Source organism: Lycium barbarum, chromosome 2, assembly GCF_019175385.1.
Source record: "Lycium barbarum isolate Lr01 chromosome 2, ASM1917538v2, whole genome shotgun sequence".
NCBI lineage: Eukaryota > Viridiplantae > Streptophyta > Magnoliopsida > Solanales > Solanaceae > Lycium > Lycium barbarum.
In genome coordinates this window covers 68,079,934-68,152,022 of record NC_083338.1, presented here as the reverse complement: position 1 = coordinate 68,152,022, position 72,089 = coordinate 68,079,934, and the positions used below count along the sequence as shown (strand labels likewise).

The 72,089-nt window shown below is 39.4% G+C and overlaps 1 protein-coding gene and 2 long non-coding RNA genes across 6 annotated transcripts; 1 reads left to right on the top strand and 2 right to left on the bottom strand.

Moving 5' to 3' along the window:
* Positions 1 to 46,680: 46,680 nt before the first annotated feature.
* On the bottom strand, positions 46,681 to 57,450 carry LOC132620531 (uncharacterized). Its single transcript, XR_009574982.1, has 3 exons — positions 56,903 to 57,450; positions 48,128 to 48,185; positions 46,681 to 46,998 (listed from the first exon to the last, which is right to left on the bottom strand). It is a non-coding gene; the product is annotated as an uncharacterized LOC132620531 (long non-coding RNA).
* A 6,465-nt stretch (positions 57,451 to 63,915) lies between these two features.
* LOC132620514 (protein VAPYRIN-like) lies at positions 63,916 to 65,701 on the bottom strand. Its single transcript, XM_060335178.1, has one exon. The coding sequence runs from the start codon at positions 65,616 to 65,618 to the stop codon at positions 64,026 to 64,028; it is 1,593 nt and encodes a 530-aa protein (XP_060191161.1). The 5' UTR covers positions 65,619 to 65,701; the 3' UTR covers positions 63,916 to 64,025.
* Positions 65,702 to 69,218: 3,517 nt separating this feature from the next.
* Positions 69,219 to 71,369, top strand: LOC132626573 (uncharacterized). 4 transcript variants are annotated; one of them, XR_009577396.1, is made up of 4 exons: positions 69,219 to 69,548; positions 69,710 to 70,008; positions 70,118 to 70,231; positions 71,052 to 71,369. It is a non-coding gene; the product is annotated as an uncharacterized LOC132626573 (long non-coding RNA). The 4 variants fall into 4 exon arrangements; XR_009577394.1 differs by having other exon boundaries at positions 69,229 to 69,548; positions 69,710 to 69,786; positions 70,043 to 70,231; XR_009577393.1 differs by lacking the exon at positions 69,219 to 69,548 and having other exon boundaries at positions 69,583 to 69,786; positions 70,043 to 70,231.
* Positions 71,370 to 72,089: the final 720 nt, after the last annotated feature.

Genomic DNA, 72,089 nt, shown 5'->3' with positions numbered 1-72,089 from the left:
TACGGGGATTTCTTCATAAGTCAAACCATCCTTAACCATTATAGTATCAGCAGGAACAACCAACGACTGGTCTCCCACACACTTTCTTAACATAGACACATGGAATACTGGATGAATAGCAGCCAGCTCTTGTGGCAATTCAAGCTCATAAGCTGCTTGCCCAACCTTTCGCAGGATTCTGTAAGGTCCAATATATCTGGACTAAGCTTCCCTTTCTTTCCAAATCTCATGACACCCTTCATAGATGAAACCTTAAGGAACACCCAATCATCAACTTGAAACTCTAAGTCCCTTCGCCTTACATCTGTGTCAGAATTCTGGTGACTCTGAGCTGTTCTAAAACTCTCTTGAATTAACTTGAATTTCTCCAAAGCCTGATAGACCAAATCTGGTCCTAACAATTCTACTTCACCAACTTTGAACCAACCAATTGGCGATCTACACCTTCGCCCATACAAAGCTTCAAACGATGCCATCCTAATGCTAGCATGATAACTATTATAAACTCAATGAGAGGTAAATGTTCATCCCAATTACCTTTGAAATCAAGGACACATGCCCTCAACAGGTCTTCAAGATCCTGAATAGTGCGCTCTGCCTGCCCATCTGTCTAAGGATGAAAAGCTGTGCTGAGATTTACCTTGGTACCCAATCCTTTCTGAAAAGATTGCTAAAAGTTCGCTGTGAATAGAGTACCACGATCTGAAATAATAGACAAAAGAGTCCCATGATATCTGATAATCTCTCCAATATACAACTTAGCATAATCTTTTACTGAATCTGTGGTCTTAACTGGCAAAAAGTGTGCTCACTTAGTAAGGCGGTCCACAATCACCCAAATTGAATCATGTCTGTGGGATGAATGAGGTAGACCTGTTACAAAGCCCATGTTTATCATCTCTCATTTCCAAACAGGAATATCAATATTTTGAGCCAACTCACCAGGCCTCTTGTGTTCGTCTTTCACTTGCTGACAATTCGAACACTTAGCCACAAAATCTACTACATTCTTCTTCATATCATCCCACCAATAAATCTCTTTAAGATCATGATACATCTTAGTGGATCATGGATGAATGGAATACCTAGAATTGTGAGCTTCTAACATAATTTACTCTCTAAGCCCATCTACATCTGGAACGCATAATCTGCCTTAGTACCTCAAGGTACCATCATCTCCCTCTTGTTCAAAATCCATTTTATTATGCTTGTGAATCCCCTCTTTCAGCTATAACAAGTAGGGATCATTAAACTGCTTCTCTTTAACTTCAACCACTAAGGAGGAATGAGTCTGTTCTGAACAACAACATTAGAATCTTCTGAGTCCAAGAGTCGAACTCCTAGATTAGCTAAATGGTGAACTTCCTTGGTCATAGTTATTTTATCTGCTTAACGGGAGCTAAACTTTCCATGGAACGCCGACTAAGAGCATCGGCTACAACATTCGCCTTCCCTAGATGATAGAGAATATCTACGTCATAGTCTTTCAACAATTCAAGCCATCTTCTCTATCTAAGGTTCAATTAACGCTGCTTGAAAATATACTGTAGGCTTTTGTGGTCAATAAAAATATATACATGCATTCCATATAAATAATGACGCCATATTTTAAGTGCAAAAACCACAACTGCCAACTCTAAATCATGAGTCGAATAATTCTTATCGTGAGCCTTAAGCTACCTAGATGCATAAGCGACAACCTTACTATGTTGCTTTAAGACACATCTGAGACCAACTCCCGAGGCATCACAATAAACTTCAAATCCTTCGGTTCCTTCTGGTAGCGTCAAACCTGGAGCAGAAGTTAGCCACTTCTTCAACTCTCCAAAACTGTGCTCGCATGCATTTGACCACTGAAATTTGACCCTCTTCTGAGTCAAATTAGTCAACGGGCTGAGATAGAGGAAAATCCCTCTACAAAACGTCAGTAATAGCCTGCCAGACCCAAGAAACTTCTGATATCGGATGCAGAATTGGGTCTGGGCCAAGTCTTAACAGCATCAATTTTCTGAAAATCAACCTTAACACCTTCACCTGAAATCACATGGCCTAATAACACCACTGACTTAAGCCAAAACTCACACTTTGAAAATTTTGCAAAAAACTCGCGATCTTTAAGTGTCTGCAACTCTATTCTGAGATGTTCTGCATGATCAACCTCACTCCAGGAATACACCAAAATGTCATCAATGAAGACAATGACGAATAAATCGAGATAAGTCTTAAAAACCCTATTCATAAGGTCCATGAAAGCTGTTGATGCATTCGTCAATCCGAAGGACATGACAAGGAATTCAAAATGTACATAACGAGTTCTGAAAGCGGTCTTCAGAATATCAACTTCCTTAAACTTTAACTGATGGTAGCCTGATCTGAGGTCAATTTTGGAATAACACTGAGCACCCTGAAGTTGGTCAAATAAATCATTGATTCTGGGGAGAGGTGTTACACCTCGTAGTTTTGTACGTTGTGATTCGTCAGGTATTGGTTGTTTTAAGTGTGGACATTAGAGTTACCTCCAAGGATATATGAGATTATATGTGCGTACCTTATATTTATGAGGGTTTAATTTCATACAATAAGCTACGGAAGGATTGGAGGAAAAGTGGATTAAGGAAATTAAGTTTGTTGGATTTTGAAGAAAATATGAGAGGAAATTTTGGTCCAACTTGGAGAAAGAATATCTTTTAGTATATGAGGAGTTTTGGAGCAAACCAAAAGCCTAAATTGAAGTTCATGAAGTCTAGTTTAAAAACGTAACAAACCGCTCATCGATAGCACATCGGAGTAGAGAGTTATGGACGTTACAAGTTAGGCCTCCAAAGCAGAAATTAACCCTACGCGAATGCAACCAAAGGGCCGCGAACGCGAAGAGGAGAAGGCATTAACCCTTCGTGAACGTGACCCAAGGCCGTGAACGCGATGGGTAAATTTTAAGTCGGTGGAAACTGACTTAAACACCCTATATAAAAGGAAAACCCCCCTCATTTTCACCCAAAATATTTCCCAAAGCTCAGCAAACATATAGGGGTGAGTGTATATCATAAAGTTGATGGTTTGTGAGTGGTTTAAAGTGGCGGAGTATTAAATCGAGGCTCGGGTAACGTGTAATTGTGATTATAGTATCATTTTTAAATGGATTTCAACTTGGATTCAAAGCAAATATTGAAGATCTTGCGGATCTAGTGAGAATAAGGTATGAATCTCTCCTTATTAATATTAATTTTGGTTTATTTGCGGAGATAAAGTTATTAAATAGTCGTATTACAAGTTGGCTAGTTCAGAAATTTGGAAAACATCGTGTGGGAGGGAATATATTGGTATGGATAATGGTCTTGATGATGTTGGTATTTGTTACACCTCGGAAAATTTCCCGTTGGTACGCAAGTAAATGAACTAATGATGTGTGCGAGGAGTGCGAGTGTATAATGTTTCATGGGAAATGTATGAAAAGGGATGTGGATGATTAGAATGAAAAGTCGAGAAATGAGAAAAATTGAAAGTTGGCAAAACTGCCCAGTGGTCGTATATTGCAAAATACGGACCGTAAAGTGCAACACGGTCCGTAAACTGGCAGTCGTAAACTGCCATGCAAAAGCTTCAGCTTTCTACCCAGTGGTCGTATAGTGCAAAATACGGACCGTAAAGTGCAATACGGTCCGTAAACTTGAAGTCGTAAACTGGCATGTCCAACTTCAACTTTCTGCCAGCTGAGGAAGAGGTATAATACGACCTGGTGGACGGACCGTAAAGTGATTTACAGCCCGTAAACCATGGTCGTAAATCACCATGCATGCAGGCCAAAGTCTCTGGTCCTGCTTAAGCTTAAAAACGACCACGAGGGACGGTCCGTGAAGTGGAATACGGACCGTAAACCTCCATGGACGACCACTGTTCACCCAGCACAGATTTTCCAATTCATTAAATATGAGGATCAAGACTTATTTTATTTCATTACAACATTACACCACTTCTCTCTAGAACTTCTCTCTACATTTATTATATGAGTTTTCAAGGATTATAAGCCATCAATAACATTAAGACAAGTGAATCAAGGATAAGGGAATCATCAAGGATCATCCAAGTCAAGAAATCCAAATGGAGAAAAACTAGGGTTTTGCTCAAAGAAGAATATTATCAACCAAAGCTTGTTCCTACAACTTCTAAGGTAAGATTCATGATTTTTACAAGATGTTTAAGGTATTGGAGAATTAAAATACATGGATTGTAGAAAATGTGGTCAACAAGGTCATGAATGATGAATAGTGACATTTTGAGAAATAGTTTGAATTGAGTCGTGAATGTTGTTGTGTTGTGATATGAATGTGTTATAAATGGTATTAAGATCATGAACTAAACACTTTAGACGAATGGACGAAGTTGGGTGTTATGACCATAAATGTGGGTGAATTAGAGGCAAATTGAGGAATCTAGATAATGTGGATAATGTGAATGACTAATAGCCATTGTTATGATATTGATGAAGGTATAAACGCTAGCATTGGAAGGGAACGTGCAAGTGTAGAATAGTTCGACGGAAAGGTATGTAAGGCTAACCCTTCTTTCATAAGGCATGGTTCATGGCCAAATTCCTAATTCCTCTATATGAGTATGTTGTCTTCACATGGTTGGCATTCCGAGCTCATAAGCTCACGACTCTTGATATGTACTATGATTATACTATGTTTCTCGCATGACGAGTAAGTCCATAATGTAGATGTAACGATAATGATGAGGATAGTAATGATGATGAGAGCAAAATGAGATTAGAGATGCTTACGAGCTATGAGATATGTATATGTATGCCTATGAAGGGCTATGATAAGACCCCGAGCTTATGATGCCGGGCAAGACTATATGTATATGACTATGTATAAAGTATGTATACGATTACGAAACGCGCGCACACCTCTGCAGATGGTACGGATAACCCTGATGCCTTGGTAGGGCTAGGTATGCATGATCTTATGCCTTGGTTGGCCAAGTATATATATATATATAACACCGATCCTATAAGGTCGGGTATGCTATGTAAATGCTATGTATATGAAATGATTATGTATATAAAATGAATATGAATGTGATAAGACTATGTATAAGGATACGAATAAGGACATGTATACGAATATGAGCACAAGTATGGTACGAGTATTATTATGGGATACGAACGACGATGTATGCAAGTAAGCGACATGATGATGATGATATTACTGTCTCCCCTCCTAAGCTATTTCATATGATATCTATTATGCTTCTATATTGATGTTGATCATGCTTTACATACTCAGTACATTCTTCGTACTGACGTCCTTTTGTTTGTGGACGCTGCGTCATGCCCGCAGGTGCATAGGGAGACAGACTTGATCCATAGCTGCTTATTCAGAGATTGCATAGCAGAGCTCCATTTCTTTCGGAGCCGTAGCTTTTGGGTACTTATTCTTTTGTGTATATAATTATGGGCATAGCGGGGTCTTGTCCCGCTCATACGATATGTCATACTCTTAGAGGCTCGTAGTCATGTGTATGTCGGTAGAGATGTTCGGCCATGTCGGCCCATGTTTTGTATATCTCTTGGTAGCCACGTCGGCCTTATACTTATGATGTGGCACAGATGCCTATGATATGTTAAATGATGATGGTCGTCTAAGGGGATCAATATGATTAACGATAAGAAAAGCACGAATTGACTTATGGCTCACCTAGATGTTATGTTATGTACGATAAGGGGGTGCTCGGGTGGGGTAGCACCGGGTGCTCGTCGCGGCCCTATCCGGGTCGTGACAAAAGTGGTATCAGAGCAGTTCAGTCCTAGGATGTGTCTACGAGCCGTGTCTAGTAGAGTGTTGGTTATGGGTGTGTTGGGTGCCACACTTATAAACGAGAAGCTGCGGACATTTTAGGAATATATGGCCTTCTTTCTTCATAAGAATCGTGCGATAGAGCTATGATGTAAGAAATTCTTGCTCCTAAATTGTGTGTTGTGTATTTCAGAGATGCCTAAAAAGAAAAAGGCTACAGCAGCCCAAAAGGGCAAGACGGTGGCAGAAAAGCGGGCTGAAAGAGCACCGCCACCAGTAGTAGAGGAAGATGAGTCCCAGAGTGAGGCTCAATCTCAGTCCTCCCAGACAGTGCCTATTACCCAGGAGCACGTGGGAGCCTCATCCCCAGCTCCAGCTCCTCCACCTAATGCTTCGGGCCAAGACGTAAGAGAGGCCATTAATTTGTTGACTCAGTTGGTTGCGGCCCAGACTCAGAGGCCAAGCGCAGGGCAAGGTGACAGGGCTGTTAGTGCAAGAGCCCGTGACTTCATTGCTTTGAAACCCCTGGAATTCTTTGGGTCGAAACTGGAGGAGGATCCCCAGGACTTTATTGATGGTATGCTAAGGACGCTCCGGTTGATACATGCTTCAGACACTGAGTCGGTAGAGCTAGCATCCTATAGATTGAGAGATATCTCGATCCAGTGGTATACAGTATGGATGGCTTCGCGGGGAGCCAATGCACCTCCGCCGGTATGGCAAGAGTTTGTCGATGCTTTTCTCCGTCACTACATGCCTCCAGAAGTTCGGCGAGCTAGGGCCGATAAATTCTTGAATCTGAGGCAAGGTAGCATGAGTGCTACAGAGTATAGTCTCCGCTTCAATTCCTTGGCTAGGTATGCTTCGGCCATGGTAGCGGATATGGGCGATCGGGTGCACCGGTTTGTGAAAGGCCTAGGGCTACACTTGATGGATAAATGCATAACTGCGTCCCTTCAGGATGGCATGGATATTGCACGCATTCAGGCACATGCTCAGGAATTAGAGGAACACCTACAACAGCGGAGAAATGAACGTGAGCAAGATAAGGGACATAGCAAGAGAGCTAGACCTTCAGGTTCGAGGAGCGAGTCTAGGGGTGGATACAGACAACAGCTTCCCAGCTATTCAGGCTATTCTATGACCAGTCCATCTCCACGGTTTTCAGGCCAGGGCCTTGATAGATCTGCTCGTTCAGGGCCGAGTCCGAGTTATACAGGACCTCAGTTCAGAGGTGATTTGGGCCAGTCAAGGCCACTCGTACCACCGTGTTCCCAGTGTGGGAAGATGCATTGGGGTCGATGCCGATTTGGTTTAGATGATTGCTATTCATGTGGTCGGCCAGGCCATATTATGCGTGATTGCCCCTCAGTTTATGGTAGAGGTAGGACCCAGCCATCAGGGTCGGTAGCCGGATCTTCGGCATCTGTACGCCCTACGGGGCCAGGTTCACATGCGCCAGCTGGCCATGGTAGAGGCAAAGGGAGAGCTCCCAGTACTAGCGGTTCTCAGCACCGTATTTATGCTTTGGCTGGACACCAAGATCTTGAGTCTTCTCCTGAAGTGGTCACAGGTATATTATCGGTATTCTCTCATGATGTATATGTTTTGATTGATCCGGGCTCCACATTATCATATGTTACTCCATATATTGCGGGCTGATTTATAATTGAGCCGGAGTCTATCAAGCCTTTTGAGGTGTCTACACTCGTGGGTGAATCGGTGATAGCTAGCCGAGTGTATAGAGATTGTGTAGTCGTGATATGTGACCACCGTACTATAGCTAACTTGCATGAACTAAAGATGGTATATTTTGATGTCATTATGGGCATGGATTGGTTGGCTTCTTGTTACGCCAATGTTGATTGTAGAATGAAAATGGTTCGCTTCCAGTTTCCGGGAGTACCAGTCTTAGAATGGAAAGGAAATACGGCGTCACCAAAGGGTAGGTTTATTTCCTATCTAAAGGCAAGGAAGATGATCACGAAAGGGTGCATTTATCACCTAGTACGAGTTCGAGATGTAGAACCTGAGTCGCCGACTCTTCAGTCTGTTCCGGTAGTGAACGAATTTCCGGATGTGTTCCCGGAAGAGCTTCCAGGCCTTCCTCCCGAACGAGAGATTGACTTTGTGATTGATGTGTTGCCAGACACTAAACCCATATCTATTCCTCCCTATAGGATGGCACCCGCAGAGTTGAAAGAGTTGAAGGAGCAATTAAAAGACTTGCTTGAAAAAGGCTTCATTAGGCCTAGTTCATCCCCGTGGGGAGCACCCGTATTGTTCGTCCGGAAGAAGGATGGCTCCTTGAGAATGTGCATTGATTATCGGCAATTGAATAAAGTGACAATTAAGAACAAGTATCCCCTCCCGAGGATTGATGATTTATTTGATCAATTGCAAGGTGCCAAATGGTTTTCAAAGATTGATTTGAGGTCCGGATATCACCAAGTAAGGGTTACGGAGAAAGATATCCCTAAGACAGCTTTCAGAACAAGATATGGCCATTTCGAGTTCCGAGTAATGTCGTTTGGGCTAACTAATGCACCGGCAGTGTTTATGGACTTAATGAACAATGTATTCAGGCCTTTTCTGGATCTATTCATGATTGTATTCATCGATGATATCCTAGTGTATTATAGATCCGAGGCAGAACATGCGGATCACTTGCGTATTGTCCTTGGAGTTCTTCGAACCCGAGAGTTATTCGCGAAGTTTTTCAAATGCGAGTTTTGGATGAACTCAGTGGAATTTCTGGGCCACATTATTGCAGCTGACGGTATTCGAGTGGATAGCCAAAAGATTGAGGCAGTGAAGACTTGGCCAAGGCCCACGACCCCTACGGAGGTTCGTAGCTTTTTGGGCTTAGCAGGTTATTACAGAAGATTTGTTGAGGATTTCTCTTCTATTTCTGCACCGCTCACCAAGTTGACTCAGAAGTCAGCTAAGTTTCAATGGATAGATGCTTGCGAGCGTAGTTTCCAAGAGTTGAAAGACCGACTGACTTCAGCCCCAGTCTTGACACTTCCAGAGGGATTGGAAGGATATGTTATTTATTGTGATGCTTCAGGCGTCGGGCTAGGCAGTGTATTGATGCAAAATGGTAAGGTGATTGCGTATGCTTCTAGACAATTACGGAAACATGAGCAGAATTATCCTACCCAAGACTTAGAATTGACCGCGGCGGTCCATGCTTTAAAGATATAGAGACATTACTTATATGGTGTCCACGTGGATATTTATACAGATCATAAGAGTCTCCAGTACATCTTCAAGCAGAAAGAGTTGAATTTGCGGCAACGACGATGGCTAGAGTTGCTAAAAGACTATGATGTTGAAATCCTGTACCACCCCGGAAAGGCAAATGTTGTGGCTGATGCTCTTAGCCGTAGGTCGATGGGAAGTCTAAGTGAGGTACGACCAGAAAAGAAAGAGATGGCCCGTGATCTTCAGCAGTTAGCTAGCCTAGGAGTCCGAGTGGTGGACTCAGGTAGCAGCGGAGCTACTATTCAGAATTCAGCAGTTTCATCGTTAGTAGCGGAAGTAAAAGAGCGACAATATGAGGATCTCATGCTAATGCAGTACAGAGATACACTCCCTCAGAAGGAGGGGTCATCATTTGACATTTCGGAAGACGGAGTTCTCTGATGTCGAGGCAGGTTATGTGTTCCCGAAGTGGCAGGTCTACGCCATCAGATTTTGAGAGAAGCTCATTGTTCCCGTTACTTCGTTCACCCCGGAGCGACGAAAATGTATCATGATCTTAAGAATATATATTGGTGGAATGGGATGAAGAAAGACGTAGCGGAATTCGTAGCTCAGTGTCCTAATTGCCAACAAGTGAAGATAGAACACCAAAAGCCGGGTGGCTTATTGCAAGCTATAGAAATCCCAACTTGGAAGTAGGAAGTGATTAATATGGATTTCATTAAAGGGTTACCCCGTTCTCGACGTAAATATGATTCCATATGGGTGATCGTGGATAGACTCACTAAATCAGCTCATTTCTTACCGGTCAGGACGACCTATGTGGCTGAAGATTACGCGAAGCTTTATCTTAAAGAGATAGTGAGACTCCACGGTGTTCCAGTATCTATTATCTTCGATAGAGGAACTCAGTTTACAGCCAGGTTTTGGAGATCGTTCCAAGAGGGTCTAGGGACCCAAGTGCGCCTTAGCACGGCATTTCACCCCCAGACTGATGGGCAAGCTGAACGTACTATTCAGACTCTTGAAGATATGTTGCGGGCATGTATGATAGATTTTGGAGGAAATTGGGATGACCATTTGCAACTCATTGAGTTTGCCTACAATAACAGTTATCATTCTATCATTCAAATGGCACCGTATGAGGCTCTATATGGGCGAAAGTGTAGATCCCCAATTGGGTGGTTTGAAACCGGAGAAGCCAAGTTGATAGGGCCAGATTTGGTCCAGCAAGCAATAGAGAAAGTCAAGCTTATACAAGATCGATTGTTAGCGGCTCAAAGTCGCCAGAAGTCCTATGCAGATAATCGTCGAAGGGACTTAGAGTTCCAAGTTAAGGATTGGGTATTCTTGAAAGTGACACCAGTGAAAGGCGTTATGAGATTTGGCAAAAAGGAGAAGCTCAGTCCCCGGTATATCGGACCCTATGAGATTATACTCAAAATAGGCAAAGTGGCCTATGAGCTAGATCTACCTCCAGATTTGGAGTCAGTCCATCCAGTATTTCATGTCTCGATGCTTCGGAAGTGTGTTGGAGATCCTGCGAGGATCGTCCCAGTGAATGGTATTCAAGTGACAGAAAAGTTAAATTATGACGAAATACCCATTGCCATATTAGATAGGCAAGTACGGAGGCTTAGAAACAAAGAAGTGGCCTCAATTAAAGTTCTGTGGAGAAATAACAATCGAGAGGAAATGACATGGGAAGCGGAACAGAATATGCGATCCAAATACCCACATTTATTTCAGCCCTTGGAAGAAGTCCAAGATGAGACGTCAAAATCATAAGGTATGCATGTTTTCCCTTTTATACATTCAGGTCGTGTGTGGCCAAATTTCTAGTACTGTGGTATTATTGCCCTGTGAGGCATTGTTATTGTGGGTTGTTGTGACAGGGTGGTAGTGCCACATTACAGAGGAAACTCTGGCGAAATTTTTATAGAATTCCCCAAGCCTTTAACATTCGAGGATGAATGTTCCTAAGGGGGATAGAATGTTACACCTCGGAAAATTTCCCGTTGGTACGCAAGTAAATGAACTAATGATGTGTGCGAGGAGTGCGAGTGTATAATGTTTCATGGGAAATGTATGAAACGGGATGTGGATGATTAGAATGAAAAGTCGAGAAATGAGAAAAATTGAAAGTTGGCAAAACTGCCCAGTGGTCGTATATTGCAAAATACGGACCGTAAAGTACAACACGGTCCGTAAACTGGCAGTCGTAAACTGCCATGCAAAAGCTTCAGCTTTCTGCCCAGTGGTCGTATAGTGCAAAATATGGACCGTAAAGTGCAATACGGTCCGTAAACTTGAAGTCGTAAACTGGCATGTCCAACTTCAACTTTCTGCCAGCTGAGGAAGAGGTATAATACGACCTGGTGGACGGACCGTAAAGTGATTTACGGCGGCCCGTAAACCATGGTCGTAAATCACCATGCATGCAGGCCAAAGTCTCTGGTCCTGCTTAAGCTTAAAAACGACCACGAGGGACGGTCCGTAAAGTGGAATATGGACCGTAAACCTCCATGGACGACCACTGTTCACCCAGCACAAATTTTCCAATTCATTAAATATGAGGATCAAGGCTTATTTTATTTCATTACAACATTACACCACTTCTCTCTACAGTTATTATATGAGTTTTCAAGGATTACAAGCCATCAATAACATTAAGACAAGTGAATCAAGGATAAGGGAATCATCAAGGATCATCCAAGTCAAGAAATCCAAATGGAGAAAAACTAGGGTTTTGCTCAAAGAAGAGTATTATCAACCAAAGCTTGTTCCTACAACTTCTAAGGTAATATTCATGATTTTTACAAGATGTTTAAGGTATTGGAGAATTAAAATACATGGATTGTAGAAAATGTGGTCAACTAGGTCATGAATGATGAATAGTGACATTTTGAGAAATAGTTTGAATTGAGTTGTGAATGTTGTTGTGTTGTGATATGAATGTGTTATAAATGGTATTAAGATCATGAACTAAACACTTTAGACGAATGGACGTAGTTAGGTGTTATGACCATGAATGTGGGTGAATTAGAGGCAAATTGAGGAATCTAGATAATGTGGATAATGTGAATGACTAATGGCCATTGTTATGATATTGATGAAGGTATAAACGCTAGCATTTGAAGGGAATGTGCAAGTGTAGAATAGTTCGACGAAAAGGTATGTAAGGCTAACCCTTCTTTCATAAAGCATGGTTCTTGGCCAAATTCCTAATTCCTCTATATGAGTATGTTGTATTCACATGGTTGGCATTCCGAGCTCATAAGCTCACGACCCTTGATATGTACTATGATTATACTATGTTCCTCGCATGACGAGTAAGTCCATAATGTAGATGTAACGATAATGATGAGGATAGTAATGATGATGAGAGTAAAATGAGATTAGAGATGCTTACGAGCTATGAGATATGTATTTGTATGCCTATGAAGGGCTATGATAAGACCCCGAGCTTATGATGCCGGGCAAGACTATATGTATATGACTATGTATAAAGTATGTATACGATTACGAAACGCGCGCACACCTCTGCAGATGGTACGGATAACCCTGATGCCTTGGTAGGGCCAGGTATGCATGATGTTGAGCCTTGGTTGGCCAAATATATATATATACAAAACACCGATCCTATAAGGTCGGGTATGCTATGTAAATGCTATGTATATGAAATGATCATGTATATAAAATGAATATGAATGTGATAAGACTATGTATAAGGATACGAATAAGGACATGTATACGAATATGAGCACAAGTATGGTACGAGTATTATTATGGGATACGAACGACGATGTATGCAAGTAAGCGACATGATGATGATGATATTACTGTCTACCCTCCTAAGCTATTTCATATGATATCTATTATGCTTCTATATTGATGTTGATCATGCTTTACATACTCAGTACATTCTTCGTACTGACGTCCTTTTGTTTGTGGACGTTGCGTCATGCCCGCATGTGCACAGGGAGACAGACTTGATCCATAGCTGCTTATTGAGAGATTGCATAGCAGAGCTCCATCTCTTTCGGAGTCGTAGCTTTTGGGTACTTATTCTTTTGTGTATATAATTATGGGCATAGCGGGGTCCTGTCCCGCTCATATGATATGTCATACTCTTAGAGGCTCGTAGTCATGTGTATGTGGGTAGAGATGTTCGGCCATGTCGGCCCATGTTTTGTATATCTCGTGGTAGCCACGTCGGCCTTGTACTTATGATGTGGCACAGATGCCTATGATATGTTAAATGATGATGGTCGTCTAAGGGGATCAATATGATTAACGATAAGAAAAGCACGAATTGACTTATGCCTCACCTAGATGTTATGTTATGTACGATAAGGGGGTGCTCGGGTGGGGTAGCACAGGGTGCTCGTCGCGGCCCTAGCCGGGTCGTGACAGTATTGTTGTTGTTGTTGTTGGTTGTTGATACTATAATTTCGGGCTAAGCATATAAACAGGGGAGATGTTTCCCGAATTTAGGCACATTCTAAATGGATTTAAATTGAAGGCTTAAGACGAGCATATGAGGATGAGCCTAACAATAGTGTGAATTTTTTTATATGTAGATTACAAGACTACGAATGATCTTAAGTAAATTGCAAGACAGGAAGTAAGTTGGAAAGTCGAGAAATAAGCATCCAGGTATGTTAAAGCTATGCCCTTTCTTTCTAAAGACATGATTCTTTTCCTATGAACGCATACATGAATTCCGTAATATCCTTATTTCCAAAAAGCTAGATTATTGATGATAATGATGATGAAGATCACTCCATTTCTAAAGATTCAAAAGCCCATGGATTTAATGCTATTATGAGATTATTGAGCTTATTTCAAGATTTTCTTAATTTTATGCAACGTTGTTGATCTCACCTTATGATAATTGTTCCTTCAAGGTGAGATATAGCGATGATGATTGTTCCATAATATAAATCAGAGGCTACCGACCTTATGTCACTCCAATAAAATAGTAACTTTTAATTGGGCTCTCATGTATGCGCATATATATGTATATATATATATATATATATATATATATATATATATATATATATATATATATATATATACATATATATGTATATATATATATATATATATATGTATTTTCTCACACCGAGCCGCGCTATAGTCGGCCGGGTACGACACCTATTAGGCACACCACTGCAGTGGGCATGTTATGATGCTACCCCGGACGCAGGATGATATGAAATATGGATCGGGCCATATGTTCCTCGGCACTAACATATGAAATATGGATCAGGCCATACGTTCCTCGGCACTAACATATGATATATGGATCGGGCAGCACGTTCCGCAGCACTAATATTTATGGATCGGACTGCACGTTCCGGAACACTAACATATATATATATATATATATATGAAAATGTTTTTTTTCTCCGCCTTAAGAGGTATCCAGATGTACAGGTTATCTCTTTCTTATTCCATGTTACTTTTCACTTTTCATATCTATATTATGTTGTTATTCATGCCTTACATACTCAGTACATTACTCGTACTGACGTTCTTTTGTTATGGACGCTGCGTTAATGCCCGCAGGTTTAGGTAGTCAAGTCAGCAGCCCAGCGCAGTAGGATATCCACTCAGCTGCAGTCAATGCGCTCCAATTGGTTGGGAGCTACAGTTTCTTTTGGTATGCCATTTTGATTTGTACATATGAGTATGACGAGGCCTTGTCCCGTCTCCTCCACAGTTTATGTTCTATAGAGGTCTGTAGACGGTTGTACGTAGTTAGGAAGTTATGTAGCCTTGTCGGCTCTTATTTTGGTATCCAGCATATGTAGCAGCCTAGTCGGCGTGCACTGTTATCTTCTGCACACACACACATATATATATATGTTGGTTATGAGTTCTTGGCGCAGAGTCGGTTATATTGTTATTACAGAAATGTATAATTCAGTTAAAAGTCAGATATGGGCCACCATCTTGTTTAGTGAGTTTCAGGTACTAATGTAAGGGTGCTTGATCAGAAGAGGTCAAGCACTCGTCACCACTCATCGGTTTGGGGTGTGACAAGAGGATACTTGTTCTTAATGGTGAACCTTATTCAACTGATGGTAGTCAATACACATGCATAAGGAACCATTCTTCTTTCGGATGAACAAAACTGGCGCGCCCCAAGGTGAGACACATGGCCTAATGAATCCCTTATTGAGAAGATATTTTAACTAGGCTTTTAATTATATCAACTCTGCTGGAGCCATTCTATATGGCAGAATAGATATCGGCTTAGTGTTGGAAAGTAGATCAACTCCAAATCCAATCTCCCTGTCAGGAAGGACTCCTGGAAGATCTTCTGGAAAGACTTCTGGAAGCTCATTTACAACTGGGACGGACTGGAGAGTTGTAGTCTTGGCATCTAAATCCTTGACTTGAACTAAGTGGTAGATATAACCCTTGGAAATCATTTTTCTGGCTTTTAAATTGGAAATAAACCTATATCTGGGTACCACTGAATTACCATTCCACTCTACAACTGGCTCATTAGGAAACTCGAATTTCACTACTTTGGTTCTACAACATACTGTGGCACAACATGAAGCCAACCAATCCATACGCATGATTACATCAAAGTCTATCATCTCTAACTCTGCTAAGTCAGCTATGGTTCTGCGGTGGTAGACTAAAACTAGACGACCCCTAAATATATGCCTATATATGACTAACTAACCCACTGGGGTGGACACCTCAAAGGGTTCATGCAATTTTTCTAGTTCAATCCCAAATTTCTTAGCAATTAATGGGGTTACATAAGATAAAGTGGATCCTGGGTCAATAAGGGCATAAACATCGAATGTGAAAATTGGTAATGTACTTGTGACCACATTTGCATGAGCTTCTATATCCTGACGACCTGTCAACGCATACAAACAGTTTCCTCCTCTACCTGCATTTCCAGACTTAGCTGCATTGTGCCCCTGCTGGGCCTGATTATTATGAGGAGCTGCTGAATTTTTGGACTGCGCTACGTTACATCCGGTACCTTTCCTAGCTGATCGACAATCCCTCTGAATATGGCCTTTCTGACCACAACCATAGCACGCATCTGTACCCATACGACACTCACTTGGGTGTCTCTTACCATACTTGTTGAAACTCAGAATATCATATCTCTTCTGCCCCACACTAGGCTGAGAATAAGAACTTGATGGTCTAAAACTTTGCCTCTTATCATTTTGGAACTTCGAGACTGGGGCACTTACTGTGGATGGAGCAGGTCCTACTGACCTGTTCTTAAAGAATTTTCTATTCCCATTACCGCTGAACTGTCCGGTAGACTTGACCCTCATGTTGAACTCCTTATCTTTCTCTTTCTGTAAGGCTTTCTCTTCCTTTAGCCTTGTCTCATTCCCCTGTACGAAAGAAACCATCTTGGAGATAGTTATCTCCCTGTTCGGGGAAGCAATATTGGCCCCATCGTACAAGTGGGGATCAAGATAATAAACAAACTTCCTCACTCTTTTCCTTATGTCCGGTATCACAAGTGGAGCATGCTTAGCCAGACTAACAAACTCCAAATAGTAGTCCTGAATTGACCTGTCATTCTGCTTAAGCTTCAGGAATTGCTCAACCTTAGCTTCTCTGACTTCTATTGGCATGAAATGGTCCAGGAATGCGCTTGCAAATTCATCCCATGTAGCATTAGGTGCATCCTCCCCTCGGGACAACTCCCAAGATCATACCAAGTGTTAGCAATACCCTGTAGCTGATGAGCTCCAAAAGTAGCTACCTCAGTCTCTGTGACAGTCATAACCCTGAAGATTTTCTGGAGGGCATCAATGTAATCTTGAGGCTCCTCGTCTTTCTTTGTCCCCGTGACGACTGGGGATTCATCCTGAGAAAGTCCTTAGTCTTAGAAGACTCTCCACTATTCCCTAAACTTGACCTAGATTCTTGATGCTGGGCCTCAGCTGCTACTAACTGAGTGAGCAAGTTAATAACGCTTCTAACATCAGTATCATTAGTTCCGGGTGGAGGAAGTTAAGTCTCTGTTTGAGTAGTAGTCATTGGTGGCATAGTCTCTCGCAAAGATGCCTTATCAGAAGTGGCTCGGATAGCCTTTGTCCTTGCAGCACTAGCAGCTTCCCTTCAACTGTTAGAAGTCTTCCTCTTTACAGGCATGATTCTGAAAATACGTACACGCATGAATTAGAAAGGCATCCTGAGAGTACTGCTCTAACTGCACGATCTAGAGTATGAAAAAAGTGAGACAATCTTAAATGTCTTGGTGGTCATCTATTTATATGTATGGGGCCCTCACACATATAAAAGTGACCCCACTGGACACGATTTCATAGACTCCCTGAAGACACTTTAACCTGGGCTCTGATACAAGGCTTTGTCAAGCCCCGAACCATGGCCTGGGCGAAACACGGCACTCGGTGCCTTATTGCATCTGACCGAGTGAACCACATGGCTTGCTGAATCATCATAAGGCATATCATAAGCGGAATATAACGTGAATGCATATTGAGCCTTTATAAAACATAATAAGTCATAATACTTAGTAAAAATACTTATTTAAACATGAGTGCGGAAATAACCTGAATGAGCCAAAGATGGAAATACAACTTTGAATATCTGACATGACATAACTGACTAGTCTAATCTATGAAACCTCTATCATGAGTTGGAAATGGAAATTATACTTGCTAGGACAAGGCCCCCAGCATACCTTTAATGCATAACTACTATAGGATAAATGATTGACTAAACCCCGAAAAAGATGGGGCTTACCAATAGGCTGATACGTACAAATCCTACTGAGCAGATGCGTCATCCTGTAAATCCATACCTGCATCGTGAAATGTAGGCCCCCGGCAATAAGAAGAGACGTCAGCACATCGAATGTACTGGTATGTAAACCAACTGAATGAACATGGGACATGGAAATAACATCATAAAAATTTAAACTGAAGTCTGGTCATGAACATGAATACATATAGATATAACATGAGTAAAAACATTATAAGTAGGGAGAGCATAAATATAACCGACAATATGGTTCTGGTACTTGCACCCTACTAGCAGAGCTCCCATACCTTGCCAGGGATATGAGATATAAATATAACATGAAAGGATCCAATCATTATTAAGGAATCTTCCTAAATATGGGCGGAGCGATCCTCATCCTACGGTGGCTAACGTAGTTTCATGCTGCTTGAAGCCTTCTCGGTAATCTGTGCAACACCCAAAAAAAAATATGAACATGGAAAATAGGTTGAACTTGAGCCCATTGTTTTCATAAATCACAACTGGCATGTAGATGGATATCACTTCATAGTATTCTTGCATGAAAACGAGTAAAGCATGTAGAGTATTTTCTTGAAAATAAACATAATAAATTATTGCTTGCATGTAAGAACTCAAGGAATGCAAAGCATGGGTTTTCATGTATTACGGATGGATTCTCAATAATCATAATGAAATATCAAGAACTCAATAATGGATTAATAATACTTCAATACTTAGTATAGCATAGTACATGCACCTAGGGTTATCATGAGCATGCTTAAAAAATCTAGTTTTCGTATAACTTCATACTTTATGGAAGAAGTGGCGTGGGGAAGAACAAAAATTTTCCACACATACCTAGTAAGTAACCCTATATTCCTGGTAACGCTCCAAACTTAAAATAAAATCTGAACTTTGAAGAAGAATCCCAAAGCTTAAGTCTTGAATCCCTTTAATTGGGTTTTTCTTGAAAACCTTAGCTTAAGAATGATGAATTCTTGCTTAATGATCATGAACGTATGTTGGAATTGACTTGGAATGCATGGAATAATCTTACCTTAAAGTATCTTGAAGGTTGGGAGAGAAGAGCTTCGTCCTTAGGGCTTGAGAGACTTCTTTAGGGTTCTTTACCTCAGAAAAATTGGTTTAAAACGAAGTGGGAATGAATATAATGAAGTTAGGCTTTTAAAACGTCGTGTTTGGTGTGCGGCAATGAAACTGGAGGCCCACTTCATGTAGGTGATCATGCAGTGAAGGCAGTAACACTGCCTCTGGTACGCGATCGCGCATCTGAGGGGCACTTCGCGTAGCACTTCGCGCAGACTATGTAGCGTCCAGTAAAAAAAGGATTACTTCTAGCACAAAGCTCCGTTTGAGCTCCACAATGTATGGTTGGAAAGATATTTCAAAGGCCTATAATTTTCATATTTTGATTTTTCTCAAATTCCTAACAGCAATACCCGAAAACTGGCAATAAGTAGGGACTATATCAGACTTAGACGGATTAAGAAGGCCTTAAGAACTTCACTTTTTGGTTTGACTTCAAAACGACTGTATATCATCCGAATTCATCCCGAATGGATTCATATAGCTAAAATATCATCGTTATACTAGTTTCATACATTCACACTTAACTCAAATTTACGGGATGTTACAACACTCGAATGCCTCGTGACCCGAACCAACTATCCTAGAAAGTCAAAAATCGTGTTCCAGACCTAACGGAACAATCAAAACTCAATTCCAACCACGTTTACCAAAAAGTCAACTATAGGTTAAAGTTTCACTCAAAGTCAAACTTAAGGATTTTTTTACTTAAATGTTTCACTCAGTTTCTAATTCGATTGCCTCAATACCCATTTCACCCATCCCGGCAAGTCAAAAAATTCGAACTAAGACTAAAGGAATGGCTGTTTAGGAAATATTGGGTCCAAGAACATGCTCAAGCTCAGAGTCCTACTACGAGTAGGATTTGTGATATATGGTAAAGACTTGGAGGAAAAGTTGTAAGATTTCTTTCCATAATTATCAAGAAACTTTAGACTCCTACAAGGTCAATGAAGTCGCGTGAAAGCAAGAATCCCAAGTCAACTCAAACCCTAACTCTCATAATAGGCCTTACCATGTAGGGATTGAGTTCAGCTGACTTGATGCAAATCTAGTACTATATATATCGAAGTCCTGCCATGAAGAAGGTTACACACTCACAAAGAGAGAAAATCATAGTATTGAACAAACCCAGTCAATGCAATAATTGAGAGTTCTGATTACAGAAGTGAGACCTGATACAACGAGGAAGAAGATTGAAGAATTTGTTTCATAGAGTTTATTTGCTATAGTTCTTGACTCTAAAATCTTGTATTAGGAGTGTTTATCAAGTTGTACCTTTATCAGCATTCATAGAAGCAATATTCATAGGTATAAAATGTTAGTCAAATTCAGCTTCAAGATGGGATAACTTGAAGTGGGACCAATAGTCTAGGGAGATTGTTGAGATAGGAATTAGAGTTTAGTTTCTAAGTTACAGATTTTGTAACTCGAGTTTGCAAAGGCTCACCGTTGTATGGAATTTGGAAAAAATTAAACATTGGTTTAGTACTGGTTTTTTCACCTTTTGTGAGCCGGATGGTTTCCACATAAAAATCTTTATGTCTTTACTTTCCTGTTATTACTATTCCGCAAAAGTTAGCTTGGAATAGGTAGAGTAACATGATCTATCCTACAGGCGAAAAACTGGTATACATAAGGATAGATAACTGGTCATAAAAAATATCAATTGGTATCAGAGCAGATTCTCTTTAAGAGATTAACACCATAAGAGAAGATCATGATGAATGTTACACCACCACTCGGACACTGGCAAGGACACTCATCTAGAAGGCCACACTGTTCGAGAGACAGCACTATGGATGTTGGAAGGCTCGCATGGAGGATCACTTATAGATCAAAGATTATGAGCTCTGGGATAGAGTTATCGAGGGTCCAAAATACCCCATGAAGAAAGCTGCTGATGGAACTGATGTGGAAAAAGGAGAAGAGGGAATATGTTGAAAGTGACTACAAGATACTCAAAAAGAATGCAAAGGCTAAGAAGGTCTTGATTTGTGGACTTGGACCTGATGAGTACAATAGAATCTCTAGATGTACAACTGTCAAACAAATTTGGCATGCCCTGAAGAATGTGCATCAAGGAACAAGTCACATAAGAAAAATCAGAAAGGCTATGTTGGCTACTGATTTTGAAAATTTCACACTGAAGACTGGAGAGACAATTTCTGAGATGTTCACCAGATATACTTCTATTATAAATGAGTTGGCCTCGCTTGGAAAGACTATCACTACAGTGGACTCAGCGAAAAAAATCTTGAGGACCCTGCCAAAGCCCTTCAAAATAAAAGTCACAATTATAAGGGAAGCAAAAGACATCGAGACTATATCTCTAGATAAACTGGAGGGGAACTAAAAGACCTATGAGATGGATATGGAAAACTCCAGAAATAAGGAAGCAAATATAGGAAAGTCCTTGGTATTCGAGGAAACAGGGAATAATGATGAAGATGAGATAGCTCTGATCACCAAGAATTTCAAGAAGTTCCTCAAAAAGGAGAAACAATATGGGAACCAGGACACTTCTGAGAAGGGAACAAGTTTTGAAAAATCTCAGGCTGGAGGATGCTTCAAGTGTGAGAAAACTGATCACATGATCAAGGATTGTCCACTATGGGAAATCGAATGGAAACGAGAAATGTCACGACCCAAACCAAAGGGCCATGACGGGCACCCAGGACCTACCTGTCGAGCACCACTAACCATTTCATACCACAATCATAAATAAGAGTGGACCTCGAGGGTCATCAGATGGAAATATGCTAAATCATAAGGGAAATATGCTGAAAAAGAGATTATCCCAAAAAGACATATTATATGACTATGCTGGCCAAGACTGTGCAAGCTGACTAGGCCATCATGAAATACTATACAGCAAAAATATAGGCCTAGGGGGCCATATATCGTCTAACTATACCATGACAGTCTACAAGCCTCTACTGGAGTATATGGCATAACAAGGCCGGGACAGGGGCCCGTGATACCCATATGTACGCAAAAATATAAAATACCAAAATACAACAGCAACTCCGGAGCAAGGGGAGTGCTCCAATATCAGCTGAATAGCAACCTACAGGGCGGAACGTCAACCTGTCTACCTGAACTTGTGGGCATGAAATGCAGCGCCTCCATAAAAAGGGACGTCAGTACGGACAAATTACTGAGTATGTAAGGCATGAGAGTAACATAAAAGTTCATAGAATGAAATGAATGCAGCCTGTATGTCTGAACTGCATGTATGGGCTAATGATATGCATAAATACTGTACATGCATGCATAGGGGTCATACGTGTATATATGCGTATATAACGCCTATCAAGCCTCTGTGGGCAACCCATCGTATCCTATCGGCCTCTGTGGGCATCATCATTATATGAACAGTTGATCAGGTGATAGTGCGTATATAATATTGTCACCTTCCCCATACCCCATATATATAATACATAATATACGCGTATATAACGCCTGGGGGTTCTTAGCTCTGTACATGTATATATATACATAATCCAATGCATGAATATGATAAGAGTACATCCTGAACCTGTCGGAGTGACGTAAGGTCGTTATACCTCCGAACATTGTTATGAGATAGCATTTTCTTCAACAAGTGACTCTATGAATCATAATGAATCTGAAAAAGGACATACTAAAAACAACATGAATCAACATGGAACAACCCTAGCTACTAAAAATAGAATCACTATGGAGTAGCATTACGTTTACGTTTCGTTCATAAGGATCGTGCCAAAAGAAGGAAAGTTGGCCTTAACATACCTCAAGCCATCAACAAAATCCCACAATGAAACAGTCGGCTAGCATTCCAATCTTCCTTAGCCACTACACCACACCTAACAGTGAATGACACAGCAACAAGCTCACATAAGTCTCTTTAATTCCACATCACTACTCACTTCAAGATTTACACCAAAATATCCCAATATACGCTTTGTATACAACACTTACCAAGTATAACACCCTCAATACAATCTCAACACCAACTACTATCCTTACAATAAGGTTTTAGCTTAAAAACACATTTACAACATGACTCAAGTTAGATTACATCTAACCATAAATTCAAATTCATGTTTGAAGCTTCCCTCCAACTCTTTTCCCTCCAAACCTAACATAATCATCATATAAACTCATAAACATGAAGTTAAGATAGAATCTTACCTCAAGAACTCAAGAACACATCAATTCCAAGAGTGCTTCACCTTGAAGTATCCTCCAAAACCCTTACCAAGAGGATAAACAAGCTTCCATGATCACTTTATACCCTTTAAACACTTAATCTTCTCTTTTGATCCTTGATTTTTCTTAGGAGTTGATTAGATATGATGAAGAGGGTTTTCTAGAATGTTGGAGGTCATGGGAACTGGATAAAATGAAATAAAACGAAGGGTTATATAAAAAATAATAAACTACTGCCGACATAAAAATACGGCTAAAATTACAGATTAAATATGGTATGTATTTCTTGGTCATAATGTTACACCTCGTAGTTTTGGACGGTGAGGTCCGTTAGGTGTTAACTGTTTTAACTGCAGACACTGGAGTTACCTTCTAGGATATATGATATTATATGCGCCTATCATATGGTTATGAGGGTTTAAGTTCATATAATAAGCTAGGGAAGGTTTGGAGGACAAGTGGAATAAGGAAATTGGGTTTGATGGAACTTTGGAGAAAAGATAGGGGATAATTTTGGTCCAACTTTGAGAAATAATATCTTTTAGCATATAAGGAGTTTTGAGATAAAGTAAAAGCCTAAAATGAAGTTCATGAAGTCTAGTTTTCAACGCAACAAACCATGCATCGATCGGACATCGAAATCAAACGTTACGAGCATGTTAAGATGGGTTGTCAGAGTAGTGAATTAACCCTGTGCGAACGTGCTAGAAGGTGGCGCGAACGCACCACAAGGCAGCGCGATCGCACTGAGAAAATTTTAAGTCGGTCCAGGCAGACCCTAGAATGTTATATAAGGGGGCTTACCCCCTCATTTTCTGTCCAAACACACCCAAACCCTCTCCAAATTTCTGGAAACTTCCCCCAACTTTCAATTATTAAATTTTAGCATGAATTAATTGGAATTCCCCGAATTCAGGTCCAAACGGCGTATAGTTGCGATTGTAACATCGTATTGTGAGGGATTTTGGCTCTAATCCAAGGTGGATATCAAAGATATCACGGATCTAGCGGGAGTAACGTATGAATTCTTCCTTATCGGTATTGATTTAAGTTTAATTACGGAGATAGAACTATTAAATGGTCGTATAATAATTCTATTGGTGGAAATATTGGATAAACACCGTATGGGATGTTTTATGGAATACTTTGGTATTGGGGATGATATTGTTGATGTTGGTATTTTTGTTGTGTTGTTGGTTGTCGGATTATAATTCCGGGATAGGGATATGAACAGGGGAGATACTGGCTGATTTCTGGCAGAATATAAAGTAGTTTGATTTGAAAGCTTAGCACAATTATACAACGATGAGTTTAACGATAGTATGAATTCTCTAGAATGTAGATTTACGAGCTCGAAAGGATAAGCGTAGGTAGTAGGACACCGAACAGGTATGTTAAGGCTAGTCCCTTTCTTTCCAAAGGCATGATTCTTTTCTTGTGAGCCTATAAACATTTTCTAAATTTTCACTATTATCAAAAGCTAGAGATTCATGATTTTGAAAGTTTCTTATGACACCAAAGATGATTATGCTTTTATGATGATAATGATGATGTTGATGATCTTATTTTCAGAAATTCCAAAGCTTATGATTGTAATGCTATTATGAGATTATTGAGTTATTTCATGATTTCCGTAATGTCACTCATTGTTGTTGATCTCACCTCATGTTACTTGCTCCTTCAAGGTGAGATATAGCGATGATGATTGTTCCATAATAAAAATCGGGAGGTTACTGACCTTACGTCACTCCGATAAAGTAGTAGCTTTTATTTGCGTTCTCATGCATGCTATGAATATAATATATGCGTATAGCTATTTTGTGATATTACCGAGTCCAATTATTTCATTTTACTACTGCATTGCTCTCACTCTCATTCTTGGTACATATATAAGGCACATTTGACAGAGGGTGACGATGTGGCCTTTGTTGTGGTGTTTATACATATATAAGGCACATTTGACAGGGGGTGACGATGAGGCCTTTGTTGTGGCATTCATGTATATATATAAGGCATATTTGACAGGGAGTGACGATGTGGCCTTTGTTGGACATTTCTATAGATATATGTGTTTCCTGATATACAGTCATACTGATTCATTCAGATTCGCACACTCACTGGCATGTCCCAAATGTTTTTCCATGATTTTATGTACATGTTGATTTTATGCCTTGCATACTCAGTACATTATTCGTATTGACTCTCCTATTGCTTGGGGGGCTGCGTTCGTGCTCGCAAGTTCAGATAAGTAGAGAGGCGGTCCAGCTCACTAGGCCTTCCACCACACAGTAGTCAGTGCGCTCCATTCGATCTGGGGCTGCAGTTCGCTTTGGGTATACTATTTTGACTTATATATATGGGTATGAAGGGAGCCCTGTCCTGTCCTTTCTACAGCTTGTGCTCCACTAGAGGTCTGTAGACAGTGATACATAGTAGGGATGTTATATAGCCGTGACGGCTCTTATTTTTGTTATACAGCATATATTGCGGCCTAGTCGTCTTGCACTGTTACCTTCAGCTCTTATGCGTAAATATGCGTTGGTTGTGAGTCCCTAACACAGAGTTTATTAAGTATTTTTTTTTCTTTCAGAAGTGTTCAGTTCAATTATAAGTCATATATGGGCCACCATGTTGTCCAGTGAGGTTCGGATACGATCTTAGGAGTGCTTAATCAGTAGAGCTCAAGCACTCATCACGACTCATCGGCTTGGGTCATGACAGAAGTGGTATCAGAGCAGTTCTGTCCTAGGATTGTGTATAGACCGTGTCTAGTGGAGTATTGTTTATGGGTGTGTCATGCACTATACTTATAAACATGAGGCTACAGGACATCTAGGATGTTGCTATTCTTTCTATCCTAGATCGTGCGATAGAGCTGTGAGATAAGAATTTCCTTTCTAATAATTTGTTCTAATTTCAGTGATGCCTCGTAAGAAGGCTGTAGCTACCCAGAAGGGCAAAGGAGGGGATGGAGAGGCCACTAGCGATACTCAGCGGGCTACCAGAGCTCGGGGCGAGTCTCAGAGTGAGAGCCTGTCTCAAACTTTACATACCCCACCTCCAGCTCCTGCCCCAGTTTCTCAGCCAGATGTACGGGGCCAGAATTTATGGGATGCTATCTAGCTATTGACCAGATTGGTAGCCACTTAGGCTTAGCGCCAGGGAGTTGGTGTTGACCAAGCAGGACGAGCTGGTAGTGCGAGGGTTAAGACTTTCCTCGGGTTAGACCCTCCAAATTTTTTCTGTGTTAAAGCAGAATATGGACCCTTAGGACTTTATTGATGGTATGCAGAGGACCTTGAGGGTTATGCACACTGATGAGGTCGAGTCCATGGAGTTGGCTTCTTATCGGCTCCGGAACATTGCAGTACAATGGTATCAGACGTGGGAGCTGTCTAAGGGAGAGAATGCCCCTCCAGCCATGTGGCAAGAGTTTTCAGATGCTTTTATTCACCACTATTTACCACCAGAAGTCCGATGGGCCCGAGCAGATAAGTTTTTACGCATTGCGCAGGGCAGTATCAGTGTTCAAGAGTATAGTGTATTCTTTGACTCATTGGCTAGCTATGCCCCAGCTATGGTGGCTGAGATGGATGATCGAGTCCATCGTTTTGTGGTTGGTATAGGGCCACATTTGATTGATGAGTGCATAACAGCCGTGTTGTAGCTGGGTATGGATATTTCCCGTATACAGGCTTATGCACAGAATCTGGAAGACCGTAAGCGCCAGCGGAGGACAGAGAGTGAGCGTGACCGGGGTCGTGACAAGAGGGCTAGGTCCTTAGATATTGCTGGTGAGTTCAGAGGAAGACAGAGATAGCGGCATTCTCGGTACCCATCTTATTCAGCAGGAAGGGCACCTCCGCGGTTTTCAGGTCCCAGATTTGATTGGCCTTCTTATTCTGGAGCAGAGTAGTGTTCTAGAGTGTCCTATTCTCAGTATCGACAAGAGTCAGGACAGATAAGGCCGCCCTTGCCATGGTGTGCTCAGTGTGGTAGGAAACATACTGGACAATGTCCATTGGGGTCAAATTCCTGCTATTCTTTTGGCCGACCACGTCATATGATGAGGAATTGTCCGTTAGGAGGGGTTGTTGGTATTACTCAGCCTACAGGGTCCGTAGCTGGTTCTTCTTCTTCGGTATGCTCTTCATGGCAAGGTCCTCAGGCACCAGCGGGATGCGGTAGAGGAAGACGTGGAGCACCTAGCTCGAGCGGCCCTCAGAACTGCGTCTATGCACTAGCTGGTAGACAGGATCGTGAATCATCTCCTGACATTGTTACAGGTATATTGTCGATACCCTCTTATGATGTGTATTCATTGATTGATCCGGGTTCTACTCTGTCATACATTACTACTTATATTTCCCATCGTATTGGGGTGAAACCTGAGCCAATTAAACCTTTTGAGGTATCTACACCAGTTAGAGACCCAGTCATAGCTAGGCGGGTGTATCGAGATTGTGTAGTTATAGTGTGTAATCGTCATACCATAGCAGATTTGATTGAGCTTGATATGATCGATTTTTATGTCATTATGGGTATGGATTGGTTAGCTTCCTGCTATGCTAATGTCAATTGTAGAATGAAGGTTGTCCGGTTCCAGTTTCCAGGCGAACCAGTTTTAGAGTGGAAAGGTAATGCTACCTAGCCAAGGGGTAGGTTTATTTCCTACCTTAAAGCAAGAAAGATGATTAGGAAAGGGTATATCTATCACTTGGTTCGGGTGCAGGATGTACAGGCAGAGTCACCAACCCTTCAGTCTGTTCCTGTGGTGAATGAATCCCCAGAGATGTTCCCAGATGAGCTTCTAAGCATTCTGTCGGAACGGGAGATTGATTTTACTATTGATCTATTACCAGATACTCAGCCAATATCCATTCCTTCTTATAGAATGGCACCTGTCGAGTTGAAGGAATTGAAGGAGCAACTGAGGGATTTACTTCGCTGTGGGGAGCACCAGTATTATTTTTGAGAAAGAAGGATGGATCCTTGCGAATGTGTATTGATTATAGGCTACTGAATGAAGTGACTATAAAGAATAAGTATCCATTTCCGAGGATCGATCACTTATTTGATCAGCTGCAGGGTGCCAAGATTTTTCGAGAATAGACTTGAGATTGGGGTATCATCAGGTTAGAGTGAAGGAGGAAGACATTCCGAAGACGGCATTCAGGACTAGATATAGGCACTATGAGTTCTGTGTCATGTCATTCGGATTAACTAATTCCCCAGCTGTATTTATGGACTTGATGAACCGTGTATTTAGACCTTTCCTAGATCTGTTTGTGATCATGTTCATAGATGATATGCTGGTCTATTCATCGTCAGAGACGGATTATGCAGATCATCTATGTGCGGTGCTTAGAGTTCTTCGAGATAGAGAGTTTTATGCGAAGTTTTCCAAATGTGAGTTCTGGTTGAACTCTGTGTTTTTTCTTGGTCACATTATTTCAGATGAATGCATTAGAGTGGATACTCGAAAGATTGAAGCTGTAAAGAATTAGCAAAGGCCCACGACACCAACGGAGATACGTAGTTTCTTGGGTCTGGAAGGATATTATAAGAGGTTCGTAGAGGGATTTTCTTCTCTTTCAGCCCTACTAACCAAGCTGACTCAAAAATCAGCTAAGTTTCAGTGGACGGATGCATGCGAGTGGAGTTTTCAGACATTAAAGGACAAACTGACCTCAACACCAGTCTTGACTCTTCCAGAGGGAACAGATGGCTATGTGATATATTGTGATGCTTCAGGTACTGGGTTGGGTCGTGCATTAATGCAACACGGTAAGGTTGTTGCTTATGCCTCCAGACAGCTGAAGAAGCACAAGAAGAATTATCCAACTCATGATCTTGAGTTAGCTGCAGTGATTCATGCCTTGAAAATGTGGAGGTACTACTTATACGGTGTTCATGTTGATATCTATACTGATCACAAGAGCCTCCAGTATATCTTTAAGCAGGAGGACTTGAACTTACGTCAAAGGCGATGGCTAGAGTTGTTAAAGGATTATGATATTGATATTCTATGTCATCCTAGAAAGGCTAATGTAGTAGCCGATGCTCTTAGTCGTAAGTCCATGGGTAGCATGTCATATGTGCAGCCAGAGAAAAGGAAGATAGTCCACGAAGTTTGTTGATTAGTTAGCCTTGGGGTTCGGTTGTTAGATGCGGGTGATGTAGGAGTTACAGTTCAAGACACGGTGGGGTCATCTTTGGTACCTGAGATAAAGGAACGCCAGTACGAGGATCCTGTGTTAGTTCGTTATCGGGATATAGCTCCTCAGAAAGAAAAGACACCTTTCGTGATCACAGGAGATGGAGTACTCAGGTATCGAGGCAGATTATGCATTCCTAAGGTTGCAGGCCTCCGTCAATAAATTATGGGGGAAGCCCACTATTCTAGCTATTCTATTCACCTGGGCACAACAAAAAATGTACCATGATCTCAAGGAAGTTTATTGGTGGGATGGTATGAAAAGAGATATAGCGGAATTTGTCGCTCAGTGTCCGAATTGTCAACAAGTTAAGATAGAGCACCAGAAGCCTGGAGGTTTGTTACAGGCTATAGAGATTCCGACATGGAAATGGGAGGTAATTAATATGGATTTTATTACAGGTTTGCTCCGTACTCAGCGGAAGTATGATTCAATATGAGTCATAGTTGATAGGCTTACAAAGTCAGCCCACTTCCTTCCTGTCAAAACTACTTATTCAGCTGAGGACTATACAAGGCTCTATCTTAGAGAGATTGTACGACTTCATGGCGTTCCTACAGCCATTATCTCATATAGAGGAGCGCAATTTACAACTAACTTCTGGAAATCTTTTCAGAATGGATTAGGGACTCAGATGAGTCTTAGTACCGCATTTCATCTGCAGACAGATGGGCAAACGGAGCATACCATACAGACACTTGAGGACATGCTGAGAGCTTCGGTGATTGACTTCCAAGGTAGTTGGGATGATCATTTGCCTCTTATTGAGTTTGCATATAACAACAGTTACCATTCCAGTATCCAGATAGCTCCTTATGAGGCTTTATACGGGCGAAAATGTAGATCACCTATAGGATGGTATGAGGTTGGAGAGAATCAATTAGCAGGCCCAGGCTTAGTACAGCAAGCAGTTGACAAGGTGAAAGTGATTCAAGAAAGACTATTAGCAACGCAGAGTCGACAGAAATCCTATGCAGATAATCGGCGGCGCAAGTTAGAGTTTGAGGTAGGTAATTGGGTTTTCTTAAAGATCTCTCCTATGAAGGGAGTAATGATATTTGTCAAGAAAGGTGAGTTGAGCCCTCGATACATTTGGCCATATAGAATTATTCGTACGGTGGGTAAGGTAGCATATGAGCTAGAGCTACCTTCTTATCTGGAGTCTGTACATCCAGTGTTCCATGTGTCCATGCTCCGTAAGTGCATAGGAGATCCCTCAAGAGTCGTACCAGTAGATGATATCCAGGTGACTGAGCAGTTATCGTATGCGGAGATCCCTGTGGCTATATTAGATAGGCAAGTCTGGTGGCTACAAACCAAGGATGTGGTTTCTGTTAAAGTACTATGGAGAAATAATAATGACGAGAAGATAACTTGGGAGGCGTAAGAAGAGATAAAGACCAAGTACGCGCACTTGTTTCTGTTGTCCCAGGAGGCCCAATTTGAGATAGCATCACCCCCAGGTATTGGATTTATTTATAGCTATTGTGATTGGTCGTGTGAGGCCATATTGTTGCATATTTTAGTATGTGGCCCTGTGCGGCATTATTTTGGGTTGCTGTGTAGGATGGTAATGGTATAGTTACAGGGAAACCTCTAGCAAAATTTTCGTAGAATTCCTAAGAGTTTTAACATTCGAGGATGAATGTTTCTAAGGGGGGGAGAATGTTACACCTCGTAGTTCTGGACGGTGAGGTCCGTTAGGTGTTAACTGTTTTAACTGCGGACACAGGAGTTACCTTCTAGGATATATGAGATTATATGCAGCTATCTTATGGTTATGAGGGTTTAAGTTCATATAATAAGCTACGGAAAGATTGGAGGACAACTGGATTAAGGAAATTGGGTTTGATGGAACTTTGGAGAAAAGATGGGGGACAATTTTGGTCCAACTTGGAGAAAGAATATTTTTTAGCATATGAGGAGTTTTGAGGTAAAGTAAAAGCCTAAAATGAAGTTCATGAAGTCTATTTTCCAATACAACAAACCATCGATCGGACATCGGATTCAAACGTTATGAGCATGTTAACATGGGCTGTCAAAGCAAGGAATTAACTCTGCGCGAACGCACCAGAAGGTGGCGTGAACGCGCAAAGAGGAACCTAGCAACTCAGTGCGAACGCGCCATAAGGCATCGCGATCGCGCAGAGCAAATTTTAAGTCGATCCAGGAAGACCCTAGAACGTTATATAAGGGGGCTTACCCCCTCATTTTCTATCCAAACACACCCAAACCCTCTCCAAATTTTTGGAAACATCCCTCAACTTTCAATTATCAAATTTTCGCCTGAATAAAGTGGAATTCCCCGAATTCAAGTCCCGACAGCGTATAGTTACGATTGTAATATCGTATTGCGAGGGATTTTGGCTTGAATCCAAGGTGGATATCAAAGATATCGCGAATATAGCGGGAGTAACGTATGAATTCTTCCTTATTGGTATTGATTTAAGTTTAATTACGGAGATAGAACTATTAAATGGTTGTATAATAATTCTTTTGGTGGAAATATTGGATAAACACCGTGTGGGATGTTTTATGAAATACTTTGGTATTGAGGATGATATTGTTGATTTTGGTATTGTTGTTGTGTTGTTGGTTATCGGATTATAATTCTGGGCTAGGGATATGAACAGGGGAGATGCTGCCCGATTTCCGACAGAATATAAAGTAGTTTAATTTGAAAGCTTACCACAAGTATACGATGATGAGTTTAACGATAGTATGAATTCTCTCGAATGTAGATTTACGAGCTCAGAAGACTAGTCCCTGTCTTTCCAAAGGCATGATTCCCTTCTGGTGATCCTATAAACGTTTTCTAAATTGTCCTTGTTATCAAAAGCTAGAGATTCATGATCCTGAAAGTTTCTTATGATGCCAAAGATGAGTATGCTTTTATGATGATAATGATGATGTTGATGATCTTCTTTCTAGAAATTCCAAAGCTTATAATTGTAATGTTATTATGAGATTATTGAGTTATTTCTTGGTTTCCTTGATGTCACTCATTGTTGTTGATCTCACCTCATGTTACTTGCTCCTTCAAAGTGAGATATAGCGATGATGATTGTTCCATAATATAAATCATAGGTTACCGACCTTACGTCACTTCGATAAAGTAGTAGCTTTTATTTGGGTTCTCATGCATGCTATGAATATAATATATGTGTATAGCTATTTTGTGATATTACCGAGTCCTATTATTTCATTTTACTTATGCATTGCTCTCACTCTCATTCTTGGTACATATATAAGGCACATTTGACAGGGGTGACGATGTGGCCTTTGTTGTGGTGTTTATATATATATATATATATATATATATATATATATATAGAACGCACATTTGACAAGGGGTGACGATGTGGCCTATGTTGGACATTTCTATAGACATATGTGTTTCCTGATATATAGTCATACTGATTCATTCAGATTCGCACACTCACTGGCATGTCCCAGATGTTCTTCCATGATTTTATGTACATGTTGATTTTATACCTTGCATACCCAGTACATTATTCGTACTGACTCCCCTATTGCTTGGGGGGCTGCGTTCGTGCCCGCAGGTTCAGATAAGCAGAGAGGCGGTCCAACTCTGTAGGCCTTCCACCCCACAGTAGTCAGTGCGCTCCATTCAGTCTGGGCTGCAGTTCGCTTTGGGTATGCTATTTTGACTTGTATATATGGGTATGACGGGAGCCCTGTCCCGTCCTTTCTACAGCTTGTACTCCACTAGAGGCCTGTAGACAGTGGTACATAGTAGGGATGTTCTGTAGCCTTGACGGCTCTTATTTTTGTTGTACAGCATATATCGCGGCCTAGTCAGCTTGCACTGTTACCTTCAACTCTTATGCGTTAATATGCATTGGTTGTGAGTCCCTGACGCAGAGTTTATTATGTTTCTTTTTTTCTTTCAAAAGTGTTCAGTTCAATTATAAGTCATATATGGGCCACCATTTGTCTAGTGAGGTTCAGATACGAGCTTAGGAGTGCTTGATCAGTAGAGGTCGGGCACTCGTAACGACTCATCGGCTTGGGTCGTGACACGTAATTCTCAGTATAAATATTTTCCTTACTGCCAAGGGAAATACAGTCCATACTTGAAATCGTATATTTTTGTACGGGCCGTATTTTGCACTGTACTTCTCGGATTTGTGATATGTCAGTTGCATTGTAAAGAAAACTCTCTGAACTTGATTTTACATAGGTTATGCATTCCATAGCTCCTCATATGCTAGAGATACCTCTCCAAAGTTGGACCAAAAATCCTATCCAGAATTCTACCAAATTTTCCCAAAATTTCGATAAACTTAATTTATTCGATTCGCTTGATCTCGGAACCTTCCAATACCTACTAAACATGATCTTAAACTCTTATACACTCAAGATAGACATGTCTAATCCCATATAAACTTGAAGGTCACTCTGCTCTCTAAATCTATAGCAACCAACTCATGAGCAAACTAAACGTATAAAAGTACGAGGTGTAACATCCTCACCCCCTTAGAAACATTCATCCTCGAATGTTAGCACTCTTAGGAGTCTACAGAAATTTCGGAAGAGTCTCCTCTATAATTACACCACTACCAACCTGCCACACAGCCCAACAACACAATATAATGCCACGCAAGGCTACAACAATCAATAACAGTAATGATCTCACACGACTAACGAGATTAACTGATAATTAATACATACTTGAAGACGATGGTGCCATAGTCTGTATCCGCTCTGGAGCTAGAAACAAATGAGGATATCTAGACTTCATATCTTCCTCAGCTTCCCAAGTCATCTCTTCTACATTCTTATTTCTCCAAAGTACTTTTACAGAAGCAACATCTTTGGTTCGCAACCAATGAACCTGGCGATCTAAGATAGCAAGAGGGACTTCCTCATAAGACAACTTCTCTGTAACTTGGACATCATCTAAGTGCACAATCCTGGAAGGATCTCCAATGCACTTGCGGAGCATGGATACATGGAAAACCGAATGTACAGACTCCAAGTCTAAAGGTAAATCCAACTCATAGGCTACTTGGCCTACTCAACGCACAATTCTATAAGGACCAATGTATCTAGGGATAAGCTTGACCTTCTTACCGAATCTCATGACACCTATCATAGGTGATACCTTCAAAAACACCCAATCATCTACCTGGAACTCCAAGTCTCATCGTCTATTAACTGAGTAAGACTTCGGGTGATTTTGAGCTACTAGCAATCTCTCCTGAATGAGCTTAACCTTCTCCACCACCAGCTGAACCAAATCAGGCCCCATTAACTTTGATTCTCTAACCTCGAACCATCCAATAGGAGATCTACACTTTTGCCCATATAGGGCCTCGTACGGGGCCATCTGCATACTGGAATGGTAGCTATTATTATATGCAAACTCAATAAGTGGCAAATGATAATCCCAGCTACCTACGAATTCTATCACACATGCTCGTAACATATCCTCGAGCGTCTAAATAGTATGCTCAGCCTGCCTGTCTGTTTGGGGATGAAATGTTATATTGAGGTTTACCTGTGTCTCCAAACCCTTCTGGAAGGATTTCCATAAGTTAGCTGTAAACTGTGCACCTCTGTCTGAAATAATAGATACTGGAACCCCATGAAGTCGCACTATCTCCTTAACATATAACTTTGCATAATCTTCGGCAGAATAAGTAGTCCTGACAGGTAGAAAAAGTGCTGACTTCGTAAGCCTATCAAGAATCACCCATATCAAATCATAACTGCGCTGGGAACAAGGTAAGCCTGTAATAACATCCATATTAACCGCCTCCTATTTCTAAGTCAAAATCTTTATGTCCTGCAACAATCCACCAGGCTTCTGATGCTCAACTTTTACCTGTTGACAATTAGGGCATTGGGCCATGAACTCCGCTATATCCTTCTTCATACCATTCCACCAATAAAACTCTCTCATATCATGGTACATCTTCGTCGACCTTGGATGAATAGAATAGCGGAAATAATGAGTTTCTGCCATAACCTACTGATGTAACCATGCAACATTCTAAAAACACACAATCTGCCTCGATATCTCATAACTCCATCTCTGGAAATCTCAAAGGGTGAATTTTTTTTCTATGGGGCTGTCTCCCTGTACCGAATCAAAGAAGGATTCTCATACTGGTGTTCCTTAACCTCAGCTACTAAGGATGATGCCACCGTATCCTGAACTGTAACTCCCACATCACCTGAGTCTAATAATGAAACTCCTAGGCTTGCTAACTGATGAAGTTTACGCGCCAGCTCCCTTTTCTCGGCTCGCAAGTAAGAAAGACTACCCATGAATCTGCGTCTAAGGGCATCGGCTACTACATTCGCCTTCCCTGGATGGTATAAAATACAAACATCATAATCCTTCAACGGCTCCAACCATTGCCTCTGACGTAAATTCAACTCTTTCTGCTTAAAGATGTACTGAAGGCTCTTATGATCTGTGTAAACATCAACGTGAACACCGTATAAATAATGTCTCCAAACCTTAAGCACATTAATCACCGCAGCTACCTCCAAATCATTGGTCGGATAGTTCTTCTCATGCTTCCTCACCTGCCTAGAAGCATAAGCAATAACCTCACCGTGCTGCATCAACACACAACCCAATCCAACGCCAGAGGCGTCACAATAAATAGCATAACCCTCCGATCCCTCTGGAAGTGTCGAAATTGGTGCCAAAGTCAGTCTGTTTTTCAACTCCTGAAAACACCACTGGCAAGCGTCTGTCCACTGGAACTTAGCTGCCTTCTGCGTCAATTTCATCAATGGCGCTGAAATAGAGGAGAAGCCCTCTACAAATCTCCTGTAATATCCTGCCAACCCCAGAAAACTACGAACCTCTGTCAGTGTCGTGGATCTAGGCCAAGTCTTCACGACCTCTATCTTCTGAGTGTCAACCCTGATGCCTTCATCTGAACCTAGAAAAGCCACTGAATTCAACCAGAACTCACATTTGGAGAACTTTGCATACAGCTTCTTATCTTGAAGAACCCGAAGCACAGCACATAAATGATCCGCATGCTCTGTCTCTGGTCGGGAGTAGACTAGAATATCATCGATAAACACAATCATGAACTGATCTAAGAAGGGTCTGAATATGCAGTTCATCAAATCCATAAATACTGTTGGCGCATTAGTCAACCAAAAAGATATCATAAGAAACTCGAAATGACCATATCTGGTCCTGAATGCTGTCTTCGGAATATCATTCTCTCTGACCCTAACCTGATGATAACCTGATCTCAAGTCTATCTTTGAAAAACATCTGGCACCCTGCAACTGATCAAATAAATCATCAATCCTCGCGAGCGGATACATGTTCTTTATCGTCACCTTACTCAACTATCGGTAATCTATACACATTCGCAACGAGCCATCTTTCTTCCTTACAAATAACACTAGTGCTCCCCACGGCGACGTACTAGGCCTAATAAAGCCCTTCTCAAGCAAATCTTTAAACTCATCGGAGGTCATCCTATAAGGGGGAATAGATATCGGCTGAGTATCTGGTAGCACATCAACACCAAAGTCAATCTCCTGTTCAGGCAAAATTCCTGGAAGTTTATCTGGAAATACATCAGGGAATTCATTAACCACCAGAACAGACTAAAGGGTCGGTGGTTCTGCTTCTGCATCTCGGACTCGAAAAATATGATAAATACAACCCTTTGCGATCATCTTCTTTTCCTTGAGATAGGAAATAAACCTACCTCTCGGCGAAGTTGTATTACCTTTCCATTCTAGCACTGGCTCTCCTGGAAACTGAAACCGGACCATCTTTGTTTTGCAATTAACGTTAGTATAATAAGAAGCCAACCAGTTCATACCCATAATAAGATCAAAGCCCACCATATCCAACTCAAACAAGTCTGCTACTGTATGACGATTAGAAATTATAACTACACAGTTCCTGTATACTCATCTAGCTATCACCGGATCTCCAACAGGTGTAGGCATTTCAAAAGGCCTAATCATTTAAGGTTCTATCCCAAACTTACGAGCAATAAAATGAGTGAAATATGATAAAGTACAGCATAGGTCTATCAATGCATACACGTCATGAGAGAAAACTGATAATATACGTATAACAACATCAGGTAACAACTCAAGATCCTGTCGACCAACCAATGCATAGACGCGATTTTGAGGACCGCTCGAACTGGACACTCCACTTCTGCCTCCACCACAACTGGCTGATGTCTTAGAGCCTTGCCCCGTAGGGCGTACTGATGACGAAGAACCAACTACAGATCTTGTCGGCTGTACTACACCTCCACCACCTCTCATCGGATAATCTCGCATAATATGGCCTGGCTGACCGCAGGTATAACACACATTTGAACCCAAGCGGCACTATCCTCCATACAACTTTTCACACTAAGCGCATTGTGGTAGAGATGGCCTCATTTGGCTAGAATCACCTATGAATTGGAAACTAGAAGCCCTGGAACTCTGGCCTGGCCCAGAATAAGTGGGTCAGTCAAACCTCTGTCCGAAAAATTATTAAGGCGCACTAGCCGCTGAATATGCTGAACGCCTAGGGAACTGCTATTTATGACCACCCCGGTACTCACCATAAGACCCAGAAGATGTAGCTCTCTTGGTATGACCTCTATCACGCTCTCGATCAGCTCGTTGTTGCTGCTTCCTCTCCTCTAAACTATGAGCATATGCCTGAATACGAGAGATATCCATACCCTCCTGAAGTGAGGCTGTCATGCAATCATTAATCAAATGCGGCCTAAGTCCAATCGCAAATCGGTGTACTCGATCCTCCATATCAGCTACAATCATGGGAGCATACCTAGCTAGTGAGTTAAAAAGAATATTGTACTCCCGCACCCTCATATTCCCCTGGCGTAAATGCAAAAATTTATCAACTCGAGCCCGTCGGGCCTCTGCTGGCAAATAATGTCGAAGAAAGGCCTCAGTGAACTCTGCCATGCTGCTGGAGGTGCATTAGCTCCTCTAGATAACTCCCAAATCTCATACCATAGTACAGTAACATCTCACAAAAGGTAGGAAGTCAACTCTACTGACACAGTGTCAGAAGTATGCATTACCCTCAATGTCATCAGCATCCGATTTATAAAATTATGTGGGTCCTCATCTGGTTTCGATCCAAAGAATATTCGCGGGTCTAAATTAATAAAGTATCGAACCCTGGCACTAACAACCCTATCAATATAACCAGTACCCGTACCCTGACACTGGGCCTGAGCGGCCACTAACTAAGTCAATAATCGAATAGCATCTAGCATGTCCTGGCCTGATGCATCATATGGAGGAACTGGGGGTACTGTAGCTGCAGCCCCTCTGGGATCCGGTGGGACAGAAGGACTCTGAGAAGACTGAGATGGGGCCTCACTTTGGGACTCACCCTGGTGCACATCTATGGGCGGCACTCGACTGGTACCCTCATCTATCACAGCCCTGCCTCTCTAGCCAGCTGAAGCTCTCCTCGTCACAAGCATCGCTGAAATCACAGTATGTTATTAGAAAAGGAGCCCTGATGATAAGGATCTAACACACGATCTAAGATAAGAAAGAAGGACAATATTCCTAAATTCCCTGCAGCCTCCTGTTTATAAGTGTGGTGCACAACACACCAGAAACAGGACTCTACTAAACACGGCTTGTAGACAACCCTTGGAAGGAACTGCTCTGATACCAAGTTTGTAACGACCCAAACAGGAGGGCCATGATGGGCACCTGGGCCCTACCTGCCAAGCACCACTAACCATGCTTTCATACCATAAACATAAATAAGAGTGGACCTCGAGGGTCATCAGATGGAAATCTGCTAAATCATAAGGGAAATATGTTGAAAAAGGGATGAGCCCGAAAAAACATACTATATAACTATGTTGGATAAGACTGTGCAAGCTGACTAAGCCTTCATGAAATATTATACAGCGAAAATATAGGCCGAAGGGGCCATACATCATCTAACTATACCATGACTGTCTACGAGCCTCTACTACAGTCTATGACATAACCAGGTCGAGACAGGGCCCACCATACCCATATGTATGCAAAAATATAACATACCAAAATACAACAGCAAGGGGAGTACTCCAATATCAGCTGAACACCAACCTACAGGGGCAGATCGTCAACCTTTCTACCTGAACATGCGGGCATGAAACGCAGCGCCTCCAGAAAAAGGGACGTCAGTATGGACAAACTACTGAGTATGTAAGGCATGAGAGTAACATAAAAGTACATAGAATGAAATGAATGCAACTGCCTCTGTGGGCTAACGATATGCATAAATACTGTGCATGCATGCATAGGGGTAATACGTATATATATGTGTATATAACGCCTGTCAAGCCTCTGTGGGCATCCCATCGTATCATATCGGCCTCTGTGGGCATCATCATTATGTGACCAGCTGATCAGGTGGTAGTGCGTATATAACGTTGTCACCTTCCCCATACCCCATATATATAATACATAATATACGCGTGTATAACACCTGAGGGGTCTTAGGTTTGTACATGTATATATATACATAATACAATGCATGAATATGGTAAGAGTACATCCTGAACCTGTCGGAGTGACGTAAGGTCGTTACACCTCTAAAAATCGTTATGAGATAGAATTTTCTTCAACAAGTGACTCTATGAATCATACTGAATCTGAAAAAGGACTTACTAAAAACAACATGAATCAACATGGAACAACCCTAGCTACTAAAAATAGAATCACTATGGAGTAGCATTACGTTTACGTTTCGTTCATAAGGATCGTGCCAAAAGAAGGAAAGTTAGCCTTAACATACCTCAAGTCGTCAACAAAATCCCATAATGAAACTGTCGGCTAGTATTCCAATCTTCCTTAGCCACTACAGCACACCTAACAGTCAATGACATAGCAATAAGCTCACACAAGTCTCTTTAATTCCACATCACTACTCACTTCAAAATTTACACCAAAACATCCCAATATACGCTTTGTATACAACACATACCAAGTATAACACCCTCAATACAATCTCAACACCAACTACGATCCCTACAACAAGGTTTTAGCTTAAAAACACATTTACAACACGACTCAACTTAGATTACTTCTCAACATAAACTCAAGTTCATGCTTGAGCCTTCCCTCCAACTCCTTTCCCTCCAAACCTAACATAATCATCATATGAACTCGTAAACATGAAGTTAAGATAGAATCTTACCTCAAGAACTGAAGAACACATCAATTCCATAAGTGCTTGACCTTGAAGTATCCTCCAAAACCCTTACCAAGAGGAGAAACAAGCTTCTATGATCACTTTAACCCTTTAAACATTTTATCTACTCTTTTGATCCTTGATTTTTCTTAGGAGTTGATTAGATATGATGGAGAGAGTTTTCTAGAATGTTGGAGGTCAGGGAAAGTGGAGAAAATTAAATAAAATAAAGGGTATACGAATTATATAAAAAATTAAATAAACTGCAACCGACAAAAAAATACGGCCAAAACTACGGACCGTATTTTTAAATATGGCCTGTATTTCTTGGTCATAATTCTCAATATAAAAATTTACCTTTTTGCCATGGGAAATACGGTCCGTACTTGAAATCGTATATTTTTTTACGGGCTATATTTAGCACCGTACTTCTTGGATTTGTGATCTGTCAGTTGCATTGGAAAGAAAACTCTCTGAACTTAAATTTACATAGGTTATGCATTCCATAACTCCTCATATGCTAGAAGATATACCTCCCCAAAGTGGGACCAAAAATCCTATCCAGAATTCTGCCAAATTTTCCCAAAGTTTTGACAAACTTAATTTCTTCGATTTGCTTGATCCCGAAACCTTCCAATACCTACTAAACATGATCTTAAACTCTTATACACTGAAGATAGACATGTCTAATCCTATATGACCACTCCGCTCTCTAAATCTATAGCAACCAACTCATGAGGAAACTTAACGTATAAAAGTATAGGGTGTAACAGGAAAGATCTAAGAAAGAGAAGACGAAGGAACAGGTCCATGACATGACAAATAAAGAAACAAAAAGGGCTATGGTAGCAGCCTGAGGTTCAGATGATGAGTCTGAGGAGGAAGCTGATCACTCAACACTCATGGTTGTTGAAGAGTCAGCCTCAGACCCAAAGGAGAACATAAAGGTAAATGTTCATGATCTGTAAGGTAAGGTGGATCATTTCTCTAAGAAGAAACTCATGTCTCTGATGATCACCCTGCTTGATGAGCATCATTACATGAGAATAAAAATAGTTGAGCCATTTAATGCCCTCTCTTGCTTGAAGAATGAATTCATGGAAATTGAAACCAGCAAAGAAAATGCTGAAAAGGAAAACTGCTCTCTAAAAGAACAAGTCACTCGACTTGGTTCATCTGTCTTGGCTCTTCAATCTAAAGTTCTAAAGCTAACCATTAAGACTTGAATTGTTGAGGCCAGCGACAAAAAACTCAACGCTGAAACTGAATTAAAAAAGGAAAGAAGGGAGTTGCACATTGAAAAAGAAAGGACTACAAAAATCACCATAAAATTGTCTAAAGCAAAAGTTGATGAAGAGAGAAAAAATCACTCGACGCAAACATCTCAACTGCTTTCTAACATCACCAGTCAAACACACAATGTAACCACTCGATTGGGTATGAGAGAATTGCTAAGAAGAACCTATAGAGGAAGAATTGTGCACTCTCTATGGCAAGATTGGTCATTATAAACTTAGATGCCCAGTGAACATGAAGCATAAGAAAAGAAATCTAGAAATTGCAAGAAGAAACATCAAGTCTAACAATAGTCTTGGAATAGGTTTGAAGAACGTGTTTCTAGACGCATTGCCAGAATGGACAAAGAAAGAATTATTCGTCCCATTGTTCAAGGAAAAGGGCCCAAGCTAGTATGGGTTCTTAAGACTAACCCTTGATTGTTTTTCAGGTAAGAGTGGCAGAAGGAGGCAAGCTAAACTGACATCTGAATAGTGCTTTCTCCAAATACAAAACTAAAGATAAACAATAGCTCTGCTCACTTGGTTCTAGGAGAGAATATGCCCTTTGTAAAAGACAAGAAGGGTAGGATGACAAGGGGAACATATGCTGAAATTTCTGGTTAACCAGCCTTATCTAATGAAGCCTTGGAGGAAGAAAATTGGACTATGGGGAGGTGGATCTAGAAAGATATCACTGTGTAAATTAGATTAAAATTGGGAATAACTAAGATTACATAAGTTTCTTTGTAATGGACTAGAATAATTGTTACGAATAAAGTAATTCCTAAATTGAATAATATTTTACTCAGCCTCGTGCATTCACTTGTAAGTCCTATACCATGATAGATATTATCTTATAAGATTTAATGAATATTGAATGTTACATAAATTGGACTGGATGTTGAGATTGTTGAGAGTCCATCAAAGAAATTTATGTACACCATCCTTGTGTTTTATATAAATATGCAGACCAAGGAAAATTTTCATCTTTTATCCTATCTCCATGTCTGAATTTAAAAGTAAAAGAACGAAAGTGTGAAGCCGTCATTATTCTTAAAGAGCCCTTAACAATGATGACTCTCTTTTGATACCATGCAACTATCAAGTCAATCACTTCCCAATACTGATGCATGGTCTAAAATACCGTGAAACAACCAACCTATTCACATCCAATCACCCGTTTTTCCTTACTTAACCACTGAAAACCGCTTCTTGTTTTACCTTCCATCCTCAAAAGTCTTGCATCATTAGATTATCTCTATTGTAAAATCCACACCCTCATTCGATTCTCCAGTGGAACAACAAGCATCAACCTCCACTACTCCTCAAAAGCCCCAAAAAACTTCTCTAACCACTATCAACTCTATTACCACCACCACTGAGATAATGTCAAACCCAATTATCCCTGAACCATCTAACACAGAAATACCTGCAAGTATAGTTCCAACCTCTAACCCACAAATCCAAAACCCTAGGAAAACTAAAATAAAAGTATGTTGCATAGATGAACCATTTCACTCCGATGACTTCTAATTCGACCCATCTCTAGTATCTTTCTCCCATCATTCTAATGTTCTTGAAACGTTTGGTGATATACTTCAAGTATAGGGAGAAGAGACTCAAAGACTAACTAGTAAAATGTTGGAGTTAAAAGGTATATACTATACAGGTCCCCTCGAACAAATATCTCCAATTATCATTACAAAAGTTGTAGTGGTAGGGGAGACAGGGGTGGCTCATGTAGTAAGATCTATTGAGGAACTAGTGGTTGAAAAAGACAAAGTAGAGGAAAAGATTGTTGGAGCACTCAATGAGGGGGAAAACATAGGAAAACCCACAACTGGGGCAGATTCACCTGTTGGGGGTACAAGATGCAGAAGATAGAGTAAGTGTCGCTAGTGTTGGTAACAAGATAAAGGTGGTGGATGAACTAGGGGAAATAGAAAAATCTGTAGAAGAAGTAGTGGTTGGGGTGCTAGAAAGTTTGGGTGAGGGTGATGCAAAAGCAACTGAATCAGTTCAAAGTATTGAACCCTCCGTTGATGCTCAAGGAGAATCACCAACAACTCACACCCATGTGCGCAAAGAATAAGTGGTTGAACCTGGTCTAACAATATAAAAGGATATTCCAATAGAACAGGTTCTAAAACTGATCCAAAAAAAGGAGGTGCTGATAAAGGTAATAATGATGATGATGATGTGCTCATTACTGAGTTTGTGGTGAAGATGGTCAGGTCTAGGCTTAGAAAGGCATCTGGTGAGCCAGTTCTAAAGCCTGATAATGAAGTAGCTAAGGAGGACGGTTCTTCAATAGTACTCAGAACCCCATATACCAGGGGACAAAAGAGGAAGGCTGAGAAAGAGCTAAAAAAGGCAATGTTGGCAAGCAAGAGAAGCACTACTCTAAGAACAAGGGCTACTAAGCCTGTTTCAGTATCTGTGACTGAATCAGCAGAGGAGACAGAGACTGCCGAGAGGGAATGGAAAAGAAAGGGTAAGGTTGTGGTCACTCTAAGTTCATGACGAACTGCAACAAAGAAATGGGTAAGAAAACCTGTTTCATCCAAGGGAAATCTATCTTCAAGCTAGTGGAACAGTCAACTGAGAGTGAAAATGATGAATCTTCTGAGTCAGAGGACCAAGACTTCAAAGATATTGAAAATTACTTCGACTCAGAGGACTTAAAAAATCTAACCAAGCAGACAATCTTGATGATCAAAAAGCAGTCAGTACTAAGTGGTAGAGTAGTCACTGGTCATGGAGTGTTACATCTCAGAAATTTGAGTTGTTGTATTGTGAATTGACCAATGTGAGCCTAAGGTAAACATGAAGTCCTTATAAAGTTAAGGAGAGTATTTGATCGCTTCAAGGTGCGTACTATAAGATTTTGAAGTCACAAGAATTGGTGAAACTAAACTCGTCGAAGAAAGTGAAGTGTAAGTTGTGTTTGGGAAGGTTTTCGCAATAAACGAGTTAATATTTATTTATTAATGTCTTGAGGAGGATATATAGGGCTCCTTAGAGGGTTAATGAAGTGTTATACAAGTGCCAAAGAGGTTCCACAAGGATTGGAAGTCAAACGAATTAACGGGAGCAAGTTCGGAAAAAAATGGGTTTGTACGTCCACTTATCCGGTCCGTATAACTTATACGGTCGGTATAAATGGTCCGTATAACCCTTCCAGAGAGGGGTTATCCCATGGTGGGATTATACGGTCCAATTATACGGACCATATAAGTTATACGGACCGTATAGTTGGCCGTATAATTGGGTCGGGTCAAATTTTTTAGATTTTTCCCTTATTATATAATTATGACCCAAGTTCATATTTTTCATTTCCCATATTCTCCACAACTCTTGAAAGCTCTAGAACATTCCCCATGTCATATTAACACAAACCCAAGAGAAATCAAAGGTTAATTAGCAAGAATCAAGAGAATCAAGTATGGAGAGACTTACTAGCGTTTGTAGAAGTCAAGATTTCTTTTGGTAGGGAAGTTGGGGTTCCATTCAAGTGAGATACTTTGATCCAAAGTTCATCCTTATACGATCAAAGGTGAGTTTTACATCTATTTCTTGTTATTAAGAGTATTTGGTTGTTGAATAACTTGGATGAGGAAGAAAAGTTGAAGATGATGCACATATATGGATTTAATGATATTTTGGAGTAATAAACTAACTTGAGTCATGATTATTAGTATGCTATGAGTATAATCTTGTTGCGGGTGATACTAATGATGTAGAGGAAGTACTGTATGCAAGTGAATATGGTGTTGTTTTGTAGCTATTATTGTGGATGACTTTGAAAGGGAGTTTTGATAATTGAACAATGCTTAACTTGAAGAAGTCTATTGATTATGGTACTATGGGTGTTGCTATTGATGTTTGGGAGTTGTTTATTATATGGACAAAGTTAACGAAACAAAGGAAATGCTGCCCAAATTCCATTAGCTCCTAGTTGCTTTAGTTTAAACTTAAGCATGTCTTCAATGACCTAACCTTAGTACGAATTCTCATGAATGTAGAGTTGCGAGCTTGAGAGGAGAACATTTAGTCGTTAAGGAGACAAAAAGGTATGTAAGGCTAGTTCCTTTCTTTCAAAAGGCATGACTCCTATGTTACAATTTCTTACATAGTTCCATAACTTTCTTACTTCCAAAAGTTAGAAGTTTATGATTCTCAAAAGCTTCGTATGATGCCAAAGATGAGATGTTTTTATGATGAACATGATGATGATGATGATTTTAATGCTAGAAATTCCAAAGCTTATGATTGTGATGCCATTATGAAATCATTAATTTATTTCATGAATCCCTTGATTTTGTTATTGTGGTTGATCTCACCTTATAATCATTGTTCCTTCAAGGTGAGACATAGCGATGATGATTATCCCATAATATAAATCGGAGGTCACCGACCTTATGTCACTCCGATAGAGTTGCAGCTTTACATTGGGCTCTCATGCATGCCATATGTACATGTATGATTACACCGTGCGTAGTTGGTCGGGAAGACACTACTACGGAGGGCGTAATGGGTAGCTTATGGATAATGATAGTAACACCATGCCTAGTTGGTCGGGCAGACACCACTAGTGGACGGCATGAGATGGTTACCCCGGACGCAGGAGGCCCGGACGCGGGCTAATGATGATTACACCGTACCTATACGGTCAGGCAATTTATGATTGTATATATGTTATGATGTTTTAAAGGTAAAAGTTAACATGCATGATATCCGCCTTCAGAGGCAATCAGTTACAGGTTATCTCTTTATCTCATACTTCTTTATTTCTTTATGATGTTATTATTCATGCCTTACATACTCAGTACTGTCACAACCCGACTAGGGGCCATGATGGGTACCCGAGGCTAACCACCGAGCACCGCTCGTACCATTACCCATCGTACACATCAAGCGCCCATTCATTAACCTTATACTCAAATCATAGGAAACCCATTTACACTTGAAACATATTTACCTTATATACATAAGCCCTTCGGCTATCAAAATAATGTACATACAATAAGGTCATCGTGAGACCATACTACCCACACATACATATCTACGAGCCTCTACTAGAGTGCTAGACATAGGGATGGGACAGGACCCCGCCATGCCCAAAATACATATATATACACAAAAGAATAAATCAATGGCACCTCTGAAACAATGGAGTGCTCTCAAGTCAGCTAATAGCTCCTACGAGTCTGGATCACCTCCCTGTCTACCTGTGGGCATGAACACAACGTCCAAAGAAGACGGACGTCAGTACGAACATTGTACTGAGTATGTAAGGCATGAATGAAATGAATATAATAGAGAAATCATAAGACATAAGATGAAGATGTAACCTGCGTAACTTTTGAGGGTGGATACATTTCATACCTATATCATATATAATCATAGTACATGTATCATCATAGCGCATACATCATCGTATCATATATATATATATATATATATATATATATATATATATATATATATATATATATATATATATATATATATATATATATATATATATATATCATAGCACCGTATCTGCTCATACACATTAAACATTATCCGTATTCAGCCACGTAGTGGCTCGATAGTATCACATACATGTCTTCCGTACCCGACCATAACAAGGCTCTGTATATCTCATCATCATCATTGCCATCACTACGGAAATCTTTTATCATCACATACATCTCATAAGCTTATCATAACTTTTCATAGAGCATGCATTTGAATTTAAAGACAATCTATGAAAATCATATCATATTCGTAGCATGAACTTCATAAAAATATCGTAGGATAGGCTTTATAATCTCTAAACTTAGGATCATCATCACCATTATCGTATCTATGGCATATCTCTTACCTTTATCTCATATGAGACCTCCTATGAACATAGACTCGTAATTTTTCGGAATATTGGCCATAGGACATGCATTAGAGCTTATAGACAATCTATAACAATATCGGGGTGACATAAGGTCGAGAACCCCCGATTACATTATGGAGTGATCATATTCATCATATCTTACCTTGAAGGAACTAACATTTTAAGGTGAGTTTAACACAACGAGCAACCTCAAGGGATCGTAAATAGGGTCATTAGATTGCAGAAACATCATATCGTATTCATAGCAAGAACTTTATGGAATTAGCATATCATGAACTTTAGAACTTTTAGGATCAATTCATGGTTATCATTATCATATTCGCATCGTATCTCTTTTCTTTATCTTATGAAAGCTCTTTATAATCATAGACTCATAATTTCTGGTGCGTAGGAAAGTCATGGAAATATAGGAAAATTCATGCCATGGAGTCATGCCTTAGAAAGAAAGGACTAGCCTTACATACCTCTTTCTTTTAATAATTCTATCTCTTGATTGTTCTCCTTCGATGCTCGCGTTTCTACCTTCAAGAAAGTTCGTATTAACATTAGCTAATCGATTATAAGAACGTGCTTACTAAAGCTAAAGAAAATTGGACAGCATTTCCTTTGTTTATAAAACTTTCCTCATTTTACATATCCACTCCCAACATCCATAACAACATTCACAATATTATAAACAACAATCATCATTCATCTACATTATCCACATTTCACAATTTCACTTCAATTTCTCCATAATCGTGTTCATAATTCACTATTGCGTTTTCTCACATATAATACTTATCCCATGTTCTAAATGTCACTTATAGCATAATTACAATCACAACATATCAATATTCATGATTCACTCCAAACTACTACTAAAAAATGACACTATTCCCACATTCATGACCCATTTTCTATATCCTTCTACAATCCAAGTGTTTCAACTTTTCAACACCTTAAAAAACATGGAAATACCATGAAACTTACCTTAGATGGTTTAGGAATAAGCCTTGAGTGAAAATACTTCTCTTGCACCAAAACCCTAGTTCACTTCCATTGGAATTCCTTGGCTTGGATGAACTTTAATGTGTTTCATACACTTGATTTTGTTAGTTTGATGAAGTTGATCATAGATTTCTCTTGGGTTCTTGTGGATGAAGAGTGGAGAGGGTTCTAGAGAATTCTTGAAGGGTGGAGTGAAAAATGAAATGAATTAAATGAGAGAGGGTCCTTATATCAACTTAAAAAATTTGACCCGACTCGAACATACGGACCAACATACGGTCCGTATCTTTTATACTGGCCGTATGTCTGGCCTTATGTTTGGTCCAGTGGAGGTCCCATTCTGGGAAGGACATACGGCCAGTATGTTTTATACGGCTAGTATGTTGGACCGTATGTTGCCCAACCTTCCGGGATTCATTCTCGTCGACTCGTTTGACCTCCAATCCTTATAGAACCTTCTTGACACTTGTTTAACACCTCATTACCAATCTAAGGGACATTATAACTCTTCTCCAAAACATCATTAAGCCATCCTTAATTCGATACTCATAAATCTTACCCGACTCACAACCTATACCTTGCTTTCCTTAACAACTTCTGTCTCCTACCTCACATGTCTTTGAAATCTCATTTAGAACCATCAATTGTTATTTCTTACTTATCAAAACATCGTATACGTCGTGCCCTTCGTTAGTCTATTCATTGTACGTTAATGAGAAATTTTCGGGGTGTAACAAGTACAATGTTCGTACTGACGTCCTTCCTTTTGTGGACGCTACATTCATGCCCACAGGTAGATAGGGAGACGGCCCAGATTCTTAGGAGCTTATTCAACAGACTTACAATAGCACTCCACTACTCCGGAGTTGCAGCTTATTAGTATATTCTTTGGTGTACATAAAGGGGCACGGCGGGGCCCTGTCCCGTCCTTATGATTTTCAGCACTCCAGTTAGAGGCTCGTAGACATGTATGGGTAATAGATGTATTATGATCCATTTAGTGTAAGTTTTGTATATCATTTTGTAGCCTCGTGGGCTTATACACGTGTATAAATATGCTTTGAGGAGTAATAGAAGACTGTCCCATACTAAGTGTTGCTTTGAGAATAGTATTTATTCAGGATGAGGCAGATGATAAAAGGAAAGGTGGTGCACGGTAGGCTAACTCCGGGTACCCGTCATGGCCCTCTAGTTGGGTCGTGACATGGAGGACCTAAGATGGATATATTGTTAGAAAGGATTAAGAACCAAGGATGGAGTAACTTATTTCTTCCAAGAGATGAAAAGAGGAAGATGCGTAAGGAACAGGTTATTGACTTCTATGTTAATGCTAATTTTGATGGAGAGCAACTCACTAGCACTGTACTGGGAGTTGAAATTGTGTTAAATGCTCAGAAGTTGGGTAAAATTCTGCATGTGACCTCTGTGGGTTGGGAAAAATATGCAAAGAATGAATGGCCATCACTCCAAGGAATGGCAAGTGATGTGGACATGACAAGGAAATTTTGAAACAATCTAGCATCCAAGCAGCACAAGAGAGTACTAAAAAGATAGATGCCTAAGCTTTACCAACTATATTTTGAAGTAGTTCATCGTATGGTTGTGTCTATGAAAGAAGGGAGGGTTGAGGCAAGCTTCTTGGACATGGCACTCATGGAGCTTGTAGACACTGGAGTCCAAATGCCTAATCTCATGATTCAGCACATGTGCAGGGTCTCTCTGCAGGAGAATAAAAGCCATGGGTTTGGCCTACGGGTTTTGGTTGGCTGAAATCTTTGACCATTTCAAAGTGCCCATTAAAGTGTGGCAGTATCAAACGGTGAAGGATGTCATTGGGACCTTGGAACAGGTTGATCAACTAGTTCCTGTTGGGGATACTGATAAGGAGCAATAAATTTTAAGGGATCAACTTGTAGCCAAAGAGGCTGAGATTGTAGCATTGAAGGATAAGTATCACTATGACTTAGATATGTTGCATGTCAAGTATGAACGTGAGCAAAAAGTTCTAAATGCTCAGATTTTGAGTCTACAGAATGCACTAGATAGGAAGAAAGCAGAAAACACTAAGATTATTCAGGATTTGGTCGTTGCCCTTTCTAAAGACTTGTTATATCCCGTATTTTATATGTTCGGATATTTCAAGGTAGTCGTGGCAAAGCTAAGGGAATGACCATCTCCCAAAATTATTTTAATGTACAAGTTGGTTATGAATATTAGTAGTATGGAAATATCGGAAAAGGTTAAGGGTAAAAAGAGGAATTCGCAAAATGGTTCATGAAAATAATGCGGAAGAACAGGGGCAAAACGGGAATTTCACACAAGGATCAGAGATAAAGATTATATTATCTGAGTATGAGAATGTATATACATGGCATTTGGAGAGCGTAGGAAGTAAATCGGTTAACGTGATCACTCGATGATAGCCCTCGTAACCATAAGCCAAGGTGGGGCCCACTCATCGGGACTTTATAAAAGACATATAAAGAGATATATGAGTAGTACATGTGAAGTTGAGCAAGTCCTAAGAAGGACCCATAAGCCAAAAATGAGTGTAAGCCCTCCAAAAGGACGATTTAAGAAAACGTTTCCGGATGACCTGACTTGGAGGGGCAGAAACGGCATTATACGTTTGGAATTTGGGAAAACCCCCAGAAATAAAAGTTATAGATAATTGATTTAGCTTTCCAACGGTAGGTTGTGGACCCTCACACGATGTCGGAATCATAGGTTATGGCCATTTTAAGAGAGATACCTTAAACTGCCAATAAAATAATAAAGAGAACCGCGGGCCCCACGTGGGGAGGTCGGTGAAACCGACTTAGGGGTGCTATAAATACCCCATAAATCCCATGTTTTCAGCAAGATTAGTATTCCAAAAGTCCTAGAAGCCTCTCAAAATTTCTCCCAAATATTATAGTTTGAAAAATCAAGAATTTAACAAGATTTCGCCAAACTAGTCCGTGAAAGGTGATTGTTCTTCCTTCTACTCAAGTGTGGCGTTGAAGAAAATTTATGTGGCTGAGTTTCTTCAAGTATAAGGTATTTTATTCATCCCATATCTAGTGTTGAGTTTATTTTAAGGTCTAGCAAGCTTTAAAAACGAAAATAGTTATGGAGAAGGGTCATAAAGTGTTGTGTTGAAGCTATTGTGTTTATGGGCTGATTTGTTATGACAAGGAAAGAGTTGATTTTACTTAGTGTTCTAGTTGTGGTTGTTGTAAAATTTATGGTAAAGAATGAAGGTTTAATGACGTATGTTGAAGTTGTAATGGTTGCGGGCTGTTTTGAAAATTAATATGACTTTAACATAGACTCTTATGAAAATGATGTTGTTAATGGGTGAAAGGTATGGTTATTGTTGAAATGTAAAGGGATGGATGAAAATGCGCGAAAATATGTAAGAAGTGGTTATGGTCAAATAATAGACGTTTTGGTAAGTTAATGTAAATTGATGTCATTTGACATTCTAGTAGTCGTCGTTACGGATTATGCGATGAAGAATGAAGGTTGTTGTCGAAGTTAGCATACATGAATGATGATGATATGCATGGTTGTTGTTGAATTGGTAGGTTTTGGGTAAAGTAATACGTTGATTAAGTCGTTGAAAGATTATGTGAATCGAATTGAATTGAATCGGATTGAAATGAATATTGAAATGTGGCTAGAAAAATTGTTGGTATCGTTGTAGGTTTGGCCGAGTTCCATTCTCGGATTGTTGTTGCTAAATTTGGCCGAGTTAGAATCTCGGGGGTGGTGTATTTACAGGGGAGATGCTGCCGAAATTTCGGCAGAATATAAATGAATGTGCTTGAAAGGTTAAGGCAAGTATATGACAAAAGATCTAATGAATGTGTGAACTCCTTTGAATGTAGATTAACAAGTTGGACGAATAAGCGTAGCTAGTAAGGCGCGACGCAGGTATGTTAAGGCTCATCCCTTTCTTTCTATGGCATGATCCCGATGTTATAATTTTGTAATTGTTCCCATATCGTCCTTATTTTGAAAGTTAGATGTCTATGATTCTAAGGTATGCTTACTTCCCCGATAACTCGTCAATGTTTTCCAATATGTTCGTATCTCTCCAAAATAAAGGTTATGGTGTCGTAAGCTCTTATGGCAATGACGATGGATATGTTTCACGATGACAATGATGATGTCAAGATTGAGAATGTCCTATGATGATTATGATAAGAATGATTTTTCAAAAATGACTTCTGGAATGTTCATAAAAGGTTCTGAATTTCAAACGCTCATAACTTTCGTATACTAATTCCGATTGACCCGAAATATGTTTCTGAGCCTTCATATGTTCCCCATAACGTCCTTATTTTCAAAAGCTAGAAGTTATGGATTCAAAACACGATTTCCTTTCCAAAAGTTATAAATGTTTTCCAAAATATACATCTTTCTCCAAAATCCAAGTTTTACAAATTTTGAAAGTTTTTACAACTAAAACAACGACTACGAAGTTATGGTGATAATAATGAAGCCAGACATGAGAAAGTGTCTATGACGAATATGCCAAGGATATGTTCTTACCATGAATACGACGGTATGAAATGCTAAGCTACTTTTGGATAATGACTATTTTAAAGGTTTTAAAGTACACGAGGTAATATGTTATGATCCTGTTTTATGTTTTCCCAAGATAATGTTCAAGGCGTGACATGACGACCATGATGATTCCATAATACAATCGGAGGTTACCGACCTTACGTCACTCCGATAGACACATGACTTTCCTTGGGCTCTCATGCATGCTATATATGTATATGGGAGTGGGGAAGGGATACATGTATATGGGGATATGGGGAAGGGAAACATGTTTCATCGCCACCTGGTCAGCTGGCATTATCATCCCGGACGCGGGATATATGGGCGAGCCGACGTATTTCAGCGCTATGTAGGTGAGCCGACTTGTTCGGTGCTATGATATGATATGACCGATAAGCATGCATGGTTTCCGCCCTAAGTGGCATTCATATGTACATGTACTTCAATCAGTCTATGATACATTATATGACTCCCTATGATATGATATGACATGATATGATATGATACGACAGGATATGTTATGACATGCTATGACATGATACGACTAGATATGATATGACATGATATGATATGATACGACATGATACGCTATGATATGATATGATATGATACGGTATGACATGATATGACATGATATGATATGACACGATATGATATGACATGATATGTTCCCTACGAGATGCCATATGATTCCGTTGTGATTATATCCACTGGTACCTCTCCTTGTATTGTCGTCCATGCCTTACATACTCAGTACATTGCTCGTACTGACCCCTCTTCTTCAGGGGCTGCGTTTCATGCCGCGCAGGTACACCCAGATGAGCCGAAGCCATTATAGAAGATGTTCCAGCGAAGTTGGCGAGCTCCATTTGGCCCTGGAGTGTAGCCGAGTCAGCGTACTATGCTATGATGTTTTGTTCTATGTTAGAGACTTTGCAGACAGAGTCGTGGGTATAGAGTGTCAGCTTTGTAGACGGCTTCGCCCGTCGATATGTTATTACGTTTCATGTCGCGGGCCCCATATGATAGTAGACATTACTTATGAAAAAAAATATATTGAGAGCTTACTATGTATTTTATTCTGAATTGATTCCAGAGTTTATATATGTAATAAGAGTCAGCGGGTTCGCTCGGCTCCAAGTATGGGGTCGGGTGCCCATCACACCCTAGTAAGGTCGGGGTGTGACAAGACTCCTCCTCAACCTCAAAACCATCCTCCTAGTTTTCCTCAGCTATCTTTTTTGTTTACTCCTTCCTCTATTCTAACATCTTAGTTCTTGGTTTCTTTTGGTCTATACATTTGTTTGATCACTCTGTGTTGGTGTTTTCTTTCAATGATAATGGAAATTGTCATGCACTCTTATATCTTTGTTATATTTTTTTGTGCTTCAAATCATTCAAGAAGATATATATTGAGCAAATGTTTCTATCATGTGTATTTGTGATAGCCCCAGCAGCCATGAGTTAAATATTGCAAGTTCAAATTAATGCTTAACTGATCTGGAATAACTTTTTAATGATGCCAAAAGGGGGAAGATGTTATTGTGTAATGCTTATAAACCCATATAAGATATTGTGTATTGCTTATAATCCGTATGCTTTTAAACTCATATATGCTAACCTGGTTCAATGTTAGTTGTTGATGTTCATTTTCTAGGCTGTAACAACAGTTGGAACAATTTATCATCATCAAAAAGGGAGAATTTGTTAGCATAAGCATGCATGTGTTTTGATTATTGAAAAAGTAAACGAATAAGGCAAGTGAATCATGTTTAGAGACATATATTTGAAGACACAAACAATGAATTAAACATAGAGAGATGATGGACAAAGTGACTGAACATGGTGGGTAAACCAGGTATGCAGATATGTTCTATCTCAGATAGGTGAATGAGCCAGGATTGAATAGATCAGAGACGATGCAAGATAGGGGAGAATGAAACAGGTCTATAGACATGTTCTATCTCAGACACTGAGACGATTCAGAGATGGATGAGTCAGGTCCAAGAACATGTTCCAGCTCAGAGTCCTACTGCAAGTAGGATTTGTGATATATGGTAAAGACTTGGTAGACAAGTTGCAAGATTTCTTTCCATAATTATCAAGATACTTCACACTCCTACAAGATCGCTGAAGCGGTGTGAAAGCAAGAATCCCAAGTCAACTCAAACCCTAACTCTCATAATAGGCCTTACCATGTAAGGATTGAGTTCAACCTACTTGACGCAAACCTAGTGTTATATATATATATATATATATATATATATATATATATATATATCCAAGTCGTGCCATGAAGAAGGTTACGCACTCACAAAGAGAGAAAATTAGAATATTGAACAAACCTTGTAAATGCATTAATTGAGAGTTCTGATTACAAAAGTGTGACCTGATACAACGAAAAAGAAGATTGAAGAATTTATTCCATAGAGTTTATGTGTTACAGTTCTTGAGTCTAGAATCTTGTATAAGGAGCGTTTATCGAGTTGTACCTTTATCAACTTTCATAGAAGCAATATTAATAAGTATAAAACGTTAGTCAAATTCAACTTCAAGTTGGGATAACTTGAAGTGGGCTTAATAGCCTGGGGAGATTGTTGAGATAGGAATTAGATTTTAGTTCCTAGGTTACAGAGTTTGTAACTTGAATTTACAAAGGCTCGCCATTGTAGTGAAGTTTGAGAAAAATTCTACAGTGGTGTTGGTCGTGGTTTTTTCACCTTTTGTGAGCAGGGTGGTTTCCACGTAAAATTATTGTGTCTTTACTTTCCTATTATTACTATTCCGCAAAGGCTAGCTTGGAACAGGTAGAATAACGTGATCTATCCTATAGGCGAAAAACTGGTATTCATTTGGATAGATAACTAGCCGTGCAAAATATCAGAAGCTATATCACAATCATGAGTCAAGCTATTGCTCAGCTTCACCAGACTCATTTTTTATCATCAAGCATGTATAAGCTAGAGAAACCACATAATATAGCTAAGAATCACAAAAACTTCAGCAAACAGTTTCATGATTCCAGATATCATCACACTGTGCGGAGAATGGAGAAGTATCTCAAGCAAATCCCAATTGTTCAGTACCATATCAGAATTCAAGCGACCAATTCTAGACTATTGAAATCAAGTTAGGTCCTAAAGAAAGCAGTTACACCATTGACACCCATTTGAACCCAAAAATACAACTTAATAGTCCAGACTAAACCATTCTAATCAGTTATTTAAGACTAATCTCAATAGCCTAATCCCTAATCCAGTTACGAAGAGACTTAAAAGAAGTTAACTAGTCGGGACTAAGATGAACTTAAAAATGATTAACCAACACTGATTTGTATCATTTTCCTCAATAATCAACCTTAATTAATTAAGACTAATCCCAAAGATTAAGCCTAATAGCACCACCATATCATTGCTTAACAACAGCCAGATTAATTTAAGCTAAGCAACAATTATTTATAGTTTAACTAACAACCACTAACACACCATAAACTAACTATATTAAGCTTAAACTAACAGCTAATACTCAACAACACAACTAAACCAACCAGCAAATAACCCAAACATTAAAATAACTAGCTAATCAAACTAAACAAAGCACATAGACTGATAATTAAACTACTCAAACTAAACTAAACAATAATCACGTAGTGAATACAAGAAATTAACAAAAATAAAAAGGAATGAGGAAATTACTTTTTTCAATGCAGACTAATCGAGATTTGAAGTCGGGAATCCTTTTTGAGCTCCTCGACACCACGAATACTCAGCCACAACAAAAAACAAGGTTTAGAATTAAAAAGACCAAATTCAATTAGGTAAAGGTTTCGACTAAAGCCAAATCCCTAGTTAAATTGGAAATTAGATCTGATGCTTCTATGAAGACTTGTAGTTTTATTCAAATCGGTGGAAATGAGGTTCTTTATATAGAACCCCAAATCCTAGGATTTTCCTCTTGAAAATAGATGTAGGACTCAGATTTGAGAGATAATTCTTCTTGAATCCTCTCCAATACTTGAAGAACCAACAGAAATTGAGGGTTTGAATATCAACAGGACAAAAATCATTAAGGATTTCGCAGAAAAGAGTAGAGAGGGAAAGCCTCACCTTTCTAGGCTGAACCGCGATGAAGAGGACAAATGGATTAATTGCCCTTTGCCCAAAACGGCCATGCAAGCCATGTAAAGCCTGAGGAGCATTGCCCGAAGAGAGAGAAGGGAGTGGAGGGTGGTTAGGGTTTTCGCCCATATTTGTGAAGAAAGGGGAAAATAAAATGGGGTTCGTTGGTTTTGCATTTAAATGGGCGTCTAGGTCGGGTCAAACCAATTTGGGAACAGGGCCGAAATGATTTGAGGTCGATTTCGGCCCACCTTAGCAGAAATGAAAGATGGTTATTTCTTGCACATGTGGTTATGAATTGATTTCAGATATAGCCAAAATCATATTAATTTTAACCATAAGTATGCAAAAATTAATTAGAGAGTCTCAATTGTAACCAATTTGAACATGATTTGAAATTAATCAAAAATTAAAATAGAAAATGAAATGTAATTGGTTATCTATTTAATTAATCCAATTTCTTGATTTAACGGAGTAAAATATTCATCAATTAACTCTGAACAAATTAAACAATTAATTAAATAATTTTTTCCACTAGTTTGGCATTAAAACCTGATAAATATGTTTAAAAATTATAATTTGTGTGGTAAATATTCAATAATACACAATAATATACCTTATGATATTTTGCCAAATGTAAAATGTCACCAAAGCAACACCTAAGCAATTTGTAAAATCCTTTTGATTTTGGAAAGTACATATTCCACTCTGTTTCTGATTCAAGAAGTCCGACTAATTAAATTAAAATTATGGAGAGCCAAAATTGGATGTCAAAAATGTGGTTAGCCGTATTCCTCTCCAAGGTCTCCTCCCCCCTATGAAAAACTTGTAGAATAGGTCTTTATACTGTTAGAATTCGACTATGGGCGGGATCTCCAAGTGAAGTCCAAAACCGATTCGAATTGGCCTGTTTTTGCAAGGACACGCTGCACTGCTCTGCAAGGCGGCATGGCGTGCATGCCCTTATGTTTTTTGGCCGTCCGTTTTTCGACCAATTTACAAATGCATGGCGCACTACCCTACAAGGGGGTGCGGGCAGAGGCATATGTAGCATTGTAGGTAGGGGAACCCCTAACTTTTGACACGGAGCATAAATTTATATGTAAAAACCTACTAAAATTGTAATAAATAATAGATATAAACCCCTAAATTTAAAAATATAATATGTTCAATGCTAAAAATCTTAAGTTTTAACCCATAGAGTTCAAATCCTGGATCCGCCTCTAGGCGCAGGTGTCCTTGTATTTTCAGCGACACTTCACTTTTTCTGCTCCTTTACATGTGTACTTGGCCCTTGGCTGCTTAGCTTGTTCCGAATACTTCAAAATGACTTCTACTGAAACTTCAAAGTCGTATTTCACCTCTTTTTGCATCACAATGTAAGCTTCCCATCAAATCATCACCTAAACACAATAAACACATATATCAACTATAAAGCGGTCAGAATGTACTTAAAATAGAAGAAAAGGGTAAAAAATGAGAGGCGTCAAGTATCTAAAAATAAGTACTTTTAGACGCGGATCACAACTCCACCCTTAAACCTGTGCTTGTCCTCAAGCAACTTCTAGACTCTAACTTACAACTACTCAGGCTCACATCCTAAAGTTTCCTAAAACCCATGACATTCGTTGCAACCAACAATTAGTCTATCAATCAAATCAACTCATATTCACGTCCTGATCATCATACAAGTACGCTCAACTGAATAACAATGTCCTAACCTCCTAACCTCTGACAGACTCAACTTATCAAATTTACGCCTGCTCACCTACTCTGTCAAAGAAACAAGTCATATCACCCATTAATCATGAAACTAGTGCCCTGACAAGAAGAAAATATAGTTCATAGAAGAAAATATAGTTCATAGAAGAAAATATAGTTCATACTCAAATCATAAAATCGAATGCAATATTAAGGAGTCATCATGAAGAATAATCTCTCACACTCACAAAGAAATTCAAATATATGCACAAATAACCATATGCTTTCCCATCTTGTATCTCTACTAATTAAGCATGCTCGAATAGAATCAAATCGTACTTGTAATAGGTTGTATTGTAGGCTAAGGGACGTGTAGGACAACTATATAATAGTGACTACACTTAAGCATTTTACACTTCATAGACTCTTCAAACGTCACTACTTCTTCTCTTATGTTTTTGGCCCTCTCTTCATTCACTATTTCACAATCTTCCTCTTATCAAGAACGCTTCAATCATCAAAAATATTCTAATCATATTCATTCTTATCTTTTTCACTCATTTTTTTCATGTCACATTCTTTCTATGAGGACCACTTCAATCACAAGTAACTGTTCATTGGTCACCATTTTTCTACACTTGACCATCCCTTCTTTAGATTTAACATTTCATCACATAGTCTAAGCTACGGTCCTCAAGGAAGCAGGGTGCAAAACTAGGGACTCATTAAAATGATCAAGGCAAAATTACGGCTGTCAAACAAAAGGCTACAAGCTCTAAAGGACTGACTACTGATTCAATATCTGAAAAGGTTAAAATATACAAGTCACAACAAAGAAAGCCTATAATCATTTTCTAAACAGCGCAATACTTTGTTTTTGGTTGGATTGTGCTCGTGGTATATCAACTTATTTTGAAAGTAATATACTTGTAATTGTTTCTGCCATTTCCTGCCACAATTTTTTAAAATCATCTGCACTTTCTCTTGCAGTTGGTTGCTGCTTATTATGTGCGAGAATGACCAGAAAAGGAAAGAAGGCTTTTGAGGTTTGTTCACTCTTTCATACTTTTTTACGACAGATGTTCATGTTAGTTCATTTTGCTTCTTTGTACTTATCAGTATTTGATATGCTTTGTGGAAGTAGTCTTGACGTACACTAATATTCTTTTTACAGTAGCTAAGAAGAATGGACTGCATATGACTTAAAAAGTTTACTAAAATTCTTCACCGTGAATTGATTATGCCTTGAAATTTCAATCGTATTTGAGTCTCATTTTAGTGAAGTTCTAGAAAACTGTATAGTTTAACCTCTTAGGATAGTCGAGCCATACTAAGCATTAATATGAATGGAAGATTATACATGAAGCTTAAAAACTATATAGTGATTATAGTTTCCTTTATTCTTTTTCGGTATAATGCAAAATAAATTGTTTGTTCGTGTTTGAACTTACTGGATATCAATAGTTTCTGCACCTGTCGTTGAATTTCTACACACACGTTGTATAGCTTATAATTTCAATTTTTTTCTTGGGTTAATACTTTTATTTACATGACTTTTATGCTTTATGTTCACATGGTTCTTGCATTGTGTGCTATCCTGTCTATATAAGATGTTTCAGGCCAAAAAACAAATCTGGAGTACTGCTTTATTACTCGAGGTATTCTCCGTGCAAAAAACTTTGTATTTCTGCTGCGCAAGGACACTCTGTGAGGTTTTCTCAATGTTTTGGTGAATTTATACAAGTTTTATTTCTTAATTAGACATTATTTCTAATCACAACTGAAAAGTACTATGCTCTTTCAAATAAATAACCAGGGGCTAAGCAACCTCAAGTGGTCCTGGTTGCAGGTAGCTTTCCAATTGGCTCTGCTTGCACTTCATTGATTGACGATAAGAATATATTTTGTGATTAGGATATTCACAATACAAATCCAGTCAGCGTACTCAAAATGCTTGCAGGACCTGCATTTCAGAGGGAAACATCAAGGAATTCTTAGATTCTAATCTCTTAATAGAGAGATGTAACATGGAAATTAATTTCAAAGAGACACATGCAAAGTGGTGGATACTGTAAATCTGGCAAAGATAGTAAGAGCCTGTTTGGATGGGCTAAAAAAAATAAGTTGGGGTAGTCTAACTTATTTTTTTTTGGCTTATAAGCTGTTTTAGATAAGCTAAGTCAAATGGACCCAATTATTTTTTTAAGCTTATTTTAAGCACAAAATGACTTTAAGCTGGCCAGCCAAACACTCAAAAAAGTTGAAAACAGCTTATAAGCAACTTATAAGCCAATCCAAACGGGCTCTAACTGTGAATGCTTAACTGTTTCACAACAGCTTGACAAAGCTCATGAAGTTGTACCTGCATGTAACAAATGACATTGTCGTTTCATGGATTGGTTGTGACTATGGTCTCTCTTATTTTTTTTCTTCAATTTTTTGATTGTCTCTTCGTTTCTTCTTATTTTGTTCTGGTATGCAGATTGATAGCTTAAGTATGGTATAAAAAGTAGAAAATTTGGGCAATATGGCTGATACTATGGATGTCTAAGATAAAATTTGATTAGTATATACAGCAAAAAGAATCATGCTACAAATATATGATGACTAAAGATGTTAGATGCATAGATAGGTAACAGATTGCTCTGATTTGTTCTACATGACTATACTGTAAGAGTAAGTATGCTAGTCAAAAGGGCAGTGCATGTTATCGCATAACAACACCAACAACAACAACAACCCAGTGAAATCCCACAACATGTTGTCTGGGGAGGGTAGAGTGTACGCAGACCTTACTCCTACCAAGGTAGGACGGCTGTTTCCGAAAGACCCTCGGCTCAATAAAAAGCATAAAAAGAGGCCAGATAATACTAAGAAATTCAAACGCTATGGAAATGCAAATAACGAAAGTGACACAGATAAAATAGGATAATCAAAGTACAGGAAATAACAGATAATAGCAGAAATCATAGCACAAGAAATTATACTGCGATAATGCGACTACTAATAAGGAAGGATAACGAGACTATCTACTAGCATTCTACCCTAATCTGGGTCCTCCAAACCCTCTTATCTAAGGTCATGTCCTTGGTAAGCTGTAACTGTGCCATGTCCTGTCTAATCACCTCTCCCCAATACTTCTTCGGCCTACCCCTACCTCTTCTGAAACCATCCATGGCCAACCTCTCACACCTCCACACTGGGCATCTGTGTCTCTCTTCTTCACATGCCCAAACCATCTCAGTCTCGCTTCCCGCATCTTGTCTTCCACCGAGGCCATTCCCACCTTGTCCCAAATAGCCTCATTCCTAATCCTGTCACTCCCGGTGTGTACACACATCCATCTCAACAATATCATCTCGGCAACTTTCATCTTTTGAACGTGAGAGATCTTAACTGGCCAACACTCCGCCCCATACAACATAGTCGGTCTAACCACAACTTTGTAGAACTTGCCTATAAGTTGTGGTGGCACCTTCTTGTCACATAGCACTCCGGAAGCGAGCCTCCATTTCATCCACCTTGCCCCAATACGATGTGTGACATCATTGTCAATCTCCCCGCTGCCTTGCATGATAGACCCAAGAGACTTGAAACTACTTTTCTTCTAGATGGCCTGGGTACCAAGCCTCACTTCCACGCCAGTCTCCTGAGGTGTTTCATGGAACTTGCACTCCAAGTACTCTGTCTTGGTCCTACTCAGCTTAAACCCTTTAGACTCCAGAGTATGTCTCTAACCCTCCAGCTTAGCGTTAACTCCGCCACGAGTCTCGTCGATCAGGACTATGTCATTCACAAAAAGCATACACCATGGCACCTCACCTTGAATTTTTCACGTCAATCCATCCATCACCAAGACAAATAAAAACGGACTAAGAGCTGATCCTTGATGCAACCCCATCACAACTGGGAAGTGCTCTGAGTCTCCTCCTATTGTCCTTACCCTGGTTTTGGCTCCCTCATACATGTCCTTGATCGCCCTAATGTACGCCACAGGTACACCTTTAGCCTCCAAGCATCTCCATAGGATCTCTCTTGAAACTTTATCGTAAGCCTTTTCTAGGTCGATGAATACCATGTGTAAGTCCCTCTTCCTCTCCCTATACTACTCCACCAGTCTCCTCACAAGATGGATGGTTTCTGTAGTTGAGCGTCCCGGCATGAAACCGAACTGGTTCTCTGAAATAGACACGCCTCTCCTCACCCTCATCTCCAATACCCTTTCCCACATAAGGTGCCTATAATTAAGAATCTTATCATACGAGGCACCTAAGTGTTGCTATCTTTTTGTCGTGATTTTAACTGTTACATGTGTTAATTTCCATTTTTATTTAAACTCTAAGCTACGCTCAAACTGGATCCTTGTGCTTTTACTCTCTTCAATAGTTCCACAAGTAAGTAAATTTTCATTTCATAAGCCATGGTGTCTGAAATCGATTTTAAAGCCTTGTCATTTATGGGTGAAGGTTACCCTCTCATGGGAGTGGAACGGCAATTTTGTTCATGCTCAAATGTTTACATCATAAATATTTGATATTTGGAATAGATTGTTTCAGATTGACAGAAACAAATTTGCATTAGCTGTAGAAGATGTATTTAGTTTTTAAATTCACAGACTTGCATTAGATGTATTTAATTTTCAAACTCTCATGTTCTTGTAATATTTTAACTAAGGTGATGGTCCACAAAATACCTTTTTTACATGGTGCTGTTATATATTAACATCTTGCAAATTTGGTAACCAAAAGGAACTCAAGAATAAAACTTTAGTTGAAGGGTTCAATAATAATACGGGATAACTGGAAAAACTCTTTGACGGAATAGAAAGAAGAATTGCAATAATTAACAAAGTTGACAATCTACTATTGATGACTCAATGAATCCTAGAGCTCGAGGGAATCTCCCACCAGAATGATCTGCATTAATCATCTAATTAACAATAGAATGAAACATTCTTTCCTCTAATTAACAGAGGATGGTTTTCAATTCTCCGAGTAAATCACACCACAGACAATGTGACAGCTCTATCAAAGCTACTCCGACGAACTCTCGCTTTACTACTAGTTTTTTTCTTGATCGTACCCACCTCCATTTCTCTAGCAGCCAGTTTGCTAAGCGGTTTATGTGTTGCTATCCTAGTTCCTTCTCTTTCTGCACCACCTTGGATGAGTATCCTGGTTAGCCCAGAGTAGTGCAATGACTCGGCGATTTGCAATGCAGTAACTCCCTTATTAGTCCTTGCTGCAATATCTACGCCTTTCTTTACAAGCATCTCAGCCACGTCAACATGGCCAGCCTCCACCGCACAATGCAAGGCGGTATAGCCATCTTCATCCCTTGCATCCTTGTCAATTCCCATGTCCATTAATGCACGAACCGCGTCTATTTTCCCCTTGAAGGATGCACGGTGCAATGCACTCCATCCGTGTTGGTCCCGGCCATTGATGCTCACTCTGTTCTCAATCAGCCTCTGGATATTTCTTACATCTCCTTTACGGGCTGCAACACACAGGCTGTCTCCTAAACGAAGGGCATCGAAAAGCGTAGTGTAGCCATGTTCAGCAGCAACATCATACGCGGTCTTCCCGTACTTGTTACGGATGTTCTTCTCAGCTCCCTTGTGAAGCAAAAGACGAACCATCTGCTCGTCTCCGGATCCTACAGCAATATGCAAAGGGCTATCACCATGGCCAGCGCTTTGGATATCAGCTCTGGCCCCGTTCGCCAACAAAAGCCGAGCACAATCTCGCCTTCCTTCTTTAACAGCAAGGTGTAAAGCTGTGTTCCCATCTTTCGCAAGAGAATTAACATTTGCCCCTTTTAGAATAACAAGTTTTAGCACCTCCATATGACCATTTCCAGCAGCTAGATGTATAGGTCCCCAAGCTGAGAACTCTGTTCTCTCTGTACTTGCTTTGTTTGCTAACAGAAGTTCAACGATTAAGGCTTCGCCAGAAGCTGTTGCTGCCTCAAGTGGGGTTGAACCAGACCGGCTACGAGCTTCTATATCAGGCTGGAATTCGAGGAGCAATTGAACAACATCAGGCCGGGCTTGGATAATGGCTAAGTGAAGCAATGTTTGACCTTCATGATCAACCGAATCAGCCGCCTTCCATTTCGGGTTACTCTTCTCCAGCACATCTCTGATTTCATCCATATAACCTTTCCTGACAAGATAACACAGTATAGAAGAACCAACAAACATGATCTTAATAGCACTATCAATGAATACTTGCTTCTTCTTGTTAGTGAACCAATCGATCGGAACAGAGTCAAAAGAGCCTTTCAAAGCCACCCCAGGCGCCACGACACTATGCAAAAGAAACGAGTCATCGCAATGAGGATATGACTCAGGGAGGACAGTATTAGGAGGAAGATGGTAAATGATCTCCAATTTGACAGTTGTGAATGGTGAGATAATACCAGATTGTGGACGGACTGTATAACGAGTCTTGTTAAGTGGCTGCAACCGGAATGCCACAGGCATGGTGTACATGACATTCCGGAGAGTTAACTCACCGGAACACTTTTGTCCTGGTTCAATTCTTACTGTCACCACGTTCGATGACTCTAAGCTTATCAGTCTATCCATGCTACTGAAAACTCCCTTACTGTGTTATTTATTGGAAACTTAATTCTAAGCTTTCATGGAATGGTTTCTGAAATTCCTTTACCTTTCACTTTGTTCGATTTTTTTAAAGAAAAGGGAAAGAGGAGTTTGAGTAAATATAAGAAGATGGATACTTGAAGCCGACTCAAACGCGGTTATGCCAATTGGTGGTGTAAAATCCAATGAATGACTTGTTCTATTCAGTGTCTGACGTAGTAAGACAGTTGTGGTTTAAAAGACAAATTATAGGAATATTCTATAACGGAGATTTAGGCAGTGCATATTTAAAATATACTCCAATTGAGAACTTTCATTTAAATACTCTTTATACAATGTTTAATAGTTTTCAGAAATGATCACTACTAAAAAAAAAAGGGGTTTTTTCGACCGCATATTTTCGACCTCATTTTTTGGTCGAAAACAAATTAACCACATGAGGTCGAAATTTTCAGAATTTGTTTTTTATTTTTTTTAGATTTCGACCTCATGAGATCAAAACTTATTTTTGTACAAATAATAAATGAGAAAAAATATTTTTAAAAATTAAATTATATAAATAAAATAACTAATAAAAAAAAAGAAGAAGCATATTCGACCGCACGCAGTCGAAATAATAAACGTGTAAAAGTTAATATACTCCCCCAAACTTCAATCGGGCAATCCATTTCCACCAACCAAAAGCTAATTAAATTAAAACTCCCACCCCCACCAGACCCCTACGCCGCCGCCGACACTCCACCCCCACCACACCCCTACCTCGCCGCCGACGCTCCATCCCCACCACACCCCTCCCCGCCACTGACGCCCCATCCCCACCACTGCGTGTCCTCCGTCGCCGCCGTTGCTGTCCGCCGCCACTAAAGGTATGTCATTTTTTTGCCATTTTTTTCCAATCTCATTTCTATCATTATTAGTTACATTACTTTGTAATTGTAGTTTAATTAGTATATTACTTATATTTATTGTTAAAGTTTGCATTTGTAGCTATTTGTTAAAATTTTACTAAGTGTAAATTGAAATTTATTTGCTATTCTAGTAACAAGATCCCCACTGTAAGTTTTTTTTGTTTTTATTTAGTTATTTTCTCTTTTCCCCAGAATATCCATGTCGGTTTCTTAGTTTGTCCCTCATTGCTTAAAGTTTGATGCCTAGATAACCAGGATTTTGGTTTTTATATGTGAGTTTAGCAGCTTTTTCTGTTCTTGTGATTATTCTTATTTTTTTACTTTAGAATATGCTCTCTTTTAATGATGACCTAATCAACCATGGCAAAAAAATAGAATTTTATGGCCAACTTGTGTGATTAAGGACTATTTGATGAGTTTCTTTTCCTATCTGTCCTCATGAGGTCGAAGATATTAATAATTTTTGACCTCATGAGGTCGAAATTGTACCCACAAATTAGAATTCGACCGCAGGAGGTCGAAAACCTGCGCAACATTTTGAATTTCGACCTCATGAGGTCGAAATCTGGCAATAATATTGCTAATTGGAGGAATCTTATAAGCTTACATGTTCTCTTTGGTGAATATTCAATAACCGCTGGACATTAGCGTTGAAATTTCCCATCATAAATTTGTACTCTATTCATATGAAACAAAGGCTTAGCTTATAGAAAGAGGAAATGGTGCTTACATTGCTTATTGTACACTAGCTTTCTGGCACATACTGTACACGACTTCTTTGTCTTTTTTCGAGCAACTCATATGAGCTTCTAAGAATGTGTCAAGAGATTTGTTTATTTAAGCAATTAGTTAAATGGTGCTTAGCTTGAATGTGAATTCTTCATTGTTCTCTTATCTTTTTTTGCTAATTATGATGCCCTTTTTGAGAATTATGGTAATTATGGTTGGTGATTCTTTTACTAATAACATATAAACTAAGTATTAGTTTAACAAGTTCAAACATTGTGCTATTTGTGTAGATGGATTCTCGTAGATGGATGTACAACAGATCTTATGATGATCCATTAGGGATGAGGGATGAATTTATAGTCGGTGTCTATGCTTTTGTTGAATACGCAAAGTCACTTGAGGACTTTATAGTTCATGATGTGGTTAGGTGTCCTTGTGTTAAATGTGAATGTATGAATTACGAGACCCCATAGCTTGTTACGCTTCATCTGTACGAAAAAGGTTTTAAAAGTAATTATACAGTGTGGACTAGTCATGGGGAAACACACAACAATTTTGGTAGATCTCAGAACTTTGAAGTCGGTGAAAGTAGTAGGACGTGTTGATGAATTGCATTGTTGATTTGGTTGATGAGTGTGATTGGCAGGTGGGTTGCTGTAAAAGCAGCTGAATTCTGAAAAAAAAATCCAGATTTTTGACCTCATGAGGTCGAATAGACACCCATATATTGATAATTTTCGACCTCATGAGGTCGAAATTGTACTCAGAAATTAGAATTTCGACCGCACGAGGTCGAAAATCTGGGCACAATTTTGAATTTCGACGAGGTCGAAATCTGGCAACAATATTGCTAAATTTCGACCTCATGCGGTCGACATTATGAATTTTTTTTATTAATATTTTTATTTTCTATCGTATTTCGACCACAGGAGGTCGAAAACTTTAAATAATATTTGTGTAAAATAATATTTTCGACCGCGTGCGGTCGAATTTTTTTATTAATATTTAAATAAAAATAACTTTTTCGACCTCATGTGTTCGAAAATTTTATTTTCGTAATTTAGGTAGAAAACTTATTTCGACCGCGTGTGGTCGAAAATTTTCGACCACGTGAGGTCGAAAAAAATTTCACCCTAGTTGTTAGCGACCATGCCTTGCGGTCAAAATTTTGGTCGAAAATTGGCCTTTTTCGACCGCATGTGGTCGAAAATTTTGGTCGAATTTCACTGTTTTTTTAGTAGTGGATATAGAATAAAAATCACGCATTTATATCTATTCTAGTTTCTCGGCGGCTCATGCACTGCACATATATATCGAACGATGTGTGATTTTGTATTCACTAAATAATGAAGGTGGAAAATAGAACAAGTTCTATGAATAATTAATATGGATCGCCACATGGTATTTTTTTTGTTGAGTTCAAGATAATATGTTATCATCTAAACCTACAAAGATGAACAATCAAAGTATAATTAGATACTTGTGATTTTTCATTTATTTTGATTTCATGAGGTACAAACATGTAAACATATCTCAGTAATATTTTATTATAAATTATATTTTTGATGTATAGTTCTTTTTATCCATTCGGTTGCGATGTCATGATCAAGACAAACAATAATAATTTAAATGTTACCTGTTGTTTAAAAAGAACAATATTCTGCTTCATCTACTTATATAATATTATTAATAATATAGATTAATTAAAAGAAAAAAAGAAATGAAGAAAGTTATGTGATGTATCCTTTCTTAAAGGTTGTGTTGATTCTAAATTTGTTAGTAACTTCTTCTTTTAACCGAAATGCCACAAGCAAAAATACATGATAATATATATAATCATTTTTATAAAAAAAGTGTTTCTTAAAGCAAATACCCTTTAGCAGATTGCCTCAGGATAATTTTATATATCAAAATAAAATAAAGAGTTCAAACGCAACAAACAAATGGAAATGAAAAACAGAAAACAAAATATGTGCTAGAGAGAAATCAAATCAGCAGCTAAAACTATTCTGTAGTAGATTATCTAACTTTCTGGTATCTATATATAAGCACCGCCAAGCTCTCACCACATAGCATGACAATCAACCAAACTGAGCATCTCTCAAAGCTTACAGAAGTAGAAGGTCTGCAGCAAAATAAATCCATCCGCAAGATCCTTTTCATCCCCTAGTTCTTCCTAACTACAGCTCCTATTGCTAGGCTGATGTGTTAATTTGATCATGTTGTCAAATCACTTAGTATCCATAATGTGAGAGATCTCCAATAGGATGAGTCAAAGGTAATACCACACATTGAAAATCAATCACAATATATATATATTTTTTTTTACTTTACTTACTATATAGAAGAGGGAAGTAAGGGACGGCCAAGGGTAGAATTGTAATTTTACACTAGTAAACGACATAATTCTAGAAGCACCTCTCTACTCTCTTGTTCCAGCGACTGACACAAGAAGAAGCCCTCCATTTCTTTGAGTTCGATCTCATCATCTTCTCACCCGGGTCTTCCAATTCCAGGTAAGCTTTCTATCAATTTTTGCTTTAATCTTCTTCCATTACTTTTCAAATTTCGCGACATAGAGAAAGGGGTAGAGTCTCGGAAGGTTTGCTATGCATGAATGTAGCTGTGACATCGGGGTAGATAACGATGAACAAACAGATTATTGAGTCTATTTCTCTATCTGATCCAGTCTAATCAAGTTTTTAAAAGGGAAAAGGAGCTTTTTTGGCACCCACAAGGTAACTCATATATTCGTTCAACTGCAATTTTCAGAATGATATAGTAGGTATCCATGCTTCAGCCAATGACCGTTGCCATCTCTTTATTGTCAATTACTGATGAACATAGGATGTAGAGCAGGAAACAGAAGCGGAAAAGAAAGGAGGAACATAATTAAAGGTTATGGTATTGGCGCCCATGCTTCCATTGCGTTGAAGAACATATCACCTTACCCTGTTCCAGGTAATATCCCTCTTCTATATAGGAGAAATTTTTTATGCATCTTAATTCTTCCTTTCAAGTTGCTACTCAGTTGGTTTGCTCAATTAATTTTTAAGATTTTATAATTATAATGTATTGATCTAGGCAACTGATTGTTTCATCAAGTTAGCATGATCCTATAAGCTAATTCGTCAGAATTTGAAAGTTGTTTTTGATACATAAGAGAAGGGAAAAGGTGAAGAAGAGTTAACTTTGATACTTGGCTGCTCTTGGTATAGAAATGTATAAACAAGCCCTTTAGAGCCCGTTTGGATTGGCTTATAAGTTGCTTATAAGCTGTTTTCAGCTTTTTTGAGTGTTTGGCTATCCAGCTTAAAGTCATTTTGTGCTTAAAATAAGCTCAAAAAATAATTGGGCCCACTTGACTTAGCTTATCTAAAGCAGCTTATAAGCTGTTTTCAGCTTATAAGCCAAAAAAAATAAGTTAGACTACCCTAACTTATTTTTTTTAGCTTATAAGCTGCAAACAGCTTATAGGCATAAGCCCATCCAAACAGGCTCTTAGTTTGGGTTTCTATATCTAATTGAACTGCTTTCTTATTTATGAAATACTTCTCCAGATTTCAAACTATAACATATTGAGGTTTTTTTTTTTTTTATTATCAAATTGTAAGAGCCTAAGCAGCTTTGCCGCTGAAACTGAAGTTCATGTATCTTCTGTCTGGATGCCTTTTGGTTTACATATCTCAAATATGAAATCATGAGTTAGCATTCGACACAGATCTATAATTTTTTTGTATTACATAGCGAATTCCGCACTTAAAAGTGTTCTGTTTTGCAGGAACAAATTCAACATGTATAGTGATGAGGACGGCAACTAATATAAATCTTGATAATGATGGGATATTGAGAGCAGACAGATGACGGTTAGAAGTTTCGGTTTAATCAAGCACTGTCTTAATCTCTTTTGGACTTATGATGATTCTTGTTCGATTAGTGCTTTGTTGTGTATTCTAAAGACCCGTCCTTAATTTTTTGCTTTTAGGTATACTCAGAAGAATGTCAAAACATATTGAGTATTTAGCTACTTTAATGTATTAAATGTTCTTTAATCTCTATTTGGATTTTGAGAAGGGCGCTTTTGGAAGTTTTGACATTATATTTGCTATCCTCATGTTTTGGTTGTGCCCTATCTCTTTGAAGTAGAGCTGACGCAGTTATAATTTATCCTTTTGATGCGTATCTAACTGGTAAGTAAATATGCAATAAGAGGCAAGACTAAAATAATTAACACTGAATCTACTTACTGAATAAATGGTGTTGTTTCGTGCTATGAGTATTGGTTAGAAGCTGCAAGTTCTCGAAATGTTTCTGATATCATTTATCCTAAGTAGTAGTTGGATTTTTAGATAACTGAGGCTTCAATGATAACTTCTGAGTCTCAACAATTGGTTTTACCTATCTGACTCTATTTGTTTGAGTTATATGGCATTAAACTTATGTAAAGAATTATTTCAGAAGATCTTTTCTTAATTTGCGAGTGTATATACAATTTTATGTTGGTTGATTAGTTATATCAGTTGTTTGTTACTATAAGCTAGATGTAAAGGTCATTTCTGCGAGAGGTGATACTTGTGTTCATGTAGTGGAAAAATGAATAAGATGATTGTGCTAGCTATAAATTCAGTGCAGAGAAGAAAAAAAATGAAAAAAATGAACAACCACATATATGGGCGATAGAACAAAAATCAGATATATGTGCTAGAGTTTAAGCCAGGTTCTATCATACAAACACATGAACTTAATTTAGTATTAACTATTTTGACTACCTAAAGATAAATAAAGCAAAGGACTTGGGTAGTCCATTCCAAGGAAACTC

Coding starts and splice junctions, on each gene's coding strand:
- LOC132620514 (XM_060335178.1), bottom strand. CDS start 65,618: ATGGATAGACTGATAAGCTTAGAGTCATCGAACGTGGTGACAGTAAGA.